The sequence below is a fragment of the Chlorocebus sabaeus genome, chromosome 17 (genome assembly GCF_047675955.1).
Source record: "Chlorocebus sabaeus isolate Y175 chromosome 17, mChlSab1.0.hap1, whole genome shotgun sequence".
NCBI lineage: Eukaryota > Metazoa > Chordata > Mammalia > Primates > Cercopithecidae > Chlorocebus > Chlorocebus sabaeus.
This window is the reverse complement of record NC_132920.1, coordinates 62743819-62815907: the sequence shown is the minus strand read 5'-3', so window position 1 is coordinate 62815907 and position 72089 is coordinate 62743819.

Genomic DNA, 72089 nt, shown 5'->3' with positions numbered 1-72089 from the left:
ACAATTTCATATCCCACCAAACTAAGCTTCATGAGTGAAGGAGAAATAAAATCCTTTACAGACAAGCAAATGCTGTGAGATTTTGGCACCACCAGGCATGCCTTACAAGAGCTCCTCAAGGAAACAGGAAACATGGAAAGGAACAACTGGTACCAGTCACTGCAAAAACATGCCAAACTGTAAGGACCACTGATGCTAGGATGAAACTGCATCAGCTGATGAGCAAAATAACCAGCTAATATCCTAATGACAGGATCAAATTCACACATAACAATATTAACCTTAAATGTAAATGGGCTAAATGCCCCAACTGAAAGACACAGACTGGCAAATTGGTTAAAGAGTCAAGACCCATCAGTGTGCTGTCTTCAGGAGACCCATCTTACATGCAAAGGCACACATAGGCTCAAAATAAAGGGATGGAGGAGGATCTACCAAGTAAATAGAAACAAACAAACAAGCAAACAAAAGCAGGGGTTGCAGTACTAGTCTCTGACAAAACAGACTTTAAACCAACAAAGATCAAAAGAGACAAAGAAGGCCATTACATAATGGTAAAGGGATCAATTCAACAAGAAGAGCTAACTATCCTAAATATATATGCACCCAATACAGGAGCACCCAGATTTATAAAGCAAGTCCTTAGAGATCTAGAAAGAGACTTAGACTCCCACACAATAATAATGGGAGAATTTAACACCCCACTGTCAACATTAGATCAATGAGACAGAAAGTTAGCAAGGATATCCAGGACTTGAACTCAGCTCTGCACCAAGCAGACCTAATAGTCATTTACAGAACTTTCCACCCCAAATCAACAGAATATACATTTTTCTCGGCACCACATCACACTTATTCCAAACTTGACCACATAGTTGGAAGTAAAGCACTCCTGAGCAAATGTAAAAGAACAGAAATCCTAACAAACTGTCTCTGTCTCTCAGACCACAGTGCAATCAAATTAGGACTCAGGATTAAGAAACTCACTCAAAACTGCAAAACTACCTGGAAACTGAACAACCTGCTCCTGAATGACGACTGGGTAAATAACAAAATTAAGGCAGAAATAGAGATGTTCTTTGAAACCAGTGGGAACAAAGACACAATATACCAGAATCTCTGGGACACATTTAAAGCACTATGTAAACGGAAATTTATAGCAGTAAATGCCCACAAAAGAAGGAAACATCTAAAATTGACACCCTTACATCACAATTAAAAGAACTAGAGAAACAAGAGCAAGCATATTCAAAAGCTAGTAGAAGGCAAGAAATAACTAAGATCAGAGCAGAACTGAAGGAGATAGAGTTACAAAAAAACGCTTCAAAAAATCTATGAATCGGGAGCTGTTTTGTTGAAGAGATCAAAAAAATTGATAGACTTCTAGCAATTCTAATGAAGAATAAAAGAAGAATCAAATAGATGTAACAAAAAAATGATAAAGGGGGTATCACCATTAATCCCATAGAAATACAAACTACCATCAGAGAATACAATAAGCACCTCTATGCAAATAAACTATAAAATCTAGAAGAAATGGATCAATTCCTGGACACATGCACCTGCCCAAGACTAAACCAGGAAGAAGTAGAATCTCTGAATAGACCAATCACAGGTTCTGAAATTGAGGCAATAATTAATAGCCTACCAACAAAAAAACATCCAGGTCCAGACAGTTTCACAGCTGAGTTCTACCAGAGGTACAAAGAGGAGCTGATACCACTCCTTCTGAAATGATTTCAATAAATAGAAAAAGAGGGAATCCTCCCTAACTCATTTTATGAGGCTAGCATCATCCTGATACCAAAGCCTGGCAGAAACACACACAAAAAATAGAATTTTAGACCAACATCCTTGATGAACATCGATACAAAAATCTTCAAGAAAATATGGGCAAACTGAATCCAGCAGCACACCAAAAAGCTTATCCACCATATGCAGAAAGCTTATCTGGCTAGCCATATGCAGAAAGCTGAAATTTGATCCCTTCCTTACAGCTTGTAAAAAAATTAATTCAAGATGGATTAAAGACTTAAATCAGACCTAAAACCATAAAAACCCTAGAAGAAAACCTGGGCAATAACAATCCTGACATAGGCATGGGCAAGGACTTCATGACTAAAACACCAAAAGCAATGGCAACAAAAGAGAAAATAGACAAATGGGATCCAATTAAACTAAAGAGCTTCTGCACAGCTAAAGAAACTACCATCAAAGTGAACAGGCAACCTACAGAATGGGAGAAAATTTTTGCGATCTACCTATTTGACAAAGGGCTAATATCCAGAATCTACAAAGAACTTAAACAAATTTTCAAGAAAAAAACAACCCCGTCAAAAAGTGGGCAAAGGATAGGAACAGACACTTATCAAAAGAAGACATTTATGCAACCAACAGACACATGAAAAAGTGCTCATCATCACTGGCCATTATAGAAATGCAAATCAAAACCATAATGAGATACCATCTCACACCAGTTAGAATGGCAATCTTTAAAAAGTTAGGAAACAATAGATGCTGGAGAGGATGTGCAGAAATAGGCACACTTTTACACTGTTGGTGAGAGTGTAAACTAGTTCTACCATTGTGGAAGACAGTGTGGCAATTCCTCAAGGATCTGGAACTAGAAATACCATTTGACTCAGCGCTCCCTTTACTGGGTATATACCCAAAGGATTATAAATCATGCTACTATAAAGTCACATACACACATGTGTTTATTGCGGCACTATTCACAATAGCAAAGACTTGGAACTAACCCAAATGTCCATCAGTGATATATTGGATTAAGAAAATTGGGCACATATACACCATGGAATACTATGCAGCCATAAGAAAGGATGAGTTCATGTCCTTTGTAGGGACATGGATGAAGCTGGAAACCATCATTCTCAGCAAACTATCACAAGGACAGAAAATTAAACACCACATATTCCCACTCAGAGGTGGGCATTGAACAATGAGAACACTTGGACACAGGGTGGGGAACATCACACACCAGGGCTTGTTTTGGGGTGAGGGAAGAGGGCAGGGATAGCATTAGGAGAAATACCTAATGCAAATGATGAGTTAATGGTTGCAGCACACCAACATGGAAAATGTATATATATGTAACAAACCTGCACATTGTGCACATGTACCCTAGAACTTAAAGTATAATAAATAAATAAATAAATAAATAAATAAATAAATAAATAGAAAATTGTGTGTGTCTGAGACATTTTTATTCTCCATGTTACCTGGAATGTTTTTCAATTTGCTCAAAATATTCCTTAGAATTAGCAACTCTTCTTAGCTACTTTCTTGGTGATAAAGAAATGATTATGCTTTTAAAATTGTTACATCTAAATACTCCATCAATTTCTGCTGTTATTCCTATACAACATAGAACTTCTTCCAATTCACAGTGCTTATTCTTCGTTATCTTCATATGATTTACAGTAAGCTAACTTTTAACATGCAACTTTTCCTGTAGAAGAAATTAGAGCCATCCCTGTTCATGAAATTTCTGTTGTTTTGAGTTAAACATTACATCTGCAAAATCTTGTGTTTCTAACTTCAGTTAATTAACAAAGGTATTTCAGAAAATATATATTGATATACTGTTCCTGAGGGATTAAGTTGTAAAAGAGTATTAACTTTGAAGAGACATATAAATCTCATCTTTTTTTTTTTCTTTTCTTTTTAATGGAAAGGAAAAGTCAAGACATTAACTTATGTGTCTGTCCTGCATGATTATCAGGGACCACAGCATGAGCGGGGATTATAATGCAAGATGTAAATTTTAAGAGATCTCTTGGAATTCACTGTATTTTAGCAATTATAATTTCTTCTGCAAGAAAAAAACAGATCTTCCATAAGCTCCTATCACTTTATGAAACCCAAAAGGGTGGTGGCCTGCTATGGTAGAGAAAAAATTGACTAGTTGTGTAATCATACAGATGTTATTTAGACAGGATCATGGCAGGCGGGAGGCAGCATTAGACTGCAGCTCTGGAGAGAGCAGCATACGGAGGCTCACATTGTAAATTTTAGCTTCAAATAGACTGCAAGAACAAACTATCAATCCCGAGAGGACCCACAGATCCTCTGAAGGAAGTGGACTGCTCCTGCAGGACTTGAGAGACACCCCAAGTTCTGTCAGTGCCCCAACTGCGGAAGTGGGAAAAGGAGACCCTCCTCTCCTGACCACACACCTGCACTGGAGAAGCTGAAAGTCCATTTACGGGAGAAGTTTCCGACTTTATCTGGAGCCAAGTCAAGTTAAGAGCCAAGCCAAGCGAAATATAGGGGTAGAGGAAGCAGCAGAAAGGCCCTGGGAGCTCACTGGGTCCCCAAGCAGTCCATTCCTGCCTGACACCACAGGGATCCATCAGGCGAGTGGCCAGAGGAGCAGGGGCTAAAACTCCACAGGGAGAGGAATTCTGTAGCTGAACTTTGTAACAATTTGAAGGGGAGAAGAAGCCTCCTGGCCAGAACTCGGGGGAGGGTGTGAATGAGGCTTGCAGACCTCACAGGCCAGGGAGAACTAAAACCCTTTTCTCTCACAGCTGGGAAGTGGATAGTCTCGGGCAAGTTTTCAAGCCTGTCTCATCCTCTGCCTGGGAACAGACTCGTGGTGTTGTAGGGGGTGGGGGGCATTGTGGGAGTGAGACTGGCTCTTTAGTTTGTGTGGGACCTGGATGAGGCCTGTGATTGCCGACTTTTCCCCACTTCCCTGACAACCTGCATGACTCAGCAGAGGCAGCCGTAATCCTCCTACGTACACAACTCCAGTGACCTGGAAATTTCACCTCATCTCCCACAGCAGTGGCAGCAAGACCCACCCAAGGAGAGTCTGAGCTCAGGTACACTTAGCCCCACCCCCACCTGATGGTCCTTCCCTATTCACCCAGAATAGACAGAAGACAAAGAGCGTATAATCATGGGAGTTCTAGGGTCCCACTCACTGCCAGCCCGTCTCCACATTACTACAGCTGATGCTTTCTGGAAAGTGCCACCTCCTTGTAGGAGTCCAACCAGCACAAAAATAGAGCATTAAACCACCAAAGCTAAGGACCCTCATGGGGTCCATTGCACTCTTTGCCACCTCCATCGGAACAGGCGCTGGTAGGTGGCTGAGAGACCATAGATAATTCACATCACAGGACTCTGTACAGTACCAGCATGGAGCCGGCTAGACTCACTAAGTGGCTAGACCCAGAAGAGCGACAACAGTCACTGCAGTTCAGCTCACAGGAAGCCACATTCATAGGAAAAGGGGGAGAGTACTACCTCAAGGGAACACCCCATGGGACAAAAGAATCTGAACAACAGCCTTCAGCCCAACCTTCCCTGTGACAGAGATTACCCAAATAAGAAGGAAACAGAATACCACCGCTGGTAATATGACAAAACAAGTCTCTTCAACACCTCTAAAAATCACACTAGTTCACCAGCAAAGGATAAAAAGCAAGAAAAAATCCCCGATTTACCTGAAAAATAATTCAGGAAGTTACTTATTAAGCTAATCAGGGAGGGAACAGAGAAAGGCAAAGCCCAATGCAAGGAAATGTGAAAAAATGGTACAAGAAGTGAAGGGAGAAATACTTATGGAAATAGCTTAAAGAAAAAACAGTGAAAAATTCAGAAAGTTTTGGACACACTTTTAGAAATCCAAAATGCTCTGGAAAGTCTCAGCAATATAGTTGAACAAGTAGAAGAGAGAAATTCAGAGCTTGAAGCGGGTAAGGACATGAACAGACAATTCTCAAAAGAAGATATACAAATGACCAACAAACATAAGAAAAAATGCTCAACATCACTAATGATCATAAATAACTAAAAGTAGAACTACCATTTGATCCAGCAATCTCACTACTGGGTATCTACCCAGATAAAAAGAAGTCATTATTCAAAAAAGATACTTGCACACGGATGTTTATAGCAGCACATTTCACAACTGCAAAAATCATGAACCAACCCAAAAAACAGCCCATCAATCAACAAATGGATAAAGAAACTGTGTGTGTGTGTGTGTGTGTGTGTATGTTTATATATATATATAAAATATAGTATATGTTTATATTATATATATATATAATACTACACAGCCATACAAATAATGAATTAACAACATTTGCAGTGACCTAGATGCGATTGGAGACTATTACTCTAAGTGATATAACTCAGGAATAGAAAACCAAACATCATAAACATCATATGTTCTCACTGATATGTGGGGGCTAATCTATGAGGACACAAAGGCATAAGGATGATACAATGGACTTTGGAGACTTGGGGGGAAGAGTGGGAGGGGGGTGAGGGAAAAAGACTACAAATATTTTCCAGTGTATACTGCTGGGGTTATGGCTGTATCAAAGTCTCACAAATCACAACTAAAGAGCTTACCCATGTAACCAGATACCACCTGTACCCCAATAACTTATGAAAAAAAAATTTAAATATGTGATTTAATGTTACTGAATCTCACTTTTATCTGTAAAACAGGACTGAGAAGAATATTTCACATAAAATTATGTTTAAGATTATAAAAACAATAATTTATATTTATTATAAAACATATAGTAGATTTTTAAGTGGTAATTATTGTTTGGTGGAATGTGGTGAAAGGAACACTTCTTCTCATAAGAAAAGTGGCTGTATGTATTGGATATTGTAATGTGCTATCCAACTTCCCTGCTTGGTGATGGTGGAACTCTTTCTTCTAGCTGCAGGGACTTTTGGCTGATGACAGATCGGAGCTAAACCTAGTGACTGATTGATAAGGATTTCAAAGTCCCAGCCCCCCTGCCTTAGTGTGGCATCTCTGAGGACTGTCCTAACTCCAGATGTCCCTATGTTGGTTGGTTGAGGCCTCTGCTGCAACTGCATTGCAGTTCAACTTCTCCCTTTGCCCAATCTTTCTTTCTTCTCTCTCTCGTGAGTGTTGCTTCTGAGGATATTCCCCAAGAAACGTCCTATAATCAAATCTGTCTCAAGAGTCTGTGTCCAGGGCGTTCACCCATGAGCGTGTAACTTGAAGAATGCTGTAATTTCTCCCCCTGCTGGCTTATGTGAATGTCAAATGTTAGTGTCAACCACTCATTCATTCAATACTCACTTCTCTTTGTTGACAACCTGCTACATGTCAAGTGCATCTTTTTCAGTTTTCTTAAATGTGTCTTTTCTAACTACAATGAGGAACTACTCTTAAATAGGGACAAAACATTCTAACATGTTGACAGCAGTGAGAATTTCTGATTGTCTATTATGTGTCAGCTAGTAGGAAACTTTCTGTCAGGTTTCCTAGAAAACATTTGCTAAGTAAAAGAAATATATGTTTGATTTATATTGAGAAAAAATGTAACAGCATGAATAAATTATGAAAATATGCAATTATAACACAGGCAGTACATTAGAATAACAGATGCAAACTTGTTTTGTGAATTATTAGGTTATTCTCAAATTATGTATGATTTTATTCTCAAGCTGTTCATTATATCTTTTCTCCTATTTCATTTTATTTGAAAGCATGTTTTTCTAAATGGGAACTGTTTTATGCTGTAAAATTAGAGGCAGCAGGGTGAAATGAGAACATGAGTTTTAGTGTGAAAAAGATTTGGGGTTGAATTCCTTTACCATTTTATAATTGCGACCTTGAAGAAAATGCCATGTTGTTTGAGGCTTGGCTCTCTCATAAGTTAAATGAGGATACTATTACCTACTCAGTAGAGTTTTAAGATAATTAAACAAAAGCATACATGTAGAAAGCACAATGTCTCTTTAAAAGAATTCAATGAATAACGATAATTATTGTTGTTATTATAGTAACTTGTTCACATATGATGCTGATCATGTGATAAACTTCATTACACAATTAAATGCATTACTAATACCTGGGAATTCAGGATTCCCAAGTGATCATTTGAGAGGTCACATAACAGAAAATTATCATGTAGACCAACGAATTCAATATTGTGAGGATTATATGAGTTGATATAAGCACATGCCCAAATCAGTTTTTTATACTAGTTAATGAGTATATCCTTTAAATAGTAGTTTGTTAAACACATAGTGGCTTGAATATTTCTTTTTTTATTTCTGTTTTTTTTTCTTTTTTTTTTTTTTTAAATTATACTTTAAGTTCTAGGTTACATATGCACAATGTACAGGTTTGTTACATATATATATATGTGTGTGTGTGTGTGTGTATATATATATATGTGCCATGTGCTGCATCCATTAACTCATCATTTATATTAGGTAGATCTCCTAATGCTATCCCTCCCCTGTACCCCTCCCCACAATAGGACCTGGTGTGTGATGTTTCCCTTCCTGTGTCCAAGTGATCTCATTGTTCAATTCCCACCTATGAGTGAGAACATGTGGTATTTGGTTTTCTGTTCTTGAGATAGTTTGCTGAGAATGATGGTTTCCAGCTGCATCCATGTCCCTACAAAGGACATGAACTCATCCTTTTTTATGGCTGCATAGTATTCCGTGGTGTATATGTGCCACATTTTCTTCATCCAGTCTGTCACTGATGGACGTTTGGGTTGATTCCAAGTCTTTGCTATTGTGAATAGTGCTACAATAAACATATGTGTGCATGTGTCTTTATAGCAGCATGACTTATAATCCTTTGGGTATATACCTAGTAATGGGATGGATGGGTCAAATGATATTTCTAGTTCTAGATCCTTGAAGAAACACTACACTGTTTTCCACAATGGTTGAACTAGTTTACAGTCCCACCAACAGTGTAAAAGTGTCCCTATTTCTCCACATCCTCTCCAGCACCTGCTTTTTCCTAACTTTTTAATGGTTGTCATTCTAACTGGTGTGAGATGGTATCTCATTGTGGTTTTGATTTGCATTTATCTGATGGTGAGTGATGTTGAGCATTTTTTCATGTGTCTGTTGGCTGCATGAATATCTTCTTTTGGGAAGTGTCTGTTCATATCCTTTGCCCACTTTTTGATGGGATTATTTGTTTTTTTCTTGTAAATTCGATTGAGTTCTTTATAGGTTCTGGTTATTAGCCCTTTGTCAGATGAGTAGACTGCAAAAATTTTCTCCCATTCTGTAGGTTGCCTATTAACTATGATGGTAGTTTCTTTTGCTGTGCAGAAGCTCTTTTGTTGAATTAGATCCCATTTGTCAATTTTGGCTTTTGTTGCCATTGCTTTTGGTGTTTTAGACATGAAGTCCTTGCCCATGCCTATACCTTGAATGGTATTTCCTAGGTTTTCTTCTAGGGTTTTTATGGTTTTAGGTCTTACATTTAAGTCTCTAATCCACCTTGAAATAATTTTCGTATAAGGAGTAAGGAAAGGATCCAGTTTCAGCTTTCTACTTACAGCTAGCCAATTTTCCCAGCACCATTTATTAAATAGGGAATTCTTTCCCCATTTCTTGTTTCTCTCAGGTTTGTCAAAGATCAGATGGTTGTAGATGTGTGGTATTATTTCTGAGGGCTCTGTTCTGTTGCATTGGACTATATCTCTCTTTTGGTACCAGTACCATGCTGTTTTGGTTACCGTAGCCTTGTAGAATAGTTTGAAGTCTGGTAGCATGATGCCTCCTGCTTTGTTCTTTTGGCTTAGGATTGTCTTGGCAATGTGGGGGTCTTTTTTGGTTCCATATGAACTTTAAAGCAATTTTTTCCAATTCTGTGAAGAAAGTCATTGGTAGCTTAATGGGGATGGCATTCAATCTATAAATTACCTTGGGAAGTATGGCCATTTTCACAATATCGATTCTTCCTACCCATGAGCATGGTATGTTCTTCCATTTGTTTGTGTCCTCTTTTATTACACTGAGCAGTGGTTTGTAGTTCTCCTTGAAGAAGTCCTTTACATCACTTGTAAGTTGGATTCTTAGGTATTGTATTCTCTTTGAAGCTATTGTGAATGGGAGTTCATTCATGATTTGGCTCTCTGTCTGTTATTGGTGTATAAGAATGCTTGTGATTTTTGCACATTGATTTTGTATCCTGAGACTTTGCTGAAGTTGCTTATCAGCTTAAGGAGGTTTTGGGCTGAGACAATGGGGTTTTCTAAATATACAGTCATGTCATCTGCAAACAGGGACAATTTGACTTCTTCTTTTCCTAACAGAACACGCTTTATTTCTTTCTCTTGCCTGATTGCCCTAGCCAGAACTTCCAACACTATGTTGAATAGGAGTGGTGAGAGAGGGCATCCCTGTCTTGTGCCAGTTTTCAAAGGAAATGCTTCCAGTTTTTGCCCATTCAGTATGACATTGGCTGTGGGTTTGTCATAAGTAGCTCTTATTATTTTGAGGTATGTTCCATCAATACCAAATTTATTCAGAGTTTTTAACATGAAAGGCTGTTGAATTTTGTCAAAGGCCCTTTCTGCATCTATTGAGATAATCATGTGGTTTTTGTCTTTGGTTCTGTTTATATGCTGGATTATGTTTATTGATTTGTGTATGTTGAATCAGCCTTGCATCCCAGGGATGAAGCCCACTTGATCGTTGTGGATAAGCTTTTTGATGTGCTGCTGGATTCAGTTTGTCAGTTTTTTATTGAGGATTTTTGCATTGATGTTCATCAGGGATATTGGTCTAAAATTCTCTTTTTTTGTAGTGTCTCTGCCAGGTTTTGTTATCCGGATGATGTTGGCCTCATAAAATGAGTTAGGGAGGATTCCCTCTTTTTCTATTGGTTGGAATAGTTTCATAAGGAATGGTACCAACTCCTCCTTGTACCTCTGGTAGAATTTGGCTGTGAATCCGTCTGGTCTTGGACTTGTTTTGGTTGATAGACTATTAATTATTGCCTCAATTTCAGAGCCTACTATTGGTCTATTCAGGGATTCAACTTCTTCCTGGTTTAGTCTTGGGAGAGTGTAAGTGTCCAGGAAATTTTCCATTTCTTCTAGGTTTTCTAGTTTATTTGCGTAGAGGTGTTTATAGTATTCTCTGATGGTAGTTTGTATTTCTGTGTGATCGGTGGTGATATCCCCTTTATCATTTTTTTAATTGCGTCTATCTGATTCTTCTCTCTTTTCTTCTTTCTTAGTCTTGCTAGCAGTCTATCAATTGTGTTGATCTTTTCAAAAAACCAGCTCCTGGATTCATTGATTTTTTGGAGGATTTTTTGTGTCTCTGTCTCCTTCAGTTCTGCTCTGATCTTAGTTATTTCTTGCCTTCTGCTAGCTTTCGAATGTGTTTGCTCTTGCTTCTCTAGTTCTTTTAATTGTGATGTTAGAGTGTCAATTTTAGATCTTTCCAGCTTTCTCTTGTGTCCATTTAGTGCTATAAATTTCTCTCTACACACTGCTTTAAATGTGTCCCAGAGATTCTGGTATGTTGTATATTTGTTCTCATTGGTTTCAAAGAACATCTTTATTTCTGCCTTCATTTTGTTATGTACCCAGTCATCATTCAGGACCAGGTTTTTCAGTTTCCATGTAGTTGAGCGGTTTTGATTGAGTTTCTTAGTCCTGAGTTCTAGTTTGATCACACTGTGGTCTGAGAGACAGTTTGTTATAATTTTTGTTCTTTTACATTTGCTGAGGAGTACTTTACTTCCGATTACGTGGTCAATTTTGGAGTAAGTACGATGTGGTGCTGAGAAGAATGTATATTCTGTTGATTTGGGGTGGAGAGTTCTATAGATGTCTATTAGGTCTGCTTGCTGCAGAGATGAGTTCAATTCCTGGATATCCTTGTTAACTTTCTGTCTTGTTGATCTGTCTAATGTTGACAGTGGGGTGTTAAAGTCTCCCATTATTATTGTATGGGAGTCTAAGTCTCTTTGTAAGTCTCTAAGGACTTGCTTTACGAATCTGGGTGCTCCTGTATTGGGTGCATATATATTTATGATAATTAGCTCTTCCTGATGAATTGATCCCTTTACCATTATGTAATGGCCTTCTTTGTCTCTTTTGATCTTTGATGATTTAAAGTCTGTTTTATCAGAGATTAGGATTGCAACCCCTGCTTTTTTTTGTTTTCCATTTGCTTGGTAGATCTTCCTCCATCCCTTTATTTTGAGCCTATGTGTGTCTCTGCATGTGAGTTGGGTCTCCTGAATACAGTAAACTGATGGGTCTTGACTCTTTTTCCAATTTCCCAGTTTGTGTCTTTTAATTGGACCATTTAGTCCATTTACATTTAAGGTTAATATTGTTATGTGTGAACTTGATCCTGTCATTATGATATTAGCTGGTTATTTTGCTCGCTAGGTGATGCAGCTTCTTCCTAGCATCGATGGACTTTACATTTTGACATGTTTTTGCAATGGCTGGTACCTACTGTTCCTTTCCATGTTTAGTGCTTCCTTCAGGATCTCTTGTAAGGCAGGCCTGGTGGTGACAAAATATCACAGCATTTGCTTGTCTGTAAAGGATTTTATTCCTCCTTCACTTATGAAACTTAGTTTGCCGGGATATGAGATTCTGAGTTGAAAATTCTTTTCTTTAAGAATGTTGAATATTGGCCCCCACCTTCTTCTGGCTTGTAGAGTTTCTGCTGAGTGATCCACTGTTAGTCTGAAGGGCTTCCCTTTGTGTGTAACTCGACCTTTCTCCCTGGCTGCCCTTAACATGTTTTCCTTCATTTCAACTTTGTTGAATCTGACAATTATGTGTCTTGGAGTTGCTCTTCTCAAGGAATATCTTTGTGGTATTCTCTGTGTTTCCTGAATTTGAAAGATAGCCTGCCTTACTAGGTTGGGGAAATTCTCCTGGATGATATCCTGCAGAGTGTTTTCCAGCTTGGTTACATTTTCCCCATCACTTTCAGGCACGCCAATCAGACATAGATTTGGTGTTTTCACATAATCCCATACTTCTTGGAGGCTTTGTTCATTTCTTTTTACTCTTTTTTCTCCACAGTTCTCTTCTCACTTCATTTCATTCATTTGACCTTCAATCGCTGATACTCTTTCTTGATTGAGTTGGTTACTGAAACTTGTGCATTTATCACGTATTTCTCATGTTATGGTTTTCATCTCTATCCGTTCTTTTAGGGTCTTCTCTGCATTGATTATTCTAGTTATCCATTCATCAATTCTTTTTTCAAGGTTTTTAGTTTCTTTGCACTGTTTACGTAGTTCCTCCTTTAGCTCTGAGAAGTTTGATGGACTGAAGCCTCCTTCTCTCAGCTTATCAAAGTCATTCTCTGTCCAGCTTTGTTCCATTGCTGGCGATGAGCTGCATTCCTTTGGAGGGGAGATGCGCTCTGATTTTTTGAATTTCCAGCTTTTCTGCACTGCTTTTTCCCCATCTTTGTGGTTTTATCTACCTTTGGTCTTTGATGATGGTGACATACTGATGGGGTTTTGGTGTGGGTGTCCTTTCTGTTTGTTAGTTTTCTTCTAGCAGTCAGGACCCTCAGCTGTAGGTCTGTTGGAGATTGCTTGAGGTCCACTCCAGACCCTGTTTGCCTGGGTATCAGCAGTGGAGGCTCAGTTGAAACCACCCATCTTCTGTCTCACTCACGCTGGGAGCTGGAGGCTGCTGCTGTTCCTATTTGGCCATCTTCGGTGCCAATCCCTGAATATTTCTTGTTTTAAGTAAGCATTTTGTTCTATTGTTAAAATTATTGGTCTGCTTGAGTTACAATAGCATGGGTCTTACAACTTTTATCCATTTTCTAGGAAGGCAAACTTTTCTAAAAAATTGTTCTAAAATGGTCACAGATAAGTGAACCATGTCTATGTATGTCTGTGTTTATGTATTTAATAGTAAAACAATAACAATAAAATAGAAAAATTATTGAACATAACTTTGATGGAAATAAAGCTTTAAGAGAATTGTAGTTCATACATTTTTCTGACTTCTACATCAACTAATACTTTGTTTGAGTTTTCGCAAATATACCTAAGATGGATCTAGACCAAATGCTTCAATGTAGACCAAAAGTGAGGCTCAGTTCACTTTGAAGGTGCCAGATGAAAAAATAGGTTTTTTTTTTTTAGTAGTCTTCCTACCTTGGGAGTTTTGAGATATTTTCTACAATGTCATTTGTAGTAAATACTAGGGAAAGACCTTGGTGCACTTTGATGTTGTCACGCTAGTCACAGATCTGAACTAAATCTTAGATATGGCATAATGCCCAAAAGACCGCCTTGAAATCTATGACAAATGCATTAGCTTGGAGCAACAGAGATTCATATATCTTAATTTTCTAATACTTTAAAACTGGTGTGGCATGGAAAATAAGTGATTTGGTAGCAATTATGAGAATTTTTCATCCCTGGGCCACATTTGTAATAGTTCCCAAAGAAGAAAAAAAAAAGTCTTCAAAATGTGTGTGTACATGCAGTTATAGCTTTAGTTTCCAAACTTTGGATGACTATTACAGTGCTGATTAGGCTACAGCAAAGTAGCAGAATCATCTATGGAGAGGATAGCCCACTCTACACTATAGGAGGAGTCATAAGTCAGGTGAGGGACCTGAAAAATGCCATGGATCTTGTTATGGGGGAGCCTATGTGATAAAATGACAGTGAGAGCTACAACAGGAATTCCATGTGAGCACAGCTAATACAGTATTTGTCTACTTGTGGTAATGGCTTCCTTTAGTAAGATCAAATTCACAGAAATGAAAAGCAAATGTGAATCTTACATCTTTGTTATAAGGGTTATAGCTAGTCAGCTGTGTTCCTTTAGGCAAGTCACTTTAAGTATTCATGACTGCTCTACCAAGGGTGGGGGCATAATGTAGTTAGAAGGACGTTGAAAAACATAAAGTGCTACATAAACATAAGTTATTGCCATTTATAATTTAATTCATTTTTAGAAGCTTTTAAATGTCAAAGATATTTACATGTTTAATTTTCTTCTAACATGGTGTTGAGAATACCATTTCCATGATAAAGGGCAGAAGAGAGTTTCCTTTCTGATCCTAGAATTATTTTTCATGAATGGCTAATGGAGATGCTATCAGATAGGCTGTATGACTGGTTCCAAAGTTTTTTTATTTTGTTTTGTTTTTCAACTTTTGTTTTAAGTTCTGGGGTACATGTGCAGAATGTGCAAGTCTGTTGAATAGGTAAACATGTGGGTGTAGGCATTGAGTAAATACACCCCATTCCATATGGGAGAAATTGGCCAAAACGAAGGGGCTACAGGCCCCATGTGAGTCAGAAATCCAGCAGGGCAGTCAGATCTTAAAGCTCCAAAATGAACTCCTTTGACTCCAGGTCTCACATCCAGGTCATGCTGATGCAAAAGGTGGGCTCCCTTGGTCTTGGGCTGCTCCACCCCTGTGGTTTTGCAGGGTACAGCTCCCCTTCTGGCTGCTTTAAAGGGCTGGTATTAGGTGCTTGTGGCTTTTCCAGGTGCACACTGCAAGCTCTTGGTGGACCTACCATTCTAGGGTCTAGAGGACGGTGGCCCTCTTCCCACAGCTCCATTAGGCAGTGCCCCAGTGGTGGCTCTGTGGGGGCTCTGACCCTACATTTCCCTTCTTCATAGGCATAGCGGAGATTCTCCATGAGGGCTCTGCCCCTACAGCAAACTTTTGCCTGGACATTCAGGCCTTTCCATACATCCTCTGAAATCTAGGTAGAGGTTCCCACACCTCAGTTCTTGACTTCTGTGCACCCAAAGGTCCAACACCACATGGAACCTACCTAGGCTTGGGGCTTTTAACTTCTGAAGCAATAGTCCAAGCTATATATTGGCTCCTTTTAGCCATGGCTAGAGCAGCTGGGATGCAGTCCTGAGGGTACACAGATCAGGGGGTCCTGGACCCTGCCAGAAAATCAATTTTTCCTCGTAGGCCTCCAGACCTGTGATGGGAAGGGCTGTCATGAGGGTCTGTGACATTTTCCCCATTGTCTTGGTGATTAACATTTGGCTCCTTGTTATTTATTCAAATTTCTGCAGCCAGCTTGAATTTCTCCCCAGAAAAAAACAGTTTTTCTTTTCTATCACATCATTAGGCTGCAAATTTTCCAAACGTTTAACCTCTGCTTCCTCTTGAATGCTTTGTCATTTAGAAATTTCTTCCACCAGATACCCAAAATCATCTCTCTCAAGTTCAAAGTTCCACAGATCTCTTGGTCAGGGGCAGAATGCTGCCATTCTCTTTGCATAACAAGAGTGAACTTTAGTCCAGTTCCCAACATGTTCCAACTGAGGCCACCTCAGCCTGGACTTTATTGTTCATATCACTATCAGCATTTTGGTCAAAGCCATTAAGCAAATCTCTAGGAAGTTCCAAACTTTCATATTTTCCTATCTTCTTCTGAGCCTTCCAAACTGTTTCAACCTCTGCCTGTTACCCTGTTCCAAAATCACTTTCACATTTTCAGGTATCTTTACAGCAGCTCTCCACTACTTGCTACCAATTTACTGTATAAGTCCACTCACATGCTGCTAATAAAGACACATCTGAGACTGGGTAATTTATAAATTAAAGAAGTTTAATTGACTTATAGTTCAGCATGGCTGAGGAGTCCTCAGGAAACTTACAATCATGGTGAAAGAGGGAGCAAACACATCCTTCTTCACATGATGGCAGGAAGGAAAAGTGCTGAGGAAAAGGGGAAAAAAACTTATAAAACCATCAGATCTCATGGGAACTCACTCAGTATCATGAGCGCACCAGCATGGGGGTAACTGCTCCCATGACTCAATTACCTCCCACTAGGTTCCTTCCATGACATGTGGGCATTATGGGTGCTACAATTCAAGATAATATTTGGGTGGGGACTCAGCCAAATCATCTCACTAGACATATTATTTCTGAGGAATTATTTGACAAGCAATTATTTGCATTCAAAAGAGACAGGCAGTTGATGATGGTGATATATTTTGCTGAAGCTTGGATAACTGGGAGAATGAATGATGAAGGCATTTGCAGAATGGCATTTCTCCCAGGTGATGCCTAGAAGACAGAGGTTGAAAATAATGAATATTTTAGAGACCTCGGGTATTATACTGAAAACAGATATTTAAATAAAGATGTATGTATTAAACATTGACATCTCTGTTATTTTTCTCTGTTTCACTCTAAGTATGATGATCCCAGCACCACAGCTTTCAATCCAGGGAACAATTGAGAATTATTATTATTATTTTTTTTTTTATTGAGACAAGGTCTCACTCTATTGCCAGACTGGAACACAGTGGCACATCATGGTTTACTGTGACCTTAAACTGGGCTCAAGTGATACTCCTGCCTAAGTCCCTCAAGTATCTGGGAGTACAGGAATGTGCCATCATATCTGGCTGTGCTTTATTTTTTGTAGAGACAGAGTTTCACTGTGTCGCTCAGGTTGATCTCAAACTCCTGACCTCAAGTGATTTTACCTCAGCCTTCCAATGTGTGGGATTACAGATGTGAGCCACCACACCTGGCCAGCAAGTCTTTCTTAAACAAACTGATGAGATCTATGAATATGACTATTTTGCAGATGTCCCAACAAAGGACAAGATTTCTTATTGATCTCTCCAATATGTAGTGCACCACAAGCCCGTTTAATTACATATTGCTTCTAGTAAGCTTGGATAAGAATTTACTTCTAAATATCACAGGATGACAAAATATTACTTTATATTTTGGGCAAGTGTCTAACCATAACAACAATAATAAAATCAGACAAAACAAACAAATGACAAAAGAAATTCAGAGAAGACAGGTTGAATACAAGCACCTGAAGAAAATTGCAAAGACACCTGTAACTAATATTCTTGGAATGAAAAGAGAATATGTGGAATATAAAAATGTGGAAGAGGATACTATTAAAATAAATAGTCAACAAAAATATTTTTTTAGGAATAAAATGCTTAGAAAAGTTAAATCTAACAGCAAAAATACAATAGCAGTTTCACTGAAAATGTTTTCCAGAAAAATAAAAAGAAAAGGAAAGAGGATTCAAAATCCAAATGGTAAGATTTCCAGAAAATGAATGAGAAAATTATTAAAGAAAAATTCCAAGATTTTAAAGAAATTTCCCCAAACAGTAAGCAGAACAGTAAATTGTGGACTGAAGGCCCAGTGAATATCCAGTTAAATAAATGGAAACAAGCCAATGGCAAATAGATTCCTATTATAAATTTATTGTCTGCCACACAATGACCTTTTAGTTAGTGCCCACTATTGCAGAGAATGACCAGACATTTGTCCCATTATTTTATTTCTTTTTTTGTTGTTGTTAGAATGTAGCAATGAGGACATGAGATAATTGAAGGCAGTGCAATGGTAGTTAAAAACATAGTCTTGGATTTTTATGTATCTGAATTAAAATACTTAATCCAGAGTGTGAAACATCTGAATTCTCAAAAAAATTTGCTATTTATATTGATAGTAGATATTTTCCTTTCATGTTGATTGATAGCTGCTTAACAGTTAGGTTTGAATATAATTCATAATTTGTTTCTGATATGATGTATATCAGGAAATAAAGATTTCAACAATAATAGTTAAAAATATTAAATACATATTTAGATATTATATCGGTATTGGTTTTGATGCTGCTTTGTTAATATTCCTAAATCAGATACTATTTTATTTTATTTCACTACAACTGAGCACATTTGTCCTCACCACCCATATTTGTGATTGAGCTTCTAATACATTTTCCATTTCATTAATGTGTATCACAATTGATTTACCACCTCTAGGAAAAAATTTGCATATGATCATATTGTGTTTGGAAATTTAACACATCTTTCTCTTCTGGCATTGCAATGCTTGGAACATGTATAACAATAGGACAATATCTATGTCGGGAAGAGAATCAGTTGAAGCCCCTTGATGTTACCGGTTCTGGACTGTTTACCTTCCAGACTTTTTAAGCGAGAAAACCAAAACAAAGCCAACACATAAAAACCATTTAGTGGATTTAAACCTTTGTTAGTTATTTTAATTATGCTTGCAGCATGATTCTTTTCCTAATACAACTAGACTTAATTTATAGTAATATCTGAATTACTATATTCACAACATAGTTTTATTGGCTTACAGTAGCCAATAAAATTTGTTGTTTCCTAAGGGATCCATACTATGGAAAACAAGTAGTGAGTAAATTGGAAAATGTCTTGGTTTCAGAAAAGGCTTTTGAACTCGTTTCTCTGCTTTGATGATCTCAGCCCAGCTACTGGACCTTGAGTCTGAGTTCAGTAACTAGACTCTGACACCTTGAATAATAATAGATAGGACATTTATTTATGCATTTATTGAAAATATTTTTATATGTTTTAAAGAGTGTTTATTTTGTTAGGTTTGCTATAGCATAATACTAGTTTTGTAAAACAAATTCAATAGTATTTCATATTTTTTGTATGTTGTGAAGCATTCATATAGAATAGGGATAATCTGTTTCTTAAAAATTTGGGAAAATTTCTCTATAAATATTTCTGAGTCCTACATTGCCCTTGGAGTTTATTCTTTGAGACTGTTTCTTATTTTCTCATGGTTTTGTTCTATTTAGTTTCAATCTCTCCTCAAGATTGTTTTGATATTTTAGATTTTATTTTAAAATTTCTAATTTTATTTCTTCAAACTTACAATTTACTAAATAGAATTCAAGTTAACCGTCTGTAAAAAATAATATTTATATAATTTATATAATTTTCAATTTGCCTTTCATATGGTTGTGTTTCATTTTTGTGATAACCAATGTTATAGTTTTGTAAAACTGAATATTTTGTAAATTTTATTTGGGTTTTAAAAGTAGCTCTAACATAGAGCAAATTCCGCAATAGGTCATTCAAGGACATCTAACTCCTTCCAGATTTCTGGTTTCCTGTAATTAGCACATAATTTTCAACCCCATGTTTAACCCAAAATGTTTTCTGGAAACCCAGACCCTCTTCACAACTGAGTTCAAGGCAGAAAGCAAAAACAAGAAGGAAGGTAAAAAGGGAAGCTCCAGGGAATACATCCCCCTTACATTTCATTGGTCTCTACCATTTTCAAGGGTAGCTGGGAAATGTAGTTTTGCAACTGGACATATTACTCAAGTTGTTAGTAAAGAAGGGGAGGATGGCAATTGGGTAGGCAGTTCTCAGTGTTTGCCACACTAAAATAAATAAATAAATAAATAAATAAATAAATAAATAAACAAATAAAAATTGTGCATACCACCTAGTCCAAGTTGTGGGAAGATCTACTGGGAAAAATGCTTGAAGTTATTTATTACTGTTTCCTTAGCATTCACAGATAAAATTAAGGTTGTTCAAGTGTGATTAACAAAATTCTACACTGCTAAATACCATTGTATATTGCAGCAGAATTACAGTGACAATTGTATTTTAGAAACCAAAATTTGTTATGCTCATTTCTTTTTTGGCCTATAATAAGCATTAATAAATTAATTTTTCTTCATTACAGAGTTGACTATATCTTAGTCTTTGTTTTTTATTTCCAGTTGTGTGTTTTCACACACATTGGCTTAGTTTTTCTCTCAAATATATATATAAAAAAAAGAAAAAACATTGCTTCACTAACACTCTTCTCAGGATAACAAAATGAAATATGGGTAGTTTCTTTTGCTGTGCAGAATCTCTTAAGTTTAATTAGATCCTATTTGTCAAGTTTTGCTTTTGTTGTGATTGCTTTTGGCACCTTCATATTGAAATCCTTGCCCAAGCCTATGTCCTAAATGGTATTGCCTCAGTTGTGTTCCAGGGTTTTTACAGTTTTTGGTTTTACATTTAAGTCTTTAATCCTCTTGAATTAATATTTTTATATGGTGAAAGGTAAGGGGCCAGCTTCAATCTTCTGCATAGGCTGACCAGTTATCCCAGCACCATTTATTGAATAGTGAATTGTTTCCTCCATTGCTGGTTTTTGTCAACTTTGTCAAAGATCAGATGATTATAGGCATGCAGCATTACTTCTGGGCTCTCTATTCCCTTCCATTCATCTACGTGTCTGTTTTTGTACCAGTACCATGCTGTTTTGGTTACTGTAGCCTAGAGTATAGTTTGAATTTGGGTGGTGTGATGCCTCCAACTTTTTTTTTATTATTATTTGTTTTTTTACTTTGTATTGCCTTGGCTACTCAGGCTTTAATGGTTCTATATAAATTTTAAAATAGTTTTTTTGAGTTCTATGCAGAATGTCAATTTCAAAAGAAGACATACATGTAACCAACAGGCATGTAAAAAAAGCTCAACATTGCTGATCATTAGAGAAATTTAAATCAAAACCATCTCACACCAGTCAGAATGGCTATTACTAAAAAGTGAAACACCAAAACCAAAACCAAAACAAACAAACAAACAAAAAACAGATGCTGGCAAGGCTGTAGAAAAAAGGGAATGCTTATCACTGGTGATGGGAGTGTAAATTAGTTCAACCATTGTGGAAAACAGTGTGGTGATTCCTCAAAGAGCTAAAAACAGAATCTCCATTAAACCCAGCAATTCCATTATTGGGTATATACCCAAAAGAATATAAATTATTCGATTATAAAGACACATGCATATGTTCATTGCAGTACTATTCACAATAGCAAAGACACGGAATCAACCTAAATACCCACTAATGGTAGACTGGATAAAGAAAATATTTTACATATACACCATGAAATACTATGTAGCCATAAAAACGAACAAGTTCATGTCCTTTCCAGGAACACGGAAGGAACTAGAGACCATTACCCTTAGCAAACTAAGGCAGGAACAGAAAACCAAATACCACATGTTCTCACTTACAAGTGGGAGTTAAATAATAAGAACACATGGAAACATAGAGGGGAACAAAACACATTGGAGTCTATGGGAGGGTGGTAGTTGGGAGGAGGGAGAGGATCAGAAAAAATAATTAATGGGTACTAGGCTCAATACCTAGGTGATGGAATAATCTGTACAAAAAAAATGTATGCCCATGATATACATTTACCAATGTAACAAACCTGCACATCCTGCATATGCACGCCAAACTTAAAAGTTATTTTTTTTTCTTCAGTGTAAATATACCAGGCATCTGCTTAACTAGATCACTTACAATCATTATGGTAAGTTCATTTGCTTAATCAATATAAGGAACCACAACAAGATATTCTTCAGTTTTCCCCTTTCTCTTTAGAAATGAAAAGTTTTAGTTCAATAATTATAAATAAATTATATTTAAGGAAAACACATGTAGAATTGGGCTCAGTTCCAACAAGAATTTCTCTAATCTAGGTTAATTGTTTTGTGAAAATAAATTACATATTTAGTCCCTGTGTATGTGTGTATATACATTGGCAGTATCATCAGCCTGCAAGTTGATTGAAAATATATCAACTATATATTGACAAATGTTTTAAATTATTTAGTGTCTATTTTATGACATTTTGTTTTAATCAGCATAGGTTACTTAATAGTTTTGGCACAGCAAAAGAAAGTATCAACAGACAGCCTACACATGAGAGAAAGTTTCTGCAAACTATGCATATGACAAAGGTCTAATATCCAGCATTTATAAAGAACTTAAGCAAATTTACAAGAAAAAAATATGAAACACCATTAAAAAGTGGGCAAAGGATATGAACAGAAACTTTCAAAAGAAAATTCTTTATATTTGGTGGCATTTCAAACGTATTATAAATTGTGATTTATTTTTAACTCATGACTAAAGTTTGTTGATAGAATTAATTTCTTATATTAGCTTTTTTGTGTATTTGATGATTCCATTTCTGCCACCTAATAATTATTAATCCGTAAGTGACCTCTGTGGTTCTGCTACCACATTTCTAAAGTAAGTATATTATGGTACCTAACATTTTAGTTTCTTGTGAGAAAGAGATAATCAGTCAACACTTTCAAAGAAATGTCTGGCTTAGAGTAATAATTTTTTTTTGCAATTGGGCCAAATATTAATATCATGATCATCATCATCACAAGTATTGATTCACTTTTTAATTTGTGACAGGGTAAAGGACATTAACCTTGGATTTAATTATCTTGGTCCTCCACTAACTAGATAACTCACATGGGGCAAGGTACTTAAATCTTCTGGGTCTTATTTCTTCATCTGTAAAGTGAAACTAACTATAAGGAACTATAATGCTGTACAACATAGCTTTTTTCCTATATACATGTACTAGCCACACAAGGAACTGAATATTACTTCTAAATAGGGCCATGTGGCTGATAGTTATCATATCAGGAAATGCTAGTCTATAATATTCTGGGATTCTAAATTTAAATACATTCATCAACAAAACAAGGCTATAACTGGAAAAAGTAGTTTTGAGATCCATGATATTCATTTACTCCCAGAAGTGGTCAGCTTTCAGGGAATATCTGAGGTGCTGGGTATTACTGGGCTGAGATGGCCTTATTTGTTTTCACTTATACACAAGTCAATTTATTTTTCCATTATATTTGCATATTTTAATCATGAGTGACCACTTTCTTAATGAAGTCTATGCTTGTTTTGTTTGTTTGTTTGTTTGTTTTCTGTTTTTTGAGACAGAGTCTCAATCTGTCAGCAGGCTGGAGTGCAGTGTCGTGATCTTGGCCTCTTGAGTTGAAGCAGTTCTTATATCTCAGCCTCCCAAGTGTCTGGGACTACAGTTGTGCACTACCACAACCAGCTAATTTTTTTGAATTTTTAGTAGAGATGACCTTTTGCCATTTTGGCCAGCCCGGTCTTGAAATTTTGGCCTCAAGTGATCTACCCACCTCAGTTGCCCAAAGTGCTGGCATTACAGGTGTGAGCCACCATGCCTGGCCTATGCTTGTGGTTTTAATTGATATATTTTAAAATCTGGTGATTATACTGAAAATGGCTTACAAAAGCCCAGAAAAATAAATCTATGTCAATAGTGAAAAATATAGGCTTATACAGTAGTGGCATTTCTACCCTGGATACACATTAGAATTACTTGGGGGATGGGGGTTTTAGAAATCCTGATTTTTGAATTCCATTCTCAGATTCTTATTTACTTGGTATAAGATGGGGCCATGCTTTGGAATGTTTTCAGGTGATTCAAATAGGCAATTAGGGTGAGAACCATTGGCTAAAACCTTTGGGGAGAGTAGCATAACATCAATTCTCACAGCATTCCAGGAACTGGGGCCATGAGCTATTATGTACATTTCAGAGTCCCATTTGTCAAATCTCGGTATGTGTAGAATTCCGTTAGGGGCTTACAGGAATCTTCATTTTGGTAGGTGCACCAGTGATGCTGATGCAGAAGGAGCTTGGGAGGTAAAAGATCTCCAATGAGAACACAAAACACTGCTGAAAAAAATCATAGATGACACTAACAAATGGAAAACCCTTCCATACTCACAGATTGGAAGAATCAATATCATTAAAGTGGCCATACTGCCCAGAGCAATTCAGCACTATTCCTATCATACTACCAACATCATTTTTCACACAAATAGAAAAAAACTTTCTAAAATTCACATGGAACCAAAAAGAGCCCAAATAGATAAAACAATGCTACGCAAAAATAACAAAGGTGGAGGCAGCACATTACCTGACTTCAAACTATGCTATCAGGCTATTCACAATAGCAAAGATGTGGAATCAACCTAAATGCCCATCAATAGTGAATTGGATAAAGAAAATGTGGTATGTATATACCAATGGAATACTACTCAGCCATAAAAAGAAAGAAACCATGTCCTTTGCAGCAACATGGATGCAGTTAGAGGTCATTGTTCTAAGAAAATTAATGCAGAAATAGGAAACCAAATACCACATGTTGTAACTTCTAAGTGGTTGCTAAATGTGGGGTACACATGGACATAAAGATGAGAACAATAGACACTAGGACTGCTAAAGGGGGGATGAAGAGGCAACAAGGGTTGGAAAATTATCCAGTACTATGCTCAGTACCTACATGATGAGAACAGTCATATCATAAACATCTGCATCATGAAAGCATCACCAAATATACCCATGTAACAAACCTGTGCATGTACTCCCTGAATCTAAAATAAAAGTTGAAATTATTTAAAAGAATAATTTTTTTAAAAGAAAGAGTTTGGATTACATGTTGAGAACCATTATTTTACAGAACAATCATATTTTCTGCCAATTTGTTAAGCTTGAGATAAGATATGAAATAAATAAGTGAAAGAATTTTGACTACCTTAAAATACTATGTAAATGTGAAGTTTTTCATATTTTTTAGATCTGGAATTCTTGGATAAGTGTCTTTGAATTGAGTGCAGTGTCAGATGAGATATTGACAATGCAGATGGTATTAGCAGAGATAGCACATGTAAATGAATGTGGTCTGGAAAGAAAAAATGAGCCTCCTCTATTTGCTTCTTTAGTAATGATGGATGGTGACATCATCCCTTTCTAGTTGTCACTGTGGAAATTTAAATAGGAAAAGAAGGCTCTGGTTTATAGCCCATGGCAATGACATTTTTGGTCACTGTTTGGTCTTCTAAGAGGTATTCTTAGGTGCCCTTTGTTACTATGGTAAATTTAAAGTGGCCCAGATCTGATTCCAAGCCTTTTCAAAGTAAGAAATCTTATTTAGTCTGAAAGGCTACGTAATCATTGGGTATTGTATTTTTGTTAACCAAATTAACTCAAGTGATATAAACAAAGAATTCCAATTTATCCATTCAAAATGATAAATTATTACTACATTGAGCATAACACTCATGTCCCACTGATTAATGTATTTTATTTCTATTGACTCATGAACATGAGAAACATAACCATAATCTAAGGTTGCTTACTAGACATGAAATGCGATTAAAGAGAATATTTGGATTAATTAAACTGCTATTCCATCAGACTAAAAAGAGATAGACACTTTCATATCACACTTAGATGTTCTTACAGTGAATCTGATTACTTGCAGTCCAAAAACAAGTTTTGCTTTCCTTTTGGCAGTGCTAAGATGAAAACTCAATATTTTCTTCTGTGGCTTTCCTTCCATCATGCTTTCATGGCTAGTTAATCCTTTTTGAAAATAGATATATGATTACTCTAGACACGGTAATGCATTTGGCTGGGTTTTAGTCTTCTTTTAGCACAGTCTTGTTGAGGTTGCAAAGAATAGTCATTCTCAGATTTCCACAGGTGATATTCAATGCAGGTTTATTATAAGAGTTCAAGGAAAGAATAATTTTGTAACTGATATCAATCAGTGGTGGAGAGCTTGAATATATTTCAGGATACAGCAACTACACTAGTGGCCTTATAGCAACTCTAGTAATCTATTAATAGCAGCATCTCTGTTCACTAATTATGTGAATATGCTCCCAGGAGTTGTCTTTTATAATGTAAACTTAAGCATTTCTTTTTTTTTTTAATTTTTATTTTTTTAGAGACAGGGTGTCTCCCTGTCACCCAGGCTAAAGTACAGTGGCACATCTTAGCTCACCATAACCTCAAACTCTTGGGCTCAACTGATCCTCCTACCTCAGCCTCCCACATAACTGGTACAGGTGCATGCTACCATGCCTAGTTAATTTTTAAATTTTTGGTAAAGACAGGGTCTCGCTGTGTTGCCAAGACTGGTCTCTAACTCCTGGCCTCAAGTGATCCTCTTGCCTTTGCCTCTCAAAGTGCTGAGATTGCAGGCATGAGCCACCATGCCTGGCCAGCATTTCTAAATATAGTTGTAACCCATCTTTTCTTTATATTTCTCTTTTATTGCCTTTGGTTCTCTCTGAGTGTCTCACAATCAATATGTCTTGGAGAGAATATGATTTGCTGGGTTTCTTACTAACATCAAACACCCATATTGTATAGGATTCCCAGGCCATCTCTCTTCATAAGCCATTTCTCTCCTATGTGTTCAGTGTATTGATGGCTGCCTTTGTTACAATGCTTGTCTATGAGTCTCAATACAAAAGGAATGGATACTCATTAACCAATTCCTGGTTTAGACAGCTTTCCTCACAAGAGGGCTGTGGACCTGTCAGACACTGATGTCTTCACAGCCTTTATAGCTCACACCAAGTACTGAAGGCCTATGAGCAAGTCTATCTTTCTGAGGTGCTCTGTAACTCTTTCCTCTGATAAATTATGTATTGATTTTAAAATTTAAATCTCAGAGAGCAATCTTATTTTCTTTATTTATAAGTTCTTGGGGGAATGTCCCTTTAATACTGCAATACAGATTAAATTCATCCAACTTGTTTTAAACAGTATTGATAGATCTAGCAAGATAAATCAGATATAAAATCTGGTCAAAGTAATCAGAGAATAAAAAAATTACTACAAAATGATACTTATGTAACATCCAAGATACTTAATGGAGGATCTTTCAAATCATTGTTAACATTATGATTATTATTTAGATGAGGTTCCATATGAAAATAATATAAAGTCAAGTTAGCATATCATGGGACAAAATAGGAATTACTACCATCAAAATCGGAAAATATGTCATTTAATTCATTAAAATAAATGAATGAATTCCTATTACGAAGTAAAATATCCTTCCTATTCTTTATTAAACTATAAATTTTAAAGAAGCCCAAATCTACACGAGCATAAAGTTGGTATATGTTCCATATTTTATAAATATTAAATTTTGAATCCAAAGTCAAATGCTGCATGTAATAATATTCAGTAAATTTTTAATAAATGTGTCGATTAAACTTTTAAAGGAAATAAATATTAATATAATGTATCCATTACCATTTGAATGTTCTCAAATCACTTATTAATTATCCTTCTGATGAATTTAATTTTTATGCAGTCTATCTTACAGATATATATCATGTTGCACAAAAAAATCGTTTTATATGTAAGCCAAATAGTCCCAGATCCTTGTAACTTTGACATTTGCTATCTTTGTAAAACAATTTCAGTAGCTTATTTCAGTATCAGGGATCTCAAGAGGTAAGTGGAAATGAGAAGTAAATTCCCAATTAAGTTTAATAGATTTTGTGTTTTACAGGACTCTCTTTTAAATATTCCACATATAAATGCTTTGTGTTGCTCTTTGATGTAGGTATAAATGTCAATATAAGTAAATATAGTTGTCCCTCAGTATCCAAGAGAGGAATTGATTCCAAGACCTCCCTTGGATGCCCAAATCCATGAATGCTCAAGTCTCAGATAGAAAATAGCATAATATTTTCTTATAACCTAAGCATATCCTCCTATATACTTTAAATCATCTCTAGATTACTTATAACATCTAATATGATGTCAGTGCTATGTAAATATTTTTATACTGTATTAGTTAGGGAATATGACAAGAAAGAAAAGTCTGTACATATTCAGTACAGATGCATTTTTTTCTCAAATATTTGAATATAGTGATATTTGGACTGTGGTTGGTTGAATTCACGGATGTGGAATCCATGAATACAAGAGGCCAACTGTACTCCCACTGTGGCTCTAAATCTAATTTTTTGTACATCCAGTTTATTTTATTTTTACCTTTATCTTTTTGAGACAGAGTCTCACTCTGTCACCCAGGCTGGAATGCAGTGGCACATCTCGGCTCAGTGCAACCTCCACCTCCAGGTCCAAGCAATTCTCATGCCTCAGCCTCTCGAGTAGCTGGGACCACAGGTGCGAGTCACCATGCCAGACTAAGTTTTGTATTTTCCATAGATATGGGTTTTCACCGTGTTACCCAGTCTGGTCTCAAACTCCTGACCTAAGGTGATCCGCCTGGCTCGGGTTATCAAAATGCTGGAATTACAGGTGTGAGCCACTGAACCGAGCATGTCCATCCACTTTGTTCAGGACATAGTAACATTGAAATAAATGATTTTTAAAATAAGAGCAAAGAAAAGGTTTTTCCTTCCAGAAGGGAGCAACATTCATATGAAGGCCAACAACCATATAAAGAAAAGATCAACATCACTTATTGTTAGAGAAATGTAAATCAAAGGTACAATGAGATATCATCTCACACCAGTCAGAATGGCTATTATGAAAATAAGAAAACAATAGATGCTGGTGAGGCTGTAGAGAAAAAAGGAACACTTATACACTGTTGATGAGAGTGTAAATTAGTTCAACCACTGTAGAATATAGTGTAGTGATTCCTCAAAGATCTAGACAGAAATACCATTCAATCCAGCAATCCCATTACTGGGTATATATCCAAAGGAATATAAATCATTCTATCATAAAGACGTATGCACGCATATGTTCACTGCAGCACTATTCACAATAGCAAAGATATGGAATCAATTTTCAAGCCCATCAATAAAAGAAAGAATAAAGAAAACATGTTACATGTACATCATGGAATACTATGCAGCCATAAAAAAGAATGATACATGGATGGAGCTGGAGGCCATTATCCTTAGCAAACTGATGCAGGAAGAGAAAACCAAATACCACATGTTCTCACTTATAAATGGGAGCTAAACAATGAGAACACATGAACAAATGGAGGAAAACAACACACACTGGGGCCTATGGGAGGATGGAAGATGGGAGGAGGGAGAGAATTAGGAAAAATAACTAATGTGTACTAAACTTAATGTCTGGGTGATGAAATAATCTGTACCAAAAAAAGCCCATGACACCATTTACCTATGTAACAAACTTTGCATATCCTGCACATGTATTCTGAAATTAAATAAACATTAAAAATAAACATTAAAATAAATTAAAATAAACATTAAAAAAGATACAAAAAATAAGCATGCATAACTTTAACTTTTAGTATTGCAACTTTTTACAGAATACTCTGCTACATAAATGAATTAAGTGTACTATTTTGTTTAATAGCATTTTTACATTGTTCTTCAATCACATCTATAACATAAAATCTTTAAAATCAGGCAAACTGGCACTGGACACTGCAAAACATACCAAATTGTAAAGATCATCCACATGGTGAGGAAACTGCATTAACTAGTAGGCAAAATAACCAGCTAGCGTCATAATGACAGGATCAAATTCACACATAACAATATTAACCTCAAATGTGAATGGGCTAAATGCCCCAATTAAAAGACACAGACTGGCATATTGGATAAAGAGTCAAGACCCATCGGTGTGCTGTATTCAGGAGGCCCATCTCAAAATAAAGGGATGGAGGAATATTTACCAAGCAAAAGGAAAGCAAAAAATAAATAAGTAAATAAATAAATAAGTAAATAAAAGCAGGGGTTGCAATCCTAGTCTCTAATAAAACAGACTTTAAACCAGCAAAGATAAAAAATGACAAAGACATTATATAATGGTCAAGGAATCAATGCAACAAGAAGAGCTAACTATCCTAAATATATATGCACCCAATACAGGAGCACCAGATTCATAAAGCAAGTCCTTAGAGACTTACAAGGAGACTTAGACTCCCACACAATAATAGTGGGAGACTTTAACACCCCACTGTCAATATTAGGCAGATCAATGAGACAGAAAATTAACAAGGATATTCAGGAATTGAACTCAGATGTGGACCCATCAGACCTAATAGACATCTACAGAACTCTCCACCCCAAATCAACAGATTATACATTCTTCTCAACATCACATCGCACTTATTCTAAAATTGACTGCATAATTGGAAGTAAAACCCTCCTCAGAAAATGCAAAATAATGGAAATCATAACAAACAGTGTCTCAGAACCCAGTGAAATCAAATTAGAAGTCAAGATTAATAAATTCACTCAAAACTGCACAACTACATGGAAACTGAACAACATGCTCCTGAACGACTATGGTGAATAACAAAATTAAGGCAGAAATGGGTAAGTTCCTTGAAACCAATTAGAACAAAGAGATAACATACCAGAATCTCTGGAACACATTTAAAACAGTGTTTAGAGGGAAATTTATAGCACTAAATGTCCACAGGAGAAAGAAGGAAAGATCCAAAATTGACACCCTAATATCACAATTAAAAGAACTAGAGAAGCAAGAGCAAACAAATTCAAAAGCTAGCAGAAGACAAGAAATAACTAAGATCATAGCAGAACTGAAGGAAATAGAGGCACTGAAAACCCTTCAAAAAATCAATGAGCCCAGAAGCTGGTTTATTGAAAAGATTAACAAAAGAGATAACCACTAGTCAGACTAATAATGAAGAAAAGAGAAGAATCAAATAGATATAATAAGAAATGTAAAGGGGATATCACCATGGATCCCACAGAAATGCAAACTACTATCAGAGAATACTAAAAACACCTCTACACAAATAAACTAGAAAATCAGGAAGAAATTGATAAATTCCTGGACACATACACCCTACCAAGACTAAATCAGGAAGCTGTTGAATCCCTGAATAGACCAATAACAAGTTCTGAAATTGAGGCAGTAATTAATAGCCTACCAATCAAGAAAAGCCCAGGACTCCACGGATTCACAGCCAGATTCTACCAGAGGTACAAAGAGGAGCTGGTACCATTCCTTCTGAAACTATTCCAAACAGTATAAAACGAGGGACTCCTCCTTAACTCGTATTATGAAGCCAGCATCATCTTGACGCCAAAACCTAGCAGAGACTCAACAAAAAAAGAAAATTACAGGCCAATATACCTGGTGAACATTGATGCAAAAATCCTTAATAACATACTGGCAAACCGAATCCAGCAGAATATCAAAAAGCTTATCCACCATGATCATGTTGGTTTCATCCCTGAGATGCAAGTCTAGTTCAACATATGCAAATCGATAACATAAACAAAAACAATGATAAAAATCACATTGATTATCTCAGTAGATACAGAAAAGGCCTTCAATAAAATTCAACATCCCTTCACAGTAAAACCTCTCAAGAAACTAGGTATTGATGGAACGTATCTCAAAATAATTAGAGCTACTTATGACAGACCCACAGCCAGTATCATACTAAATGGGCACAAACTGGAAACATTTTCTTTGAGAACTGGCACAAGACAAGAATGCCCTCTCTCACCACTCCTATTCAACATAGTAGTGGAATTTTGACCAGAGCAACCAGGCAAGAGAAAGAAATAAAGGGTTTTCAAATAGGAATAGAGGAAGTCAAATTGTCTTTATTTGCAGATGACATGATTGTATATTTAGAAAACCCCATCGCCTCAGCCCAAAATCTCCTTAAGCTTATAAGAAACTTCAGCAACATCTCAGGATATAAAATAAACGTGCAAAAATCACAAGCATTCCTATACACCAGTAACTGACAAACAGAGAGCCAAATCATGACTGAACTCCCATTCACATTATTGCAAAGTGAACAAAATGCCTAGGAATCGAACTTACAAGAGATGCGAAGGACCTCTTCAAGGAGAACTACAAACCACTGCTCAAGGAAATAAGAGAGGACACAAATAAATGAAAAACATTCCATGCTCATGGATAGAAAGAGTCAATATTGTGAAAATGGCCACCTTGCCCAAAGTAATTTATGGATTCAATGCTATCCCCATCAAGCTACCATTGACTTTCTTCACAGAATTAGAAAACTCTACTTTAAATTTCATATTTAACCAAAAGAGAGCCTGTATAGCCAAGACAATCCTAAGCAAAAAGAACAAAGCTGGAGGCATCATGCTACCTGACTTCAAACTATACTGCAAGCCTACAGTAACCAAAACAGCATGGTGCTGGTTCTAAAACAGATATATAGACCAATGGAATAGAACAGAGGCCTCAGAAATAACACCACACTTCTACAAACATCTGACAAAAACAAGAAATGGGGAAAGGATTCCCTATTTAATAAATGGTGTTGGGAAAACTGACTAACCATATTCAGAATACTGAGACTGGACCCCTTCCTTACACCTTATATAAAAATTAACTTAAGATGGATTAAAGACATAAACGTAAGACCTAAAACCATAAAAACCCTAGAAGAAATCCTAGGCAATACCATTCAGGACATAGGCATGGGCAATTATTTCATGACTAAAACACCAAAAACAATGGCAACAAAAGCCAAAATTGACAAATGGCATCTAATTAAGCTAAAGAACTTCTGCATAGCAAAAGAAACTACCATCAGAGTGAACAGGCATCCTACAGAATGGGAAAAATTTTTTGCAATCTATCCATCTGACAAAGGGCTAATATTCAGAATCTACAAATAACTTAAGTGTACAAGAAAACAAGCAACCCCGTCAAAAAGTGGGCAAAGGATATGAACAGACACTTCTCAAAAGAAGACATTCATGCAGCCAAAAACATGAAAAAAAGTCATCATCACTGGTCATTAGAAAAATGCAAATCAAAATCACAATGAGATACCATCTCACACGAATAGAATGGAGATCATTAAAAAGTCAGGAAGCAACAGATACTGGAGAAGATGTGAAGAAATAGGAACGCTTTTACAGTGTTGGTGGGAATGTAAATTAGTTCAACCATTGTGGAAGACAGTGTGGTGATCCTCAAGGATCTAGAACCAGAACTACCATTTGATGCAGTGATCCCGTTACTGGGTATACACCCAAAGGATTATAAATCACTGTACTATAAAGACACATGCACACGTATGTTTATGGCAGCAGTGTTCATGATGGGAAAGACTTGGAACCAACTCAAATGCCTATCAATGATAGACTGGATAAAGAAAATGTGGCACATATGCACCATGGAATGCCATGCAGCTATAAAAAAGGATGAGTTCATGTCCTTTGCAGGGACATGGATGAAGCTGGAAACCATCATTCTCAGCAAACTATCACAAGAACAGAAAATGAAACACCACATGTTCTCACTCATAAGTGGGAGTTGAACAACGAGAATGCATGGACACAGAAAGGGGAGCAACACACACTGAGGTCTGTCGGGGGTGAGGGGTTGTGAGAGGGATAGCATTAGGAGAAATACCTAATGGAGATGATGGGTTGATGGGTGCAGCAAACCACCATGGCATGTGTATACCTATGTAACAAACCTGTACATTCTGCACATGTATCACAGAACTTAAAGTGTAAAAATGAAAAAGAAAGAATAAGAAAAAAAAAGAAATTTGATTTTGCCAGGACACTCAGAATGTATCAGGCTCAGTGATGAGCTCACATTAATCAAGCTCACAAAAGACTCATCTATAAAACAGATTGCTAATTCATTAAGTCAAATGAAATGGAACTTCTAATGCTGAAGAATATTTTTATCAGCTGGTCAGTATATCTTCACTTCAGCAATAAAGCTTTATGTGGAGCAGGTGCCATCAGAATATTGCTTGGTGAGCAAGAGCAACCAGGAAGATGATCATAATAGCGTTAAAAGATTGCAGTGGTCTGAGGCAGCACAAGAGATATACGTCCCTCTCTTTGGGCAACCCTGAAACTACTCTTTTGTGTTCTTGCTATTTTATTGTCCTTTTGGTGGACTCCATGTAGAATTTCTGCCTTTACTCAGCATATTGTTATTTATCTTCCAAAATGCTAAAACAAGGTAGATTAGGTCTTCCTTGTACATCAATAGTATTGTATTAATGCCTTCTAAGGTTTATTCATTAAGTTCCTTGACAACATTTCAACAATGCGTTTTTTATTCTGATTTCATTTAGGAAGGGATTTTCTCATGGCAATGAGCTGTGTATTAATATGGGGATGTTGGTTGCCGTTTTTGCAAATAGCTGCTTTCATATGTTACAGTTTTTAACTCCAATTATCTTAAATTATTATGGAATTGTTAAATATAATTTACCTTGAACCTGTGTGTGTAGTATATGGTTTTTAATAAAGCAAAATGGTTTAAAATGTAGAAAAATATATACAGAAAAAAATAATAGAATACTTCATGTTTTGAGCCATAATTTTCAATAAGCATGGTCTACATATCTGTACTTGGTACAAACAACTATCTGGTACAAATAGTTAAAAAATGAGATATATATTACAATTTTAAATACTTGTACTAAACACTTTGATATTATGCAGACCCAACAATTTTTATGCAAATACTTACCAAAAATTACCATAGCTATTTATTATGATGTTTAAAAATTTTACTTACTAACATTAACTCATAAAAACGGTGGCCTGTGATGAGTAATGTGCTAGTTTTGCTGCCTTTTAAGATTATCTTTACATATAAATATTAAGTCTTTTAACAAGATATGCTCTTCTTTTTTTGGCTCTGAAACCAAAGCATTAACAAATTTCAAGGTTGGACAAAAAATATTTTTATCATTAATTACTTTTTAAATAGCAATTTTTAGTTAGCAATAATTATTTTTCTGTCAACTAATACTGATGGATTGCACATTATCTGTTAGAAATGTGTAGAAATATATAATTTTATCTTGATTTATTACTTTAGTTATTAATTTTATTTATTATTGCTATTATAATTATTATTTATTGTTACCAAGGTAGAAGTGTGAATTACAATAACCTTTTTAAAAAATGATTTAACATACCTATTAAAATTTAAAATATGCATTTCTTTCGACCTAGCAATCCCACTTTTAGAAATATGTTTTTCAGAACTAAAATAATCAGTATATTGGCATACAGGTACAAAGATATTCAATGAAGATATGATTTATTATTTTAAAAATAACAGTCTGAAAGTTATCTGATACATCAAAGATACATCAAAGGATGGGATATCATGGGATCATTTCTTTTTAATTTTTAATTTTAATTTTTGATGGTACATAGTAGTTGTATATATTTATGTGGTACATGAGATATTTTGATATAGGCACACAATGCTTAATAATTTCATCATGTAAAATGTGGTACTCATCCGCTCAAGCATTTATTCTTTGTGTTACAAACAATCCAGTTACACCGTTTTGAATATTTTAAAATGTATAATTAAATTATTATTGACTATTGTCACCCCGTTGTGCTCTCAAATACTAATTCTTATCCATTCTTTCTTTTTTTGGTACCCATTATCCAGCCTCACTTCCCCTCCTCTACCCTCCCACTACTCTTCCCAGTCTCTGGTAATCATCATTCTACTCTTTATCTCTATTAGTTTATTTGTTTTGATTTTTAGATCCCACAAGTAAGTGAGAACATGTAATATTTGTCTTTCTGTGCCTGCCTTATTTCACTTAGCATAGTGACCTCCAGTTCCATTCATGTTGTTGCACATGATAGGATCTAATTTTTTCGTATGTCTGAATAGTACCCCACTGTGTATAAGTACCACATTTTCATTATTCATTCATCTATTGATCAATACTTAGGTTGCTTCCAAATTGTGGCTATTGCAAACAGTGCTGCAACAAACATGGGAGTTCAGATATCTCTCAATATACTGATTTTCATGGACCTATTTTTAAATCATAAACTATATCCATAAGTTGTAACTTAGCAAAATATGTAAAATACCAATCAGTGTGTATTTATTTCATTTTGTTAAAAAGTAAAGAGGGATGTGAATAAATATCCCTCAATTCAATAAATATCCCACAAGTATATACAAATATATGTAAATATATGTGTATACATACATATGTTTCATAGGTTAAGTGAAAGATAAAATATGATATACATAAAATCATTAATATATTTATTTATAAATGTAGATTGGAAGGGGTATGTGAGGAGAAACTATTAGTTGTCATCATGTAGCTCTATATTTGGTCAATTTGTTTCAATAAGCAAGTATTTTACTTTTTTAAGTTAAAAAGTTAACTTGCTAATACATTCAATTGTTGTATCTTTCAGATTTTTGTTTTCATTTTTCATTTAAATACTCTTGGACTTAATTTTGTGTAATACCACTTTTTATGACAGCTTAAAATCATTGGTAGACTTTGTTGATCATCCTGAAGCCACTCCAAATATATAAAGTCCTGTAAATTTTTGTTGTTTTTTTGCTTTCAAGGTGGAAATTGTTTCAATTCTTCGACACTATTTTATTCATATTCTGTCTTCACTTCTCAGGATATATTTACTGGGAGAGCAAGCAAGAGTGAATATTTTAGGCATTGATTTGGGAGGAGGTATGAGTAATAATAAGAGCTAGATGGAAGAGAATTTATTGACATTTAGGCACTTATCCTTGATCTGAAACTCAATCTTCTGGGAAAGACAACTAGATCTAGTCCTAATAGACTTGTAATTGATTGAATTGTGTTCCCCACAAATTCATATCTTAACCCCAAATGTGATTATATTTGGAAATAGAGTCTTAAGTAATTAAGGTTAATTGGGTCATAATGATGGGGCCCTAATTTAATAGGACTCCTATCCTTATAAGAGGAAGAGACACCATATCTCCTCACATGTGCACTGAAGAAGGCCATGAGGTGACCCAGTGAGAATTTATATTGTTTAAGCCACCCAGTCTGTGGTATTTGTTACAGCAGCTCAAACAGACTAATAGAAGGATTCAATGGGTTCTTGAGATATAACCTACAACAAGTAATGTGGTGATACTAAAATTGATTTGCCTAATATTGAAGAAAACAGAAGGCTCAAATAGATTCTAAAAATTTAGGGTCATTATTATGTGAGATCAGAAGCATTCATCATCTATATTTTCTAGATGGGCCTATAGGACAACTTCTTAACTAATGCAATGTAGAATACACTAACAAGAGGGGCCCTAATATCTGTAGTAAATTGTGGTTAACTGAAAGAGGAAAGAAGGAGAATTATGGAGTTTTAGAAAGGCCGAAGCCAGGAGGCAGCAATTTATTTTCAAAAGCAATGTGAATATGAGCTGTTTTTACTCATAATTCTTCTGATATAAAATGTTTAGGGTTTTTCCACACTAACAACCAATTCTCCAACTCTCTGGACACCAAATGGGTGCCTCACAACCTAATTCAAATATGACGCTAACTGCTTAGAGTTAGCATCAGACTCCAGAGGTTTAAGGACTCAGTAACAAAAGACTGCCCTCGTGTCAGATACCAGTTTCAAGTGCCAAGTACCCAAGGTACTTGCACTTCCGTGTGACTTGTATACAATGTGGGGGTCCCCACAACCCCTACTTCAGGTTCAGTCATTTGCTAGAACAGCTCATAGAGCCAAGGAAAGCACTTTGTTTACTATTACCAGTTTATTATATATGAAGGAAGAAATTAACAGAGGCACATATATACATAGCATCCTGGATGGGATAAAATGCCTTGGTTTGTTGACTGAGATACTGAGACAAGTAGGTTTGGGGAGACAGTTCACAAGGAATTTCTAGAAAAGGCATGGGGAGGGACTTACGGGAGTGGACACAGAATATGCTGATTTCTGTGTCTCATATTAATGCTCATCACAGAGCACCCACCACAAAATAGGACACTGAAAAACTATATGCACAGAAAGGCTCATCCTTTGGGTGAGAGCCAGTCTCTCCTGTGCTGATACAGTAGTCCAAAGTACAGAAAAGGCATAGCTATAGGAATCAAGTCATGGACCCAACTGTGCACCTTCTTGCCTGGGCGAATCTAGCTACTGCCACTAACAAAGCTCAGTTACTAGCAAAGACTTATGGTAAACTCTCAATATGGTAAAATTCCTGGAGAAATCAAGTGTCATTTTCTGGCAGGCATAAGTATCATATCAAACTCCTTCTATGCCGGATGGGATGGCTATTTGTTCTGAGTAGAGATAACATCTCATTATGGATCTGTTTTACCTGCCCCTGCTGCCTCGACCAGTATCCTCACCTGAGAGCTTACATACTGCCTCATGGATTTTTTTGTCATGATATACCATACCATATCGCCTCAGTATAAGGGATTTGTTTTACAACAAAGGAGTTGCAATAATTGGTGTGTGCCTGTGGGGTATATTTCTCTCACTATATACCTTCACCTAGAAGCAGCCTATGAAACAAAGCAATGAATGTCTTATAAAGACTAAACTAAGGTAACAGCTTAGGAACAACCTCTAGCAAGTTGAACCTTGTCCTCCATGATGAGTGATTACTGTCAACCAACTGCTGATACATAGAGTTGTGCTGCAAGTAGCTAGAATTCATGGGTCCAGAACCAAGGGGAAGAAGTGGCATTGGGACTTCTCAACATCGTTTCCTGTGACTCAACTTGCTGAATTTATTTTTCTGTCCTTGCAACCTTGTATTCTACCTGACTTTGTACTGGTTCTCAGACTTTAGATCAACTGGATCCCTGCCTAGATTAATGGGCAAAGAAAAGAACTATCTAACTGATGACCACAAGGACACACAGTTCCTGCTAAAAATGAGAGATGAGTCGAGTGTATATCGCAGTCAGGAGCTTCATCAGAATAACGCTTGATCTTTCTATGTCCAGAGATGATGGTTAAGAGCTATTTTAAAAATCATGACACAGGCCGGGCGCAGTGGCTCATGCTTGTAATCCCAGCACTTTGGGAGGCTGAGGCAGGCAGATCACAAGGTCAGGAGATCAAGACCATCCTGGCCAACATGGTGAAAACCTGTCTCCACTAAAAGTACAAAAATTAGCTGGGCGTGGTGACACGTGCCTGTAGTCCCAGCTACTCAGGAGGCGGAGGCAGGAAAATTGCTTGAACCAGGGAGTCGGAGATTGCAGTGAGCCGAGATTGTGCCACTGCACTCCAGCCTGGTGACAGAGTGAGACTCCATATCAAAAGGAAAAAAAAAAATCATGACACAAAAAAGAGTGACTCAACTAAGAGCTCAGGACATTTAAGGATGAGGGTCCAGGTGCCACAGCAGAACAGCAACACTTATTTGCTCAAATGCTATGTTGGAAGGCAAAGAATATCCAGAATCAGTGACAGAAGAGGCAGGTGATCAAAAGCACTTAACAGCCTGAGGACCAGCTACAGCAATGAGGACTGTAGTTTGGTTTATTAATCTTCTTTCATTCAGTATTAGTAAATATCATTGCTGTCTCCCCCCTGGAATAAGACTGTATGTGATAGTCTGGACTTAACGCAGGGCACAAACAGACATGAAAGGTGCCATATATGGAGAGTATTGCACAGCTTTTATAAATTACTTCAAAATTAAATCCCCTTGCCCTATTAATGTAGCCACTACCATAGCAACCTATTTCACTAAGGCGTCTATTAGCTTCACACAGGCGCAGGTTGACAGTGCCTTGCGTTAGAAGTGCACTTCTTGATTCTTATTTCTTGCCCTGTGTCTTCTTTGTTGCTGAGGTGTGGGCACCCATGGGAACCTGTTTGGAAATTACAGAGAGCCCAGATATGTGGACCAGATAGTGCCCTGTGTGGAGGGATGGAATTTTGTTCCTAGTGGGCCTCTAGAAGCTAGAGAAGACAAGGAAACATTCTTCCCCAAGGCCCCCAGAGAGGCAGGCAGCTCTGTTTTGACTTTAGCCCAGTGAGACTCATGTCAGACTCCTGACCTACAGAGCTGTAAGACAATAGATTTGTTTTGCTTTAAGCTATTGAGTTTATGAAAATTCATTACAGCTACAGAAGAAAGCTAATATGCCACTTGACCCATTTTATTTACTGATCATTTCCCTTTTACAAGACTGTAGTTACTTTCAGTTGTTCTCCATGTCTTCACCTCATTGTTAGGGTAGTATTTCAGGTGCTACAACCTGGAACTCCAGAATCTTCACAATCTAAGTCTAAGAAAAATAGGTAGTATTTTTCTATCTGTACTCCTTTTGCTCCTTAATTATATCTCTCTAACCCAACAAGTTTAGTAATGTATTTGCCAACTACATCTTCAGAATGCAAGCCTCTTACGGCAGAGATTTTTCTTTTCTACAATCATCATCAATGTGTATTTTATGCCATGTCTCTACATATATAGATGTGAAAAATATATGTATTTCATGTCTATATGCATATATAGACAGAAAGAGAATGAATGAGTGTTAAATTAGTGGGTTTTTTTTTTTTTTCAAACTAAATCATACATGGAAGCTCCATATGTAAATTAAATAAATGAAGAACTACTTGGAGAGAGCAGGTAGGGGCCCAGAACCCCACTAGCTCAAGTTCCTCAGGAATAGACTAAACCTGTTGCCCACAGACAAGGAAAGTTGGTTGGCTGGTCAGTCAGTCTCTTTCTCTCTGAATTCTCTATTTTTATGGCCTCCAACTGATTAAGTTAGACCCAAGAAGATTAACCAGGATATTTGCTCTTATATATCTCTTACTTAAAGTCAACTGATCAGAAATGTTAAGTATATCTACAAAATCCCATTAGAGACACCTTTAGATTTGTGTTTGATCGAATTACTGGGGGCTGTAGACTAGCTGAGCTGACAAGTCAAGAAAGCCATCACAATAAATATAATTTTGTTTTCAAATAAGAATTTGAACTTTCTAATACAATTAATTTATATATTAAAGGAATATCTAAAATTTCTTTAAAATGTCCTACATCATTACAACCTTCATTACGATAATCTGGATAACATATTGTTAACAAAATTATTTATTGGAAGTATAAGCAGCACTTGTAGGTTAGTGAAATGCAGGTTAATGTTTTTATAGAGAACTGAAGTTCCAAGCTAATAGATCATTTCTTGGAGTACAAAATAGAGAGCAAGGACTTTTCAGAGTATAGCAAGAAAAGCAAATCTCTTTTTAAAATCATTTAAATAGACCATGTTTAAAGGAAACTTTGAACAAGTGCATCAACAAAGATGAAAAACCTTCTATGAATTGTAGAAGCATTCTTAAAGATATGCCTGCCTACCGACAGTTCAGAGCAGTCCTAATGTACAATACATAATCTACAAGGATTCTTATTTATAATAGAAAGCAAAGAATGACATCAGTTTTTTAAGAAAAAAATGTATTGCGTACCCTCCCCAAAGAAAATTTCAATACTTAAGGACATACTTCATACTCATAATCATTTTAACAAATAATGGAAAACTCAAGGCTTGATTGTTAACTACATCAAGATCTGACTATGAACACTGAAACCATTTGAATATAAAGCAAAATGAACTTACAAGTGTAATAACAAAGTGAATGCAGATACAAAATTCTTGAGATCTACTTTCTTAGTAAGTAATAGCACTGTGAAGAGAAATTACAGATGTTCTTTCTCGATCACTTCATGGAACTGAAAAAGTAAGAGGCAAAACTGTTCAAATTTTATCTTCAGAAACCAGTTATAAAAAGAGATAAAAACTTCTTGCCCTAATTTAAAAAAAATAGAAGATAAAAATCCTAGAAGGTATAGGCTTTTAAACTTACCCATACCTCCCAGGAACTGAGCTACAGGAAGGCAACATTCTGGCACTGTTCTATAATATATCCAAAAATGGGAGAAAAAAAAACACAAGAAAGTGAGGCTAGAGTGGGAAAAAATCAAGTGGAAAATCACTAAGGTATATACCTTAACCTAGCTTTGACAAAATATTTAGAACTCTACAGAGAAAAGAAGAAGTCATCATGACTTGTCATTTTTCATGATGAACTTTGAGGATAAGTTAATTTGGAAAGTATGGGTCTAAGGCAAATGTCCAATTTGGTGTATTGGACTCTGATACAGGATATTTCACTAAATTTCATTTGAAAAGGGTCTGCCTGGCACAGTGGCTCACACCTGTAATCCCAGCACTTTGGGAGGTTGAGGCGGGCAGATCACCTGAGGCCAGGAGTTCAAGGCCAGCCTGACCAACATGGAGAAACCCTGTCTCTACTAAAAATACAAAATTAGCCAGGCATGGTGGTGCATGCCTGTATTCCCAGCTACTCAGGAGGCTGAGGTAGAAGAATTACTTGAACCCGGTAGGCGGAGGTTGCAGTGAGCTGAGATCGCCCCATTGCACTTCAGCCTGGGCAACAAGAGGGAAACTCTGTCTCAAAAACAAAAACAAAAAAGCAAAAAACAGGGTCCTTCAACAAAGACTGTGCATACCTCCAGTAAAGAATATTTACCCAAATGAAAGGAGAAAAATAAAATCTGCAGATTGAAAGGATATATTGTGTTCTAGAAAAAAATGTTGTTAATCATGCCCTAGGAAACATATTTTCTCATTCTGTTATGATGTTCAAGGATAAGGAATACTTACTGATAAAAACAAGTGACCTTGAATAGGGAAGCTATAATAAAAGAACTAGTATCATGCTGATGACAGATGATAATGGTATAATATCTTCAAAATCTGAAGGGCATGTATAAATCAAGAAGTTAACAAATGGCCAAGTCAAAGCACAATAAGAGTTTAATCTAGCAAAGAGTAATCGCCATTCAGAAAATAAAATACTAAAATTTTGAATGCTGATAAAATGCAACTTATTATTTTGGTAGATAATTGTCAATCTCTATGTCTTGTACCTGAACCGACTTCCCATTTTAAAGAAATCCTAGAAAGGTGGGATTTGTCTTATCTGCAGAATATAGACATTATTAAATGTTTCCTTTACCCATCCTCTGACAGCTGGACCATGGACATGTGCAAGAAGCATAGCCAAATTCTCCCATCCACAACTAAGACTACTGAATGTAATGTATGTAATAGGGATATTTAGGTATTTTCACAGACTTTGGAGTAGAAGAAGAGGTATATTGTTACATGGAAATAACTTTCCAGAAGCATGGAAATGAATTTGCAGGGTCATCAAAGTACATTATCCTTTCAATGTGTCATGATCAATCCTTTCAATCATGTCAATGATCCAAGCAGTGGCAAGTATCTACCTAACTAACTACAGAGGAGACTGATCACACAGCAGCATCTTGTCAATGCCTGGCCACCCTTGACTCCTGCCTGAGCTGAGTTCTCCAATCATTCTGTAAATTCTCTGAATTACTCAATACATTTAGAATAAATTCATTCTCTCATGTTACCCAGTCAATTCAATTTCTGTGTTTGCAACCAAGACTCTCCAATAATGTATAACAAATTTCAGTCAAGCGAGACATGAATCAAAATTAAGACATCAAGTTTTGAGAAGATAGGCTATATTTCAGCAATTTCCTTTATTTTAATTAGTTGATTTTTCAAATTAAATGCAAATGAAATTTAAACATATTTAACAACTTAATTTTAAAATATATATTAACTGTATACTAATATATAGAAATACTGTAACATTTATATAAAACAATGACTATGTATCTTGTTATCTGGTTTTGTATCTGGATTTATCTTCAGAAAGGTGTCTGGAGGGTTACTACAAGGCCACAGTAACCAAAACAGCATGGTATTGGTACCGAAAGAGATGTATAGACCAATGGAGGAGAACAGAGACCTCAGAAATAACACCACATGTCTACAACTGTCTGATCTTCGACAAACCTGACAAAGAACAAGCAATGGGGAAAGGATCTCCTATTCAGTAAATGATGCTGGGAAAACTGTCCAGACATATGCAGAAAACTGAAACTGGACCACTTCCTTACACTTTATACAAAAATTAACTCAAGATGGATTATAAACTTAAATGTAAAACCCAAAACCATAAAAACCCTAGAGGAAAACCTAGGCAATACCATTCAGGACATAGGCATGGGCAAAGACTTCATGACAAAAATGCCAAAAGCAATTGCAACAAAGCCAGAATTGATAAATGAGATATTAATTTTCTATTAATGATTACTGTTTTGGATTATAGGGTTTCAGTTGATTGAATAAACTTCTTTGGTACTTTTCTATACTGCTTGAATACTGTGTAACACATAATTTTTATATAACTAACAAAATTATTATTTTTTAGACATTAGAAAGGAAGATTTATAGGGCTTAAAACAAATAATATTTACAAGTTCTATTTTCCTCTGAGAACACTACATGTTACTTAAACTGTTCCGTGATTGAGTGGCAGCATGTTGTAATAAAAAGTGCATTGTCCTAAGACCCAGGGCTTATTCAGATTCATGACTGCGTGTCCTTGAAATATTGGCTACCCTTACAGATCATTTTCTTACATTGGAAATTATCCCGGCCTGCGGGATTGTCGAAGCAGGCCCTGGAGGAGGGAGTGGGAATTTGGGGAACAAGAGACACGAGAAATGGAGACAAGACAGTGCTCTGATCAAGTCTCGTTTAATGGCGGTAATGCAGTGCCTTATATACACTTGGAGAGGAAGGGGTTGGGCCAAGGTGGAAATGATCTCATTTCGGAGGGCGTGGCCAGGCAGGTTTCGGTTTCAACGGTCGGAGGTCATGTTGCGCCTGCACTATAAAGTAACAACTTTCGCACGTGGGAAAGATGGGTGAAGAAGAAGCAGGAAGAGCGCCATCTTGTGTGAGGTATTTAATACAGGGGAAAAGGACAAATCTAGGAAGGAGGTGAGAGGTGGAAATGAATAGCGCTCAGGCGTTTAATCGTCAGTAATTACTTGCCATGGCCGGGGCGCGCAGCTTCGGACAGGTCCCCCTTTTTATTGTTTTATGACAAGAAAACGACCCCCCGGGGAACTGCGCCTGTCTTAGGTTGGGTCAACTCATCCCCACCTTCTAGGCCCGTCATGGGATAAGGCAGCAGCAAAGGCGGCCCTCCTGTCTTAGGCTCCGGTGGAGATAGTGTCCTCTTACCCGTCATTGACTGTCCAGTTCAGCACACAGGAGAGGTGGTCTTATTGAGGTAAATAAGACTCACCATTTTCAGTCATCTCAAGGCGATGATAATGGACCTGTATAGGTTTGGCCTGGAAGGCCTCGATTTGTTGTCTGACGAATGCCATAAGCTTATTAAGGATTATAGGCCCGAGAGTGAGGAAGAGTAGAAGAGTAAGTAAAGGACCAAGAAATGGCAGGAGATAGGGGAGAAGTCCATCGAGTCCCGTCCACAATGGATTGGCGGCCAGGCCCTTTCTGCGCTTTTCTAGTTCTTCTTGTAAAGTCTTTATCTTATCTCTGACGATTCCGGATTTGTTGGCGTAAAAACAGCACTTTTCCTGTAAAGCCAAACAGATCCCTCCCTGTTCTGCTGTTAATAAATCTAGACCTCTTCTATTTTGGAGAACTACTTCAGCTAATGAGTCTACTTGGTCTTGTAAATCTTGTATAGTACTGGATAAGGTCTGTACATCTGAAATTAATTGGTTGGATAATTTAGTATATTGGGTTAGTGAGACCCCTAGGCCTGTGGCTCCTGTGTCTATTAGTCCAGTGAATGCCTTCCCATCTAACCATAAGGTTAGAGAGGGTTTTTGATTTGTAATTGGTTGCACCCAATATATGTCTGATGATCCGAAACCTTTTATATTTCTATTAGAGTGTTGGATATTATTATTTGTTTTGACCAAAGGTAGCAGGATTAGCTGAGCTATTCTAACTCCTTGAGGGACAGTAATAATACTATCAATAGCTCTGGCCATAATTTTAATTTCTCCTTCATAATCATTATCGATAACTCCAGGGAGGACTTGTAAGCCTCTCATGGTGACACTACTTCTTCCCAAAAGCAGCCCAAGAGTATTAGGTGGTAAAGGTCCATATATTCCGGTATTTAAGGTTTGTGGTCCCATTTCAGGTGTTAGTACTGTGTGGGAGGTGGAACTGAGGTCCAGTCCTGCACTTCCTGGGGTTGCTCTACTAAGTTTTGAAATGGATTGCTGTTGCTGGCTGGAACAAAGCTGACTGCCCCATATGCTTGTTTCGGGGCCTGAGGCTGGCCCCTCATCCCGTTTCCCTGCCTAGGGGATAAAGGATTTCCTTGACTGTCAGTTTTAGATTTACATTCGTTTGCCCAGTGCCTTCCTCTTTTACACCTTGGGCAAAGGCCTGGAATTTTTGCTTCTGGATTTTTATTTTGGTTTTCATGGCAATCTTTTGCAAAGTGTCCCCTTTTACCGCATCTAAAACATCCCCCTTAATCTCTACCTTTGTTAATGAGGAAGTCTCTTACTGTTTGGCCGCGAAAAGCGGCGGCCATTGCTAGGCCTTGTTGATATGAGGGCCCAATATCTGAACAAAGGCGAATGTATCCTGTTAAATCTGTTTTCTTTCGATAAGGTCTGATTGCCGCTTGGCAGGCAGGGTTAGCGTTTTCATAAGCTAACTGTTTAACATAATCTACACCCGTTTCTGCATTTCCAAAGATTCTACCTGCCGTGGTCATAAGTCTATGCACAAAGTCTGAAAATGGCTCATCGGGTCCTTGTTTAACCGCCGTGAGCGAGGCCCCTGGATCTCCTTTAACGGGAAGTTTTCTCCAGGCTTTTGTAGCGGCAGCCTGGATTTGCGAGAACAATCCAGGATCATATTGCATTTGGGCCTGAGTGTCTGCATAATTACCTGAACCAGTTAACATATCAAAATCCCAACCGTTTCCTGCCTGTTGATTTCTTTTAGCCATGTCTCTACAATTTTCAAAGAACTCTGACTTCCAAATTAAATGGTCTCCCCCAGAAAGGACTGCCCTAACTAAGGTATTCCAGTCTGTAGGAGTGAGCCAATTCTCAGCTACAGATTCCACTATAGCAAGAGTATATGGAGCAGTAGCCCCATACTGAGAGGCAGCAGTCTTTAACTCTTTTATAATAGTAAAGTCAAATCCAGCATGATGCCTCCAAGCCTGTCCCCGTTCATCTATGGTTTCAGTGACCGGAAAAACGTCTTTGGGGGAGGAGTCTTCTCTATGTCGGCTAACAACTAACCCCCCTTTTGGAACATGTTGTCCAGGCCGCTGAGGTGGGCGCAAGGAACCCTCCATAGCGTCTGAGTTGGGTATTTTTTCATTTCCTGTCTTTAGCTTTTGGAGCCTAATTATCAATGATTGATGTAACTCTTCAAGTTTAATTTGTTCCTCTAGTTGAGCAATTTTTTGTTTTAATTCTTTTTTGGGATCTATTGCTGCCATAACAATGGGCGCAGAAGCCTCATTATGTGTCTTATTATATGGGGGCGGGTATGAAGTAAAGGGAGGCAAATCAGGGTTGTGATATTTAGCCGCCTCTTCCTCTAAATCATCCCAATTTATGTCTGATTGATTAGGCTTATTAATTTCCTCCTCTTTTTGAAGCATCTGTAAAATTGGGTATTTTTTGGTTTGTTTTCGTGTGGCATTTCTTTATCTGTTACAGAAGGAGACTTGATTTCCTCATGATCGCTTTCGAGGGAAATGAGATCCTCCTCCGTATCTTGCGGAGGCTTTGTAAGGTTAGAGCGGGAGCTAACCTTTAAAATATGCTCTGTCTGAGCGACCGCAGCCATGACTTGCGGATCGGCCTCCTTCTTATCTATTAAATCTCTAATGAGGTTCCAATAAGAGAAGGCAGTCACAGGAATTTTTTCTGGCCCAAAAGTATTATAATAGTCCTGAAGACAATCCCCTACTCTACGCCATCTTTTAATATCAATAGTTCCTTCCTGTGGGAACCAAGGGCAAGTGTCTTTTACAAAATCAAAAAATTTAAACAAATCATTACCTTTAACCTTTACTCCTCGTATCTTTAAAGCCTCTTTTAATTGTCCTACATAGATCTGATGTTGGCTTAATTCTTGTCCCATTTCGGACGCGTCACTTACCTTCGATTCTGACGCGGCAGGTTCCCGCGGTGATCGGAAGAGTTCACTTTCTTTTGTCTTCGTTAGCGGTCGACCGTCCTTTGGCGTCCTCTTCCTCACGGAGTCCCTCGTTTCCAGGTCCCTGTTCGGGCGCCACGTATCCCGGCCCGCGGGATTGTCGAAGCAGGCCCTGGAGGAGGGAGTGGGAATTTGGGGAACAAGAGACACGAGAAATGGAGACAAGACAGTGCTCTGATCAAGTCTCGTTTAATGGCAGTAATGCAGTGCCTTATATACACTTGGAGAGGAAGGGGTTGGGCCAAGGTGGAAATGATCTCATTTCGGAGGGCGTGGCCAGGCAGGTTTCGGTTTCAACGGTCGGAGGTCATGTTGCGCCTGCGCTATAAAGTAACAACTTTCGCACGTGGGAAAGATGGGTGAAGAAGAAGCAGGAAGAGCACCATCTTGTGTGAGGTATTTAATACAGGGGAAAAGGACAAATCTAGGAAGGAGGTGAGAGGTGGAAATGAATAGCGCTCAGGCGTTTAATCGTCAGTAATTACTTGCCATGGCCGGGGCGCACAGCTTCGGACAGGAAATGAACTGATCTGGCTAAGCAATCTCTAGGTTTTCACATTTATAAAATTTTGTGACTAAAAATAGGAATTAATGACATACCCGAACAGCATGTAGCAACATATACGTGTGTATATACACATATATACATAGTTTGATATAGAACTATAATATCTGATAAGGTTACCTTTAAGTCAATGGCACATGATCTTTTTGGCGTCTTGCACAAGTTTTCTGAATACCATATTTTTCTCTGAATTAGGTCCCATGTGTTATCACTGAGCTCTTTTGATAACTCCAATTTCAATCAGCATTTAAACAAATCCGCCAAGAAAAAAAGATCTCCTACTATTTATTTGCCAAGTTCCTGTACAGTTTTATAGAAACAGTCCTTAATTTGCAGAAAAGAAAAATTGACATATAAAACTTAATATAGCACTTAGTATGCCAGCACAGCTTTAAGCACCTTACATATATTCACTCATTTAATCTTGACAATATTATATCCTTTCTATAAATAGAGAAATTGCTTAAGATCACATAGCTACTAAGTGGTTGAACTAAATTTAAACCAAGGCAGTGAGGCTTGTGCTCCTACCCACTATGCAGTCAGTACTCCTCTGAGTTACCAGCTTACCTCAGGTCACCAGTATTGAACTCTCTTTGTGTCAGACGCTGTTAGGCACTAGAGATTCAACAGGGCATTCAACTCCTGCCTCAACTAACTTGAAACACGTTGCTTATTTTCTTTTGAAAGCTTTTTAAAAATTTCCTTATAGTAAAATAAACCTTAAAAATGCTAAGTTACTTACCTCACCAACGTTTTTCATGACTCCTCAACAAAACAGGCTTTCCACTCAAATCAACTTAATTTGATTTGCCTCCCTTATACACAACTTAGTTGCTCTCCTGAAAGAGTCCTACTATACATTGGAAAGTCCTTCATTGTTTTCATACCTGTCTACCACCTCCTCCAAATTTAAGGAAAATTCAGTGACAAATACATATCCCCCCCATGTCCTCTCCTTAGGGATCAGTTGGACAAACAACAGTTATCAAGTTTTCAGTAAGCTGAATATTTCGTTAAAGCATCCTTTATGTTGTTCAGGTGCAAAAGTTTATGTGCCTGTATTTGAAAGTGTTTGTGTTGGTGGTCGGGGAGAATAGGGAGATGAGATCCAGAGGTCAGAATTATTATAAATTCTTCAGTTCTGAAAATAATTGTATTCCACTCCAAAGCAACTACTACAATTGACTATCAATATTAAAATTGTCCATTAGTTCAACAAATATTTATGAAGTGGCTACTAGATACTCTATAAATTTCATATTATAAAATCAAATTTGATTAACCATTAAAAAAATTTGAGTTCTCTAATTTAAAGATCTTAGGCATACATATTTTTTTAAAAAATAATATTCATTTTAAAAACCTGAGGCTTTTATCCTTAAATATCAGTTTAACCATAAAATGTTGATTAAAGAATTGAACATTTAATAACTAATTAAAATCTGTGTCTCTGATTTTATTACAAGCCATTATTGAATACACAGCTTAATATTGGTTAATGTCCACACACCAGTAAGATGATAACAAAAAATCCTTATTAATCTGGTCCTTGAGTAAAATATCAATGTGCCTTTGTAAAACCTACTTACTATACTATATCAGCTATTAAACTATCATTTAGTTTCTATCATTTTTTATTCTTTATCTAAAATAAAATATAATTCTAACATTATAATTAAATATTTGACATTCCTCCTGACATTGCCCAGATTCTAGAGACCATCTTTTGAAATGTGACTTTTATTTATTTATAGATTAATGAAAATATTTCCAAATAGTCTTTATTTAACCCATCACTATTTATATAGTGAATATAATTATATAGACATCATCTTCATCCAAAATTAACGCTTGAACTTTTCACATGCTGTTGATCCCTGATCGGTTAAAAAAGAAGGTAATTTGCTTTTCAAATATATAGATTAAATAGCCATTTAAAAATCATGTAATAGAAGGAACAATTTAGAAGTTTGGTGGTATGGACTATGTTTACATAATGGCAACAGTGTCACCCTCCCTCAGCTCTCAGCTACCCTAATATTTTAAACAGCAAGGTACACCATTTGGTAAGGCTGTGACTGTAAGGAGTTCTAGTTCTTGTAGAAATAGCAGGTGCCTCAATTTTATTGAACATTAGCTATTCAAGAATCATAGTGTGCCTTGTGAATTTTTTGAGATTTATAAACACAGATTCAACACAGTGAGTATTATAAATACCCACTTCAATTGTATTCTAAAGAAAAATGTTTTTTAAATGTTTACATCAATACTTAAGATAATAAGTTAAATGCAGATATTTACTTTAGAGAACTATGGGTTCTCTCTTTGAATGTAAACATTCAGTCTTAGGCCAACAAAAAAGAAAAATGTTAATTTTTAAATGAGTGATAAATGGGATTTATATTTATAAAATTGAAAATAGGTGCAAGAAAGATTTTGATAAATAAATGAAACAAAATTAACCTTTTATTTTTCATACAGCTATAGTACTTTTGGTGATGACTTTAAGTTTCTCATAATAAAATTTATATATCGTTTTAGTGGTACATTCATGATTCTTCAGTTTGGAAAGATGATAATTAAAGTTAATAAAGGACAGATTAATTCAGACAATTTAGTTGTCTTCAAATATTCATTTGTATGTTTATTATTTGAATTTTGAATGTATTTCCTCCCTTATAGAGACAACACTGTAAATGGTGAATTTTGGTTCTCAGTCCAGCACTCAAATTTTATGAGATTTCTGCATCTATTGCCATTTTCTCCTCAAATTTGTTCAAGATGATTTTAAAACTACAAGAGGAAAAGAATGGAAGAGGAGCATGGTAATTAACAAACAGAACCTACAGTGATAGTAAAGGAAGCCCAGGAAGAGTTTTATGCAAGAATCTCCCTTACTCCTGATATTTCCTCTTAGTTCCCACCCTGCTCCTTGGTTATAAATGCAAACTTGCCCTTATTGGATTTAGAGTCAAGCCCAATCTTTCCCCTACCACAAGACCCTATTATAGTGGCCCCTATACCTATCATCATATCCCCTCTAGAATAAATCTGCTTTTCTGTCTTTAACAAGTATCATTAAACACTTTTTAAAAAATAACATCAACCATTAGTGCTTACCACTGCACAGGATGGCAGTGATTTTCAGTCTTTGGGCAGAGACCATTCCGTATGAGAGACTTGTGCAAATACGGTTTCAAAACACAAGGAGCAATGATAGAGGGGAAAAAGATGCAGGAAAAAATATTAAGAAACAAATTTTTGGTGATATCTAAATTCAACTCAGGTATTAAGAGTCTTCAAATGACTCCTGAGTTGGATTTAGGTATCTAATTTTTTAAGTTCTTACTAAGCTAACTCAAAAGTACTTCAGGTGTTTATGGGCTTGGTTAGGTACTATCCTTGAGCAGTAAAAAAGCTTAAGGTGATGTCAATAAATATTTATTTGTGCTGTTATGATGTTCTGGGAACATCAAAGAACATCAAACTATTTCTCATTTTCAAGTACATTTGGAGACAGTATAAATGGATTTAAAAGTTTTCAAAGTTTTTAGATATAAAATAGAAAATATCAGGTGGTAAGTCTCCCTCCTCTAGTTTTTTTACAGTTGTCAGGCCTTACATTTGTAGAACCTCTGTCAACAGAGTCCGAGCTGGTCTTGACCAAACCTAGGAATGTGTTATAAATTATTAAGTGAGTGCTACAGTGAAATTGATTCATATAAGGCCAATGTCCAATAGCCTGTTCACTCTCAGCCACTCTTTCTTCCTAACTCTACAATCATCCTATGATAATACAGGTGGACTTAGTTTCCTGACATCAGTCCAGCTTCCTAACGGGAAAATATTGAGCCCTATTCTGAATCCCAGTTACTTGGATTGGATCTAGAGGCACCATGTAGATATTATCAGTCATTTCCCTATCTTAATTCTGCAGCTCAAAAGTGAGTTAATAATGTCTCAATATTTGCTTGGAGATTTTTATTTGAAGGTCTGATTTGATGAGAATCAGCACCATTCATCTGGTTTCCTTGCTAGTCCACTGATGAAGAGCCAACATTCCTAACTGCTACACTACAGTTATTGGAAACTGAACTATAAATGCTTTCCAGATTAATTCTAACTCTCAAACAATTAAGTTACTTTTCTCTGTATTCACCATCATTTATATTTTCCTCCCCACAGTGGGGATAAATTACAGAAGTTCTTAAAGCAGAGTATATTATTTGGCATGTGTCCATCAATACGGAGAACATGTAAGCTCCTTGCTTCCTTCCCACAATCCCCAGTCGCAGAGGTGGAGACCTTCTTCCTAAAAATAGAACCACACAGGTTTCTGAGGACAACTTCCTGAGATGATGTGGCATGAGTTATTCTTAGACTAAAATGGCCATTGCCTGGCCTCCTTTCAGAGGACAAATCAAGTAGCAGAGTTAGGCTTCAGCTAGTCCTTTGAGATACCCTGAAGTTACATGCCACAGAGTTATTTCCTGCCTTTTGTGGCATGGGCTTTTGCCTTCAATCACTCAATTGATATATTTTTTGCTATGTACCTTTGGAATTTTATTTGTTCCTCATATTTTTCAAAGAAGTCTCACTGTTTTTAATAATTTTTCTAAAGATGTCTGAAATACCTTTAATCACAGTCATGCACACAAGGCAACTGCTCGTCAAGGGTATCCAGCAAAGCATTTAGACAAGCATACTATTTGCATAGAAGGATTGGATAATGTATCACATTACCAATAAACACTTTCTTTACAGTAAATCCTTATAATCTCACAATTATATAACACATTAGCAATGGGGTCTATATAGAAGGTAAGAATTCCCAAGGTAATTTTTTCTTGATCTGTACATTCTTAAGGCTCTACAGATCTGTATTAGCTATCTGTTGCTATATTAAAATTACTCCAAAACTTAGTGGCTTGAAAGAATAAGTGTTTATTATCTCACAATCCGTGGGTCAGAATCAGAATACACCTTTGCTGTGTCCTCTGCATGAGTCTCTCACAGGCAGAAATCAAAGTACTAGCCAAGACATAAATCTCAAGGTTAGACCGGAGGGGATATACCTCCAATCTCACTTATGTGACTGTTGACAGGCATTAGGTCTTCACTGGTCCGAGACATCAGATCCTTGCCAGTAGGCTTCTTAATAAGAGTAACTCACGACACGGCAGAGTGAGAGCTGAGAGAAAGAGATGGGCAGAGAAACAGAGAGCGAAGTCGAGAAACTCAGTCTTTTTGCAATCCAATCTTGGAAGTGAGATTCTGTTACTGTTTGTTAGATTCCTACAAGTCAGCCCAGCTCACAAAGAAGGAAAGTTGGGATCCATGGAAGCTATTTTAGAGGCCACAGGACTACTGCATAATTTCTTTTTCATTTTCTTTCATTCACTTATTGAAGTTTCTAAGAACATACTATGTGCCTAGCTTTGCTGGTACTGAGGAAATATAAATGGAAAAGGAATATAAGGCCTTTTCATTAAGGACCTTCTACTTGCAAAGGACAACAAAATTATAAAACAGATTTTAAAAATAATTATATTTTAACAAGAACCATATTTTAAAATATGCCCTGAGATATATTTCTCCTTTATAAATGAGTTTACTTCTGTCTTAAGGGACACAAAGAATGTGAAGAAAAATATCACCAGACAAAATGTATTGTCCATTGGTTTTCCAAAGACTCAGGAGAAAGACACAGGGGATGACAGGATTTCAGGTGCATACTCTTTCTCCTTACTCTCAGCTGGAAGTAGGATGTAGTGGGAGGAACACAGGAAACAGGTAAATCTGTTTAGAATAATTCTGTACCAGAGCTCAGCCTGGGTAAAAAAAACATTGGAAACAGCAGAGAAAAGACCAGAAGTTTCACTAGGCTTGGGGTTCAACACCAAATGCCTTCTGGGAAATGTGAGGATTCATTCCAGATCTGGAATGAGAAGTAGATAGGAGAAAGGATCTACCAGCTAACTGCTCTTTCTTCAAGCAACATGTAATTAATGCTTCTACTTAATTAGTCACTCTATTCACAAAATTCTGTTACTATTACTTCACTTCAGCTAAATGTCTCATACCTTTAGGAGCTGCCAGTTAGCTGAATTATATTAAAACTTTAGAACGAATGGTTCAGCACTTTTTGTTCTACAGCAATATAGGCAGCTAAGAATATGCTCAGATCAGAACAAGAAAATATTTGATGCAGTGAAAAAGAAGAAATATATTCTAAGCAGAAAATTTATATTTTCTTGTGCTGTTCCTGAAATCTTTACATCAATTTTTCAGGATTATCAATAGAGAAAAGATATATATTTACTTTATTATTTTTTCATTGAGTAACTATAAACCTTAATTTCTGTAATTTGCATTTAGGTTAAATACATTTTGATTTCACTGTTTTTTCTACAGAGAATTGACAAATGTCTTAACCAAATATGACAGCTGTTTTATAGACAATGAAACATCATCAATTTTTGTGTACAGTTAAAAAATGATATACAACATCTGTAGACCAGTAATGAGTTTTACTATTTTCCATTATCTGCACAGTATTGTTCAAAATAATGATTCAATATACATTTTGTTAATGAAATCTTCTGGCTCACTCATTAAAATAAACTCTGATTTTCAAAATGTTGCACTCACATTTATTAATCTCTTTATTTATCTCAGTTTTCAGAATATAATTAATCTATATTTATTGGCTTGATATACAAAATGCTCCCTTTTGGTACCTGTCATCATCTAGCTGGTATTGCCAACTTTATAGAGAAACCATGTTTTTGATTTATTTTTTTTAAAACAAAACCTTACAAACACATAAGAAGCAAATATCTCTTGAATAACAAAAATTTAAATTAAGAACTTCAATAGAAAATACACTCTGGAATACTCCCCCACCAAAAAATTATTCACAGAAAAATATATGACTTTATTGTGACAATTTAAATATACATTTTTTCTGTATAACTTTTTAATAACTCTTTTATCTAGCTTACATTGTTGTATGACTATAGTATACAATACATATACAAAATATGTGTCATCAACAATTGATCAGAAGACTTCTGGTCAACAGTCAGTTATTAGTAATTAAGTTTTGGGGGAGTCAAAAGTTACATGCAGATGTTTAACACCTGCTGGGAGACAAGGGAAGGCCAGTGCCCCTAAACCCTGTGTTGTTCAAGGGCCAACTGTAATGAGAAGAGTATATATCATTTAAACTACTTACACATTTTTAGGAAATGTTTACTATCAGGGGTATCAGCCCCCAGTGTTTCAACATACGTTCTTTTTTATTTTCCCTAAGTGTCGGCCTGTCTGAGAAATAAAGAGAAAGAGTACAAAAGAGAGAAATTTTACAACTGGGTCTCTGGGGATGACATCACATGTCAGCAGGTTCCGTGATGCCCCTGAGCCTCAAAACCAGCAAGTTTGTTTTAGGGATTTCAAAAGGGGAGGAGCGTATGAATAGGGAGTGGGTCACAGGGATCGCATGCTTCAAATGGCAATAAAAGATCACAAGGGCAGAAGGACAGAGCAAGGTCACAAGGCCAGGGCAAAATTAGAATTACTAATGAGGTTCCATGTCCCACTATGCGTGCATTGTCATTGATAAACATCTTAACAGGAAACAGGGTTCAAGAGCAGAGAACCAGTCCGACTAGAATTTGCCAGGCTGGAATTTCCTAATTCTAGCAAGTCTGAGGGTGCTGCAGGAGACCAGGAGACCAGGGTGTATTTCATCCCTTATCTTCAACTGCATAAGGCAGACATCCCCAGAGTGGCTGTCCATAGGCTCCCCATGGGAATGCATTCCCTTCCCAGGGTTGTTCCTTACTGGGAAAAGAATTCAGCGATATTTCTCCTACTCGTTTTCTGCAATAAGAAAAATATGACTCTGTTCTGCCCAACACTGCAGGCAGTCAGACCTTATGGTCATCTCCCTTGTTCCCTGAATATCGCTGTTATCCTGTTCTTTTTCAGGGTGCCAAGATTTAATAGTGTTCAAACACATATGTTTTACAAACAATTTGTGCAGTTAACACAATCATCACAGGATCCTGAGGTGGCATATATCCTCAGCTTATGAAGATGACAAAATTAAGAGATTAAAGTAAAGGCAGGCATAGGAAATTATAAGAGTATTGATTGGGGAAGTGATAAATGACCATGAAATCTTCACAATTTATATTCTTCTGCCGTGGCTTCAGCCGGTCCCTCCATCTGGGGTCCCTAACTTCCCACAACAATTTACAAATTAAATACAAAAAAGATTTTTAGCAGCAGTATGAAATGGATAATCTTAGCATAAAAGAGGGTTAGTAAATATCTCATAATTAAAATTCAGCATATTTGCTTGTTGATTTCAGTTCCCTATAGATTCTGGATATTAGGCCTTTGTCAGATGCATATTTCACAAATACTTTCTGTCATTCTGTAGATTATCTGTTTGCTCTATTGATTTTTTTTTTTTTTTTTCTGTGCAGAAGCTCCTTACTTTAGTTAGGTCCTATTGTCTATTCTTGTTTTCATTAGAATTACTTTTGGGGACTTCACCAAAATTCTTTGCCAAGGCTAATGTTGAAAAGAGTATTTCCTAGGTTGTCTTCAAGGATTTTTATAGTTTGAGGTCTTATGTTTCTATCTTTAATCCATCTTGAGTTTATATTTTTATATGGTGAAAGGTAAGGGTCCAGCTTTAATATTCTGCATAGGCTGGCCAGTTATCCCAGCACCACTTATTGAATAGGGAGTCCTTTCCTCATTGGTTGTTTTTGTCAGCCTTTTCAAAGATCAGAAGGTTGTACGTGTGTGGCTTTATTTCTGAGTTTCCCATTCTGTTCCTCTTTGTCTATATGTCTGTTTTTGTGCTAGTACCAAGCTGTTTTGGTTACTGTAGTTTTATAATATAGTTTGAAGCCTCTGGCTTTGTTCTTTTAAATTAGCATTGCTTTGGCTATTTGGACTCTTTTTTATTTCCATATGTATTTTAGAATAGTTTTTTTTTTCTAATTCTATAAAGAATGGCATCAGTAATTTGATGGGAATATCATAGAATCTGTAAATGCTTTGGGAAGTATTCTTTGCAATTTGCCCATTTTTATAACATTGATTCTTCCAATCCATGAGCATGGAATGTTTTTTCATTTATTTGTGTCATCTCTGGTTTCTTTAAGCAGTGTTTTGTATTGAAAAATGGTTGAAGGACATCAACAGACACTTCTCAAAAGAAGACATTCAAATGGCCAACAAACATGAAAAAATGCTCAGCATCGCTCATCACTAGAGAAATGCAAATCAAAACCACAATGAGATACCATCTCACACCAGTCAAAATGGCTGTTACTAAAAAGTCAAAAAATAGCACATGCTGATGAGGCTGTGGAGAAAAGGGAATACTTATACACTGTTGGTGGAAATGTAAATTAGTCCAGCCACTGTGGAAAGCAGTCCCAAGATTTCTCAAAAAACTTAAGACAGAGTTACCATTTGACCCAGCAATCTTATAATAGGGTATATTCCCAAAAGAAAGAAAGTCAACCCACCAAAAAGGCACATGCACTCATATGTTCATCACAGCACTATTCACAATAGCAAAGACATAGAATCAACCCAGGTGCTCAAGAAACAGATATTCCAACTTATATAAATTATGCTAGAACATGGGGCGAGGGAAGCCAGCTAATGAACACTCCAAGGCAAACATATAGCATTTAGTTTTTAAAGTATAATAAAAACTAAATAATAGGTTAATCACACCTACCAATTTAGGTAAAAAAAATGTTTAAAAAAATGTTTCAAAACCAAGTAAAAGCTATGTTAAGTAAAATTTTTTAAAAATCATTATATCTAAGTAGGATTTATCCAGAAAGACAAAAAAATTTCCACACTAGAAATCTACAGATGGACTTCTAACTGATAAGACAAAGGAATCATATTATAGAAATGTTCTGTAAAATACTGTCAAATATATTAAAATATGTAGCTGATTTATTGAAGAAAATGGCATAAAATTTTCAAGTGCCAAAAATAAGAAAGGTCCTTCAAGCTGAAACTATATATATAAGTAAAAGTCTTAGTAATAGTAAAGAAATTGCCAGTGTATATATACCTGAGAGTCTGGCATTTTTTACTCTCCATAAAACAAGCAATGGAAGAAGTCTTCCTGCATCAGATGATATTCAATAATGTGTTTTCAGTGAATGGAAAACAAACACAGAACTCCCAGAGAAGTGTGTCTTCCAGAAAGTGCATCTTATTCTGACCTGCACAAGATTTGTATATTGACTAGAAATACATGTCGGTGCTAGATCATTAAATTTTTTAGGAGAAAGGGTAACGTAATCAGGTTTAAAAAGGAATATTAATTTGAAAAGGAACACTTTGAAGTATATATATTCAAATAAGAGCAGAGTTGGGAGTATGCATAAATTGAACAATGTGGCTATTGCAATGCTCCAGTATGGAAAATGTCATTGTGATTTAATGCAGAAAACTATGTAGAACTATCATTTAAGGAGATAAAGGGATTTGGTATTAATAAAGAATGGGATATAAAGAGATAAAGTGAGGGGAAAAAAGAAATATCACAACTTTCTGTAGAATTCTGGAATGTCATACTGTTCTTTGGAGTGTGAAAAATGGAAGAAGCTCGAGTTTGGAGGAGATGACCCTGAGTTTGGTTTTGTACATGATTTTTTGTAAGATGGCCTTAGGTGACATAAGAAAAAAAAATGTTTCCATTGATAAATTTGATATGAACCCGAACATGAGTTAAAAATATGAATCATCTACATTTAAAAACAATTGAATCTTCAAGTATGGATGATTTTACCTAAGGGAAAGTAGAAGTGATAAGGCCAAGCCTCAGGACTTTAAATCTTCTCCAAAGAGAGGAAATTAAGCTTTCCAAGAAGACCAAGGATCAACAGCACTGATTGCTATTGCTATAAAAATGTCCAGAAAGAGGTATATTTTTAACATCTATTGGAATTAATGACTTAGTGGCTTAAGCAAGCTTTTTTTAATGGAATGATGGAACCAGAAATCAGATTGGATTAGGTAGATATGAAAGGCAAATGACTAGGAAGAAACAGGAACCTGGTTAGTAACTGACTTTAGAAAGAGATCCTGGATGACTGGGAAAAAATCTTAAGGGCAGCCAGAGAGAAAGGTCGGGTTACCCACAAAGGGAAGCCCATCAGACTAACAGCAGATCTCTCGGCAGAAACTCTTCAAGCCAGAAGAGAGTGGGGGCCAATATTCAACATTCTTAAAGAAAAGAATTTTAAATCAACATTCTTAAAGAAAAGAATTTTCAACCCAGAATTTCATGTCCAGCCAAACTAAATTTCATAAGTGAAGGAGAAATAAAATCCTTTACAGACAAGCAAATGTTGGGAGATTTTTGTCACCACCAGGCCTGCCCTACAAGAGCTCCTGAAGGAAGCACTAAACATGGAAAGGAACAACAGGTACCAGCCATTGCAAAAACATGTCAAAATGTAAAGTCCATTGATGCTAGGAAGAAACTGCATCAAGTAGTGAGCAAAATAGCCAGCTAATGTCATCATGACTCCCACATAATAATAATGGGAGACTTTAAAATCCCACTGTCAACATTAGACAGATCAACAAGACAGAAAGTTAATAAGGATATCCAGGAATTGAACTCAGCTCTGCACCAAGCAGACCTAATAGACATCTACAGAACTCTCCACCCCAAATCAACAGAAAATACATTCTTCTCAGCACCACATCACACTTATTCCAAAATTGACCACATAGTTGGAAGCAGAGCACTCCTGAGCAAATATGAAAGAACAGAAACTATAACAAACTGTCTCCCAGACCACAGTGCAATCAAACTAGAACTCAGGACTAAGAAACTCAATCAAAATCACTCAACTACATGGAAACTGAACAACGTGCTCCTGAATGACTACTGAGTACATAATAAAATGAAGGCAGAGATAAAGATATTCTTTGAAACCAATGAGAACAAAGATACAATATACTAGAATCTCTGGGACACATTTAAAGCAGTGTGTAGAGGGAAATTTATAGAACTAAATGTCCACAAGAGAAATCAGGAAACGTCTAAAATTGGTACCCTAACATCACAATTAAAAGAACTAGAGAAGCAAGAGCAAACACATTCAAAAGCTGGCAGAAGGCAAGAAATAACTAAGATCAGAGCAGAACTGAAGGAGATAGAGACACAAAAACCCTCCAAAAAATCGATGAATCCAGGAGCTGGTTTTCTGAAAAGATCAATAAAATTGATAGACTGCTAGGAAGACTAATAAAGAAGAAAAGAGAGAAGAATCAAATAGATGCAATAAAAATGATAAAGGGGGTATCACCACTGACTCCACAGAAATACAAACGACCTTCAGAGAATACTATAAACACCTCTATGCAAATAAACCAGAAAACCTAGAAGAAATGGATAAATTCCTGGACACTTATACTCTCCCAAGACTAAACCAGGAAGAAGCTGAATCCCTGAATAGACCAATAGCAGGCTCTGAAATTGAGGCAATAGTTAGCCTACCAACCAAAAAGTCCAGGACTAGATGGATTCACAGCCGAATTCTTCCAGAGGTACAAAGAGGAGTTGGTACCATTCCTTATGAAACTATTCCAATCAATAGAAAAAGAAGGAATCCTCCCTAACTCATTTTATGAGGCCAACATCATCCTGATAACAAAGCCTGGCAGAGACACTACAAAAAAAGAGAATTTTAGACCAATATCCCTGATGAACATCGATGCAAAAATCCTCAATAAAACACTGGCAAACCAAATTCAGCAGCACATCAAAAAGCTTATCCACAACGATCAAGTGGGCTTCATCCCTGGGATGCAAGGCTGGTTCAACATACACAAATCAATAAACGTAATCCAGCATATAAAGAGAACCAAAGACAAAAACCACATGATTATCTCAATAAATGCAGAAAAGGCCTTTGACAAAATTCAACAGCCCTTCATGCTATAAATACTCAATAAATTCGGTATTGATGGAACATATCTCAAAATAACAAAAACTATTTATGACCAACCCACAGCTGATATCATTCTGAATGGGCAAAAACTGAAGCATTCTATCTGAAAACTGGCACAAGACAGAGATACCCTCTCTCATTACTCCTATTCAACATAGTGTAGGAAGTTCTGGCCAGGGCAATCAGGCAGGAGAAAGAAAGAAAGAAAGGGTATTCAATTCAATTAGGAAAAGAGGAAGTCAAATTGCCCCTTTTTTCAGATGACATGATTGTATATTTAGAAAACCCCATCGTCTCAGCCCCAAATCTCCTTAAACTGCTAAGCAACTTCAGCAAAGTTTCAGGATGCAAAATCAAGATGCAAAAATCACAAACACTCCCATATACCACTAATAGACAAACAGAGACCCCAAGTATTAGTGGATGATTGCTACAAAGAGAATAAAATACCTAGGTATCCAACTTACAAGGGATGTGAAAGACCTCTTCAAGGAAAACTACAAACCAATGTTCAATGAAATAAAAGAGGACACAAACAAATGGAAGAACGATCCATGCTCATGGATAGGAAGAATCAATATCGTGAAAATGGCCATACGGCCCAAGGTTATTTATAGATTCAATGCCATCCCCATCAAGCTACCAATGACTTTCTTCACAGAATTGGAAAAAACTACTTTAAAGTTCATATGGAACCAAAAGAGAGTCCACATTGCCAAGGCAATTCTAATTCAAAAGAACGAAGCTGTAAGCATCATGCTACCTGACTTCAAACTATACTCAAGGCTACAGTAAACAAAACAGCATGGTACTGGTACCAAAACAGAGATATAGACCAATGGAACAGAACAGAGCTCTCAGAAGTAATACCACACATCTACAGCCATCTGATCTTTGACCAACCTGAGAAAAACAAGAAATGAGAAAAGGATTCCCTATTTAATAAATGGTGCTGGAAAAACTGGCTAACCATATGTAGAAAGCTGAAATTGGATCCCTTCCTTACACCTTATACAAATAATAATCCAAGATGGATTAGAGACTTAAATGTTAGACTTAAAACCATAAAAACCTTAGAAGAAAACCTAAGCAATACCATTCTGGACAAAGGCATGGGTAAGGACTTCATGTCTAAAACACAAAAAGCAACTGCAACAAAAGCCAAAATTGACAAATGGGGTCTAATTAAACTAAAGAGCTTCTGCACAGCAAAAGAAACTACCAACAGAGTGAACAGGCAACCTACAGAATGGGAGAAAATTTTTGCAATCTACTCATCTGACAAAGGGCTAATATCCAGAACCTACAAGGAACTCAAACACATTTACAAGAAAAAACCAACCCCATCAAGAAGTAGGAAAAGGATATGAACAGACACTTCTCAAAAGAAGGCATTTATGCAGCCAACAGACGCATGAAAAAATGCTCATCATCACTAGCCATCAGAGAAATGCAAATCAAAACCACAATGAGATACCATCTCACACCAGTTACAATGGCGATCATTGAAAAGTCAGGAAACAACAGGTGCTAGAGAGGATGTAGAGAAATAGGAACACTTTTACACCATTGGTGGGACTGTAAACTAGTTCAACCATTGTGGAAGGCAGTGTGGCGATTCCTCAAGGATCTAGAACTAGAAATACCATTTGACCCAACCATCCCATTTCTGGGGATATACCCAAAGGATTATAAATCATGCTGCTATAAAGACACATGCACACGTTATGTTTACTGTGACACTATTCACAATAGCAAAGACTTGGAACCAACCCAAATGTCCATCAGTGACAGACTGGATTAAGAAAATGTGGCACATATACACCATGGAATGCTATATAGCCATCAAAGGGATGAGTTCAAGTCCTTTGTAGTGACATGGATGCAGCTGGAAACCATCATTCTCAGCAAACTATCGCAAGATCAGAAAACCAAACACCACATGTTCTCACTTATAGGTGGGAATTGAACAATGAGAACACTTGGACACAGGAAGGGGAACATCACACATCAGGGCCTATTGTGGGGTGGGGGTAGGGAGGAGGAATAGCATTAGGACATATACCTAATGTAAATGATGAGTTAATGGGTGCAGCACACCAACATGACACATGTATACATATGTAACAAACCTGCACATTGTGCACATGTACCCTAGAACATAAAGTATAATACAAAATTAATAAATAAATAAAAATATTTATTGCAAAAAATTATTTTTTCAAAATTTTTGGCATCTGCAAAATAAGTCACTTTCAAGACTACTTTTGTTTCTGCTCCAGGTATGAAAAATTAGATTTGAAAACCAAAAGTGCTTATAAATTCTTTGTTCCTTTTTTCTGGCTATATCTCCCTGTCCCAAATCAAAGATTATCTTAACTTTAATAAGCAGATAGCTGAAGAGCAACATATATTACTGAGGTTTTTTAATATACTATTTAAAAAGTATTATCTCACTATTGTACTAAAACAGAGATGGAAACTGACCCGTGTTTTTTAACTTGTTTCTTATATTTTGATATCATGTTGGATGATCTGATACAAGCTTGTTGTCTACTATGTATATAATATGTAATTTTCATGGATTTGTAGAGAAGAAATGGAGTTACCATGAATTAGGAATATTTGTAGTATATAGCTGCTTCTTCTGTTTATCTAATTATTATCAAAAAACAGTGTTGCAGATATATTATTGACCAAATTGTTGATTAATTATGACCAAAGCTATTTTAGCAAACATCTTAAATTCTGATTTTTTTAATTTAGCAAATAAAACTAAAAGGTACTCCATTATATTATTCGCATCACTTCTACTAACAATCTACATGTACCTTTTGTCACTAGTTTCTTCGAAAAGTTATACAAGTAACTTATATATCTCCAACCTCAAAACGCTCCAGGACCTTTATTATGTGTCCATGTGTTTGTGTGTACACGTATGGGCATATGTTTGTCTTGTTTTTTGTTATGACTAAAATAACTGTTCCTTTATCTGCTTTGGAAATCTATTTAGGCAAAAATCAACCATCACATAAATGTGGCTCCAATTAGGTTTCTTTTTGTTCAATTCTAGGAGTACTTGGAATACCATTGTATGCAGACCCTCTCCCTCTCTGAGTTCTTCAATTTTTACCTTGTCTTCAGCTTAGCTAACAATTAAAAATACACAGCTGTGCACTTATTTTACAAAGAATACAAATATTTCAGCCACCTGTCTGGGACTATAACTTCAAAAGGTCTGTCACTAAATAGAAAGCTTTCAAAAGCCCAGTAAAGAGAAACAGAGTTAATAGATGTTGAATTCATTATTCCAGTAATATAGCAGGAAGTATATGCAATTTATTCATCTTTTAGATAATTCAAAATTTATCCTTGAAATAAGCTAGATCATCCGAGAGCCACACACTTGAGTCTCATTACTTTTGTTCTTTTCTCCTGCTGTAAGTGTGTTTTTGTGCTTTGGTATCATGACACCAATCTGTATTAAGAACATGTTACTAGGTTTATGGTTAAATTAAAATTTCCTTATCAAGGGTAGTTTTGTCTCTCTTTAGAAAACAGTTTGTTTTTATCTTATAAATTCTAAAATATAGGCATATATCTCCCCCTCTCTCTGACACACACACACACACACACACACAGACACGCACCCACACAAATGGCTGCCAGAAGTTTACTGTCATATTTGTGTTCCACTTCTGGCAAGCACAATATGTACTAATCTAAATAATTTAAGCTGTTTGAAAATTTTCCTGCTCTATTTTTATTTTGCCTTTCATTTTCCAGATTTATTGTATCTTTGGTTTGATACATCTTTATAAAATGCTTTAAATCATTTTTTTAAACAAGGAATAAGTGTAAGTATATTCTGTTTTAATTCTTTTAGTCTCATATTATCAAAATAATAATTTAGCAGCTTCTTTTTTCTCCTTGCTTAAGGGCTTGCATGCCCTTGCTGTCTGGCATCTGAACAAAAATATAGAATAGGACAGGTGTGGTGGCTCATGCCTGTAAACCCAGCGCTTTGGGAGGCCAAGACAAAAGGATTGTTTGAGCTCAGGAGTTCCTGAGGAACATGAGACTCCATCTCAAAAAACAAAATATACACACGCGCACACACACACACACACACACACACATATATATGTATGTATATATATAAAAATATCCTCCAGGAAACTTTGGATGTCATTAAATAAAAACTCATAAAAATGTAGACATAACTTGAGGAAACTGTGGGTTCATCTCTAGACTACCACAACAAGGCAAGTCACAAAAATTTTTGTTTCCCAGTGTATATAAAAATTATGTTTACATTATACTATAGTCTATTATAATTTGTTCAATGTCACTATGTTTTTAAAAGGGTACATACCTAATTTTAAAAATATTGCATTGCTAAAACATATTAATGATCATCTGAGCCTTCAGCCAGTCCTAATCTTTTGACTGGCTGGGGGTCTTGCCTCAATGTTGATAGTTGCTGACTAATCAGGGTTGGGGTGGCTGTGGCAATTTCTGAAAATAAGACAATAATGATGTTGGCCACATTGAATCTTCCTTTTGTGAAAGATTTCTATGTAGTATATGATGCTCTTTTATAGCATTTTTACCCACAGGAGAACTTCTTTCAAAATTGGATTCAATCCTCTTAAATCATGCTGCTGCTTTTTGAATTAAGTTTATGTAATATTCTAAATCCTTTGTTGTCATTTCAACAATGTTCACAGCGTCTTCACCAAAAGTAGATTCTATCTCAAGAAATCACTTTCTTTGCTCATCCATAAAAAGCAACTCATCGTCTGTTCAAATTTGATCATGCATATGTTAGCTCTTTCTTATATTGTTAGAAAGGAATAACAGACTGGGTAATTTATAAGGGAAAGAGGTGTAATTGATCCATTGTTTTGCAGGCTATAAATGCATGACACTGACATCTGCTTGGCATCTGGGCAAGCCTCAGGAACTTTTACTCATGGAGTAAGGCAAAGTGAGAACAAGCATGTCACGTGGAGAGAATAGTAGCAAAGGGAAGCGTGTCATATACTTTTAAACAACCAGATCTCATGAGAACTCACTCACTATTGCAAGGACAGCACCAAGCCATAAGGGATACAGCCCCACGACCCAAACATCTACCACCAGCCCCCCTCCAGCATTGGATTGAGATTTCAATCTCATTTCAACATGAGATTGGTGGAGGACAAATTTCCAAACCATATCAATACAATTACAGCAATTCAATCACATCTTCATGCTCCACTTCTAATTCTAGTTCTCTGTCCATTTCTACCATATTTGCAGTGGCTTCTTTCACTTAAGTCTTGAATCTCTCAAAGTCATCCAGGAGGGTTGGAATCAGCTTCTTTCAAACTCCTGTTTATGTGGATATTTTGACCTCTTCCCAGGAATCACTAATATTCCTAATGACATCTAGAATGGTGAAGGCTTTCCAGAAGTTTTCCAATTAACTTTGCCCAAATCCATAAGATGAATCACTATCTATGAAAGCTATGGCTTTACAAAATGTATTTCTTAAATAATAGACTCGAGGGTCAAAATTACTACTTGATCCATGGACTACAGAATGGATGCTATGTTATCAGGCATGGAAACAACATTAATCTTCTTGTATATCTACATCAGGGCTCTTGGGTTACCAGGGCATTGTCAATGAGTAGTAATATTTTGAAAGGAATCTGTTTTCCTGTTCAGTTGATCTCAATGGTGGGCTTAAAATATTCAGTAAACCATGCTGTAAACAGATGTACTATCATACAGAATTTGTTTTTCCATTTATAGCTTTTGATTTTTCTTTTTTTTGAGACAGAGTCTTGCTCTGTTGCCCAGGCTGGAGTGCAGTAGGTGATCTCAGCTCACTGCAACTTCTGCCTCCTGGGTTCAAGCGATTCTCCTGCCTCAGCCTCCTAAGTATCTGGGATTACAGGCACCCGCCACCACACTTGGCTAATTTTTGTATATTTGGTAGAGACGAGGTTTCACCATGTTTGCCAGACTGGTCTCGAACTCCAGACCTTGTGAGCCGCCCACCTCAGCCTCACAAAGTGCTGGGATTACAGGCCTGAGCCACCCCACCCGGGTATAGCTTTCAATTTAAAGTGAGAAATGTCTAACTCTTTGTTCCATTTGAACAGTTAGAAGGCATTGTAGGGTTATTAATTGGCCTAATTTAAATATTATTGTGTGAATATCAGTGTGTAGGGAGTGAATAGGCAATGTCAGTGAATATCAGTGACTAGGGAGGCTTGAGGGAAGGAATAGGAATGAAGAAATGGCCAGTGGGTGAAGCAGTCAAAGCTCACACAATATTTATTAAATTTGCTGTCTTATATGGGCACATTTCTTGGCTTCCCAAAACAATTAAACAACAACATCAAAGATCACTGGTCACAGATTACCATAACAGATATAATAATAATGAAAAGATTTGAAATATTGTGAAAATTATCAAAACGTGACACAGAGATACAAAATGAGCACAAGGTGTTGGGAAAATGGCACTGGTAAACTTCCTTGACACAGGGCTGCCACAAACCTTTGATTTGTAAAAATTGCAGTATCTGCAAAGTGCAACAAAGCAAAACACAATGAGACAATATATGCCTGTAAAAACTTAATTTGTTTCCTTTAATAAATTATTTGACCTTTTTGTATATACAGACATTCATAGTTCTACCAATGTTGTGAAATTCTGACTTATCCTTTAGAATATTACAGTAATCTGTGTGTACTGTTATAATTATGCAATACCAGTGCTATGCACCAGATTTTATTCCCATATTCTCATTCTGCTTACTTCATTATGTATGTTGAAGATGCTATAAAAGTTCTGGGTGATTTTTATTTTCTATTTTTCATTGCTATGATTTTAGATAGAGTTAGTCCAGAGTAATGTTGTGGCTGTACAGAGCTGATTTGAGCAATACCTGTTCATTATCTACCCATTAAAGCACCTCTTAAAAGTTATAATAATAAATAATGAATTGCTTATATGCCTAGATTTCTTTCATTAGTCTCTAAGTTTCTAGAAAAAACAGTCTTACATATTTTGAGGTCTTCAGTGCCAATACAGGATATAGAATACAGTGTGTATTCCATGAACATTGTTGAATAAATTTTTAATGAATAAAATAAATCATATTTTTATTAATTAAGACCTTGTAAAATGAGATGACTAATGATATCCCTTATTAGCTGTCTTAAATTTCCAGCTTCTTCTACCCCATGTCTGTTCTGCTACCCAAAAAGGTTTTCTTACAAATATCCAATTTTCAACCAAGTTTTAATATCTCCCCCAAATTATCACCTTTAGAAATCATACATTCATAGAAGCACACTTTTGTCACTCGATTATTTGAAATATCTTGGTAAAATATGTTAAAAATATATATGTGAGTGTGTGTGAGTATGTGTGTGGAGGGTTGTTAATTATAAAGCCTAAGCATATGGGGATTGTAAAAATAAATTAGAAAAAAATCCCATCCTAATATTTACAAACCAATAGGAGAGACAAGCACAGGTGTACTTCTAACATAATATGTTTATCAGTAAATATTAAATATTTCTTGAATGTTCCCTTGTAAGCCATTATCAAGTTCAAACCATTTTAGTTGGTTTATTTTTCCAGTGTACCAATTTTATATGCCTTCTCAGATTCATTCTCTTAATTCTTTCTTTCCAAAGAAGATACCTCTTTACAAGCTCACCTAGCTGGCTCATCAAGTTCCTATAGTCACTGAGTTCCTGTATCTCCTGCCATTTTCTTACTTAGATGAAATGCCACTTTATTGGGCAGGGACTATAGCTTCCTGAATGATTGCTAAGTAGAAGGCTGCCACAACCCAGAAATTCAAGGAATTTCATTCTGTGGAGTGTTTCTTGACTGGGAGATGTAAGAGAAACAAACAAAGGCATTTATTCTCTTTTTTTCTTTTCATACTGTTCTCTAAGGTATGATTTCTCTTTACAGTTCTTGCAAAGAAAGTCCCACATGTAAAGAAACCTATGCCTGCTGAACAATGTCTATTTCACCTTGAGAACTGTGAAAGGTATCCACTGCAGTGATAAGCATATCTTTTCATTGTTGTCACCTCCTTTTGATTTCACTCTCAACAACCTGGGCTTGCATTCCCAAAGAATGTGGCTTCAATCCTTTTCTCAGGCTTTGATTTTTACAAGATCAAATCTAAGATCATACTGAAAAATTAAACACAACAGTATTTTGAATTTTTCTTTCTATTATATGGACTTTCTTCACCTGTGTGGGGTGATGAACCTGTTTTTTTTTAAAAAATTCTGAACTGTTTACCATATTTTTTAGAACATAGTGTCTGTTATTTATATCTGTATGAAGATCTTCATCAAAGGTAACTTTGTCTTCTAGAAAGATGCTTACCAGAGGCTTAGAAGAGTGGTGGGGGACTTGGGAGGAGGTAGGGATGGTTAATGGCTACAAAAAAAAAAAAAGAAAGAATGAATAATTATTTGATAGTGCAACAGGGTGACTATAGTCCATAATAACTTAATGGTACATGTTAAAATAGCTTAAATAGTGTGATTAGATTGTTTGCTTTGAAATGTCTTTGTAGGGTCTCATGTACCCCACAAATATATACACCTACTGTGTACCATAAAAAATTAAAAAAAAAAATTTCAACAAAAGAGTACAAGAAGAAGAAAAAAGAGAAAAAAATAGAAATTGTAAACATGCTAAGTGGTGAAATTAGTTTACTATTAAGAAAATCCTTAGAAATCAGTTTTTCTGAGTTTCTCCGTATAACTATATACATCTGTTAAGTTAGGCTATCTGAAATAGTTAAGCAGGAAAATATACTTGTTTGGAAACTATTTTGAAGGACATAATGAAAACCAGTTGAACTCTCAACTTGAATTTTTTCATAAAACAAAATTGTGAAAAACTTAAGAAAGTTAAAGTGAAGTAATTTTAAAGCTCCCCTCCAAATTAGTCATTCTTTAAATAAGATATATAACATAGTCAACTCTGGTAGTACCCTCCACTGGAGGTCAAAAACATACACGCTACAGGTTAAATATTTGTAAAAGGATAGCTAATTTTGTGACCACCCATAAATATTTTTGGCCTAGGACAACGATATGGATAATAAAACATATTCATGATGCAAACCATTCACCTACATGGGTCAAGAACAATTTTTCTTTTACCTATGTATTCAAGCATTTGATTTTTTTTTTTTATTTTTTATTTTTTTGGTGTATGATATGGTGGGATTACTTTTTCAAGCATAAAGACACTTGTAGATGGCACAAGTGGTAAATTACAGAATATGGAAAATATCCCTCACACTTATATTTAAACAACAGTAAATGAACTAAATTAGTTGTGAAATTCACTCTTGTCAGCAGCGTGAATTGAATATTACCATATAACTCTTACTTCTCTATGTCATCAATATCACTGCATCTCATAGTTATTTGTAAGACCTTTGTCTTATACCATTTATACTAGAAATGTATTTATCCCTTCTATATCTTGTGAAGGGAAGATAAATCTTTGGGCCCCCAAAATCACTAAGCTAAAGGGAAAAGTTAAGCTGGGAACTGCTTAGGGCAAACCTGCCTCCTAGTGTACTCAAAGTCACCTCTCTGTTCACTGCAATAAATGCATATCTCATTGCCTCCTTAGGTCAGGCTATTCAGACATTCAAAAGAATGCAACCATTTGTCTTGTATCTACCTGTGACATGGAAGCCCCTTCCCTGCTTCAAGTTGTCCCACCCTTGCTTTGAGATGTCCCTCGTTTTCCAAACTGAAACAATGTTCATCTTACATACGTTGATTGATGTCTCATGTATCCCTAAAATGTTTAAAATCAAACTGTGCTCTGACCACCTTGGACACATGTAAGGGTTCACAATCTTAAATGATATGTAAATATGAAAGAGAATAGAGACCAAAATATAACTCTTAACAAAGTGTTTTTAATCAAATTAAACTCATAGGAAAACCTTGAAAGGATAAACAGTAATAATAATAATAATAATAACTAGCATGTTGATTACCTGTGTTTCTCTTCCAGATTTATTCTCTTGTCTTATTCACCTGCTCTCTGTCTCTGAGCAGTATGAATTGTATTATCAATGGCTTCCTTTCCCTTGGGCTTCTGATTACATTTGGCCAATAGGAAAGGGGAACACCAGAGCAGATTAAAGGAAGAGAAAATAGTAATATCAATTTACTCTAGTTTTTTTATACGAGGCTATACAATTCCCTGTCAAAGGAAAGTCAAGAAACCTAACTGTACATTCAATATGGACGTCCATTATCTTTGTTTCTGACTCAGCCAGTGTGA